The sequence below is a fragment of the Spea bombifrons genome, chromosome 8 (assembly GCF_027358695.1).
Source record: "Spea bombifrons isolate aSpeBom1 chromosome 8, aSpeBom1.2.pri, whole genome shotgun sequence".
Lineage (NCBI taxonomy): Eukaryota > Metazoa > Chordata > Amphibia > Anura > Pelobatidae > Spea > Spea bombifrons.
This window is the reverse complement of record NC_071094.1, coordinates 29,253,853-29,311,599: the sequence shown is the minus strand read 5'-3', so window position 1 is coordinate 29,311,599 and position 57,747 is coordinate 29,253,853. Positions and strand designations below refer to the sequence as shown.

Below are 57,747 nucleotides of genomic sequence, written 5' to 3'. Positions count from 1 at the left end.
TGTTGAAAGGACCTGTAAGGCAGCACAATATGTTGTTCCTATGGAAAGGTAGTAAGATTTCTACAGGTTTTAACTGGCCTTCTAATGTTCTCCCCGTCTGATAAATGAAAGTGTTTAGTTTTTAAATGTACTGTTTTTAGTGCATGTGGAGAAACGTGTGGATACTTTGCATCCTGTAATGTAATGTTTATTTTAAGGCTGTTTTTATCCCTCTTGTGTTGTTTAATCTATTACAGAATGTCTTCTGTTGGATTGTTGATTGTAATTTGGATATCTCCGTTGTCACTCGATATATTGTTGTGACGGACTTCACGGAGATTCGTTTTAACCCAATATTAGACTGAAAAGATGTTTTCCTGTAGTTCAGTCACATTGATGGGGCGCTGGATATGCAGACATTTCACATCACGCTTAATCAGCTTAAATCTGTCAACTCTATCATCCTTGAAATGTACGCATTAATCACACGTTCACAACTAATTTAAGTATTTTTAAGATGGATTTCACATATTTTATCTATATAGAACAAAAACATTTGTTGATCCTGGCACCATTATGTTACAACCACATACCGTATGCAAATAAATGTCGTCTCTTGCAGCCTTTCATTTGCATATAGGAGGCAGGGTCAACAACCTCAAAATACATGAACTTTTAAATATTCTCTTACATTTGCCATTAAGCTTTAGGTCATTGGCTTTCATGGCTTCCGTAGTTGGGTTTGGCAGTAGAGGTTACTAACAGGTCGGCAACGAGATGCTATCCGGTATATGTGTACCTGTAACATCTCAAATGTCAATGAAAGGCAATAAAGCACCTATTGTTTTTCCCCCTTTATTGAGAGCACTGTCTACAGTTATGACATTCTGCTGGCTGTGAATAATGGAAGTGGCACTTCCAACTTACCTGTTAGTTGCCTCTGAATTGCCCCGGCACTGCTAGTTATTGGGAACAACATGAACCGTAATTCTGTGGACGGTTGCAAAGGCTGTTATACGCTGAACATCCCTATTTAAGCTCTCGGTGGCTTAAATAGTTTGAGACCTAAACGCATTTCCCTGTGTCACATTGTGTATCTTGCTGCTTTTTAAAATACTTTATGAACTTGTTGTATGAAGCTACAAAGTCATAACTTCTGTGTTTTTATTTCTTAGAACGAAACGTTACTGCGTAATTGTATGTTACATTTTATACAACCTCTTTGGGTTTATTTTTGTGAACCCAAATATTATGTAAGTCGTAATGACAAAATACTTGGACATTAATAAAACGATTTGTGGAGTGTTTCACCGCTTACCTTGTATTTTTTTTTTTGCTGAACATTTATATAAATATTATTAATATTAAGCCTTGTGCACCTTTTACTACTAAACGCTGCAAATCATCAGTAATTCTCATGCTGCTGGAAAGGTCCTACAGGTTCACCACGTAGTGGTGTGGTCGTTGGGACTTCCCAAAACAGCATACCCCAGATCGAAAGATAGCACATGGAATATGAGAACCAGAAGTCTAGGAACCTTAACTCCTTGATGACAATTGTAGTGTCAGGCACACCGTGGAAAGACATCCAGTTGACAAGAATTGACATGCATGTCATGAGTTTAAACTGGTGCAGAAATTTAAAATATTGAATTAGCCGTGTTCAAAGATGTCCCAAATACCACATAGGTGCAGGATGACCAGATGTCAAAATTCCAATTTGAAAAATGCACACCTCTAAAGTGGCCTTTAGTCCCCCGAACAGGACAAACCCACGTATGGGTGGAATCACTGTACGCAGGAGATGTTGCTGAACACATATTGGGGTATTTGACACATAGCCGTAAAATGTGTCAATCTTCGTAGTAATATTTTTTCTGGTGGCAGAAACATTGAGTATTTCTAAACTCAATTTTTCATTAGCTAACAGTCCTTTTTTTCAATTTCTCACCATATTATATATATTTGCTTTATAGTAAATTGGATGATACAATCAAACTAACGGTATCTAAAGGAAGCCCGTCTTGTCCTGAAAACAACTCTTGTGGGTTCACACAACGGGAAGAAAATTACAGCTAAACACAAACGCCATAACATGCACCTTAATACATATGATTTAATATTTACCCTGTTTAAACTGTGTGTGTCCTCATCACAGAAAGCCTTTCTTGCTCAGAAATGCGCACACACGGACACTTACCTCTACCGCCAGCTTGTGAGATTTCCCAGCGGTCTTACAACTCCCCTGCACACACATTTAAATAAACGGGGGTGCTTGGCTGTTTCCAGCAGGTGGGAATTGCAAAGGAGGCCGTCGCCGGTAATCCTGGAGCATTTATTTTTCTCAACTCAAAATAATGCATCAATAAACTACTATGTGTAATTTAATACGCATTCATCAGGCAGTAGACTGTCCCTTTTAAAATTTTCCCCAACATACCCTTAACTTCCAGTTGATTTAAGTAACTTTGTGTCTATAGCCACCTCAGGAACTATGATACATAAAGGTGACAGATGTGTAGAGGCTTTATTTCATGTTCTAGTCAAATCACCCTGGTGCTTTCCAGAAAGTGGCAGCTGCCGATGCGTGGTCGAGGAACTTCCTGAACTGACTGGCACCAAAACCAGGAAAAGAAACCAGCCTGTGGTGTGTGTTACTGGCTTGATAATGGTTTCAGGGCAGGTACATGTGATCTCTCGAGTCTCCTTCCTCAGCTTGATCTGTTCTTGTCATGAGTTCAGATATTAAAGGAAGACCAAAAGAAAGAATTACACGGCCAAAAACTCCTGACCTTAAGCTTTGGGCTGGATTGTATTTTAACCGTGCAGGCTCTTGCAGATGTTTATTTTTATACTTAAATCGTGTACATGAATCTTTATTGCCAGAGGCAAAAATCATTGCCCAATAAGCATTTAAGTCAGCATAGGTGACTAGTCAGTTACTTATGTCAGGTCAAGACAAACCCCTTTTGCACGCCGACAGTAAACGCGTTGCTTACATAAATCCACATTAGGTATGCACAGAGATCTGTGTAAATGGCTGGAACCTACATGTTACAAGTGATACAAACGAGCATTATACCCAACTGCGATGTACAAAGGCTCCAACCAGCTAAATAGGTAGGGCTCTAGAATCAAATTCTGGCTTTTTATTCTCCAAATTACAGCACAAGCATACATGGTGTATTTCAATAAAACATGAAAAAAAAACCCAGACAACAATTTTCATTAATTGTACAAAATGTAAAAATAAGAAACAGCTTTGGAGAAGAAACAAACAAATGTTCACTTCACGGAAATTCGGTTCCAGGAGCGTATGAAGTTTCACTGGAGTCTGATAACTATCACAGCGTTCATATAGATACAATACATCCCCCACGCTGAAACTCAACCTCATCGCTGCCACTGGATGAAGAGGAACCTCCAGCTGTCTATCCAACCAACGTTTCTGCCACAAGTGTCAGAGCAACGACCGCAAGTGCTTAGAATAGCTTCAGTCCTGCTTTAATATTGTTCAGCTCTGCCTGGCTCCACAGAATTGGTTCAAACGAGGCACCGGCGACTGTAGTAGAGCTGCAAAAAAAAATAACATTAAACATATTATATACATACGCAAAGCAAGCAATTGTAAAAGTATATTTGAAAGCGTCAATGAAGATGGATTTAAAAAAAGATAGTTTTGTCCACATTGTCTCTTCCTATCTCTTGACGTACATTTAAAAAAAAAAAAAAAAAAAAAAAAAAAAAAAAAAAAAAAAAGAGCCAGACACACTTGGAGTTAAAAAAGGAAGCAGTTTTTTGTATTATTACCGTATTGGCCCGAATATAGGCCGCACTTTTTCCCCCCACTTAAAGTCTTTAAAGTGGGGGTGCGGATTATATTTTGGAGTGTTTCTGTGGGAATTTCTGCCCGTTCATCCAGCAGAGAATGTGAGATCAGACAACGATGTTGAACAAGAAAGCCTTGCTCACAATCTCCATTCCAGTTCATCTCAAAGGTGTTTTATGGGGTTGAGGTCAGGGCTCTGTGCGGCCAGTCCTCCACAGCAAACTTTTATGGACCTTGCTTTGTGCACTGGGGAACAGCAGTGCTGGAACTGGAAAGGGTCGTCCTCAAACTGTTCCCACAAATTTGGAAGCATAGTATTGTCCAAAATGTCTTGGTATACCGAAGCATTAATATTTCCTTCACTGAAAGTAAGGGGTCTAACCCAACCCCTGAAAACCAGCCCCAAACCATTATCCTTCCTCCACCAAACATTAAAGTTGGCATAATGCAGTTAGACTGGTAAAGTTCTCCTGGTATCCGCCAAACCCAGACTCGCCAGACTTCCAGAGAAGCGTGACTCTCACTCCACAGAACACATTTCCACAGCTCCAGAGTCCACTGGCGATGTGCTTTACACCACTCGATCCCACACTTGGCATTGTACTTGGTAATGTGTGGCAGCTGTTAGGTCATGAAAACCCATTGCAAGAAGCTCCTGACACACAGTTTTTGTGCTGATATTAATGCCACTGGAAGTTTGGAAATCTTTAGATATGGAATCAGCAGAGCGTTGGCGACTTTTATGCATCATGCATCTCAGCACTCAGTGACCCCGCTCTGTGAGCTTCTACTGTTCCTAAACCTTCCAATAATACCACTTACTTGGCCGTGGAATATCTAGCAGGGATGAAATTTCACGAACTGACATAATTCAAAGGTGGCATCCCATCACAGTACTGAGAATTCACTGAGCTCTTCAGAACGACCCATTTTTGTCACAAATGTTTGTAAATGCAGACTGCATGGCTAGGTGCTTGATTTTATACATCTGCTGCAATGGGTCTGATTTAAAAACCTGAATTAAATAATTAAGATCTGCGCCCCAATACTTTTGTCTACATGGTGTAGGTATGCAGTAGGATGTACCAGCTTTGCTCACAGTAAATCCTTACCTTGTGGGAGCATTATTTCCATTCTTCTTGGACTCGGTACACTGTTGTTCAAGCACTGACATGATCGAGTAGCTGTCCACTAAAAGGCAACCCGGATCTTCGCTTTGTCCTGGAACTAGCCCAAGGGGGTATTCACCCCACTTAACATATTCTGCAAGAACGTAAAGAAAACATCTCACTTAAACGCCAAGGAAAGCAATTTCTTTCTTAGGGATGGAACTTGCTCATTGAAACAGTCATCTCGTGCTCCAGTAAGCTCCAAGAAACAAAATGTATACTAAAGCGGTCTGAGAACACGGAATGTCATTTAAAGTTCCTTAAAAAATTGTCATGAGGTATGAATATTTCTAAAAAAACGTACAACAATTACAACTCTTAATACAACTATAAACTGTAACAAAAATATACCCCAAACAAAACATTCAACTGTTGTCTTTTTTTTTTTTTTACGGAATCAGGGCAAATTATTTTGTAACTTGGGCAATACCTGTGCTGATGCCCCATGAGGAACCTTGCAACACCGCTCTCCGCTCTGTTGCCATCTTCATGTTTATCACTTGGATATATTCATCCTCATAAGACTCCTGTGTTATCATCTCTTCATCTTCTGTGTGTTCACTGGTGGTCTGCTCTTCATCCTCCTCCATGGCCGGTGCAACGCGTGAATTATTAGCTCTGCCCTTAGATTCCTGCTTTAGCCGCCATTCCAGGCTTTCCACTGTGTAAATGGGCTGATCGCTGTAGTCCATCGACCCATCAGAGTCATCATCCTGAATGTAGATGGAGCAGAGGCACAGCAGCTTCTCCTGGGTGTCCGAAGGTAGACTGGGCTTCATGTATTCAAAGATACTGAAGAAATAACACACTAGTTTAGCTTCTGAAACTGCTTCTCTCATCTGTCTACATAGCCTGTCCAAAACATTTCCATGTGAAGCTAATGCATTTCTACTCAAACAAGAAGAAATCACGTATGGCTGCTGATGCTTGTAAGGCACAGGCCAATAAATTCCAACTTTGAATATTCAATAGTCCTTTTTTGATACTTTAACTTCAGGGTTACAGATCTAAATTAGGTTTCTGGAAACTTTGTAAAACCTTTGTTCTGAGACAAGCAAATGGTTGCAGTTTTATGGTATTCCTGGCAACGTGCAAAATGTTTACATTGGCTCTAGGAACCTTAGTGGTTTTATTTTATGTAAACAACCATAAAGCTTTAATTACAGGTCATTTTTAGGGAGGGGGTTAAATTCTTTTAACATTAGTCCAGATTTTTCTTCATGGGTGTTTTGATTCATCTATTGGCTAATTTAGAGATTTTTTATTTGGAGCAAACTGTGAATTATAATGTAAAGTCTGGTCTGCTCTTGGAATTACAGTAACTCCCTCTAGATTGCCAGTTTAAACCCTGTGTCTACTATCCTGAAACTAGGGTCACTTTTCTTTATGATAAGTAATGGTTTGCCTAAACCACCAGCTGACGTGCCGCAATGTTGTCCTCAAGACATATCCACGTGAGGAGATCCTGAAAGCCTGCGTTTTGGAGAATGGCTTTCACCTCAGCGCAACCACAATGCCTCAATTAAGTCATATTGTGGGCTGAAGATAAAAGGTACCCTATTCTGGATCTAGCAAATAAACAAACACTGACAACAGATATAACGTTTGGTTGGAAATTTAAGTCAGGATAGTGCGTTGCTGGTCTCCACAAGTCTTGTCTGAGCCACCTGTGGATTGCAGAGTCTAATAAGTCCTGTGTAGGTTTACTTACAGTTTTAAGAGTTGAGGGGTAGCTTGGCATGGAGATTCCAGGCATTTCTGTAGCAGCTTCCTCCACTTTAAACCCACCCTGTTAGGAAACAGCTTCCATTTGCTTTTTACTGCTGTCTGATTGCGGGAGGGAATCATACATTTTCTATCTGGTTGACGTAAAAACGAAAAAAAATATATATATTACTCAACACATGCAGAAGTTACATTGGGGGTTGGCGTGAAGGCTGGTAAAGCACTCATTCGCTGTGTGTTCTATAGATTTTTTTTAAAGTTCTACGTATATAACATTTTTTTGTACAATGATTAATTCAGCAACCCCCTCCTCAAACCAGATTATTATATATTACACCATAAAAAATTGCCAAGAGTAATGAACAGGCCACTCTAATGGCAGGCTGCCTACCAACCCCGTTGAAGGTTCATTGCGGTTTTCTTGGTGTAGTGAACTAACCTGCTCTGTGATTGGCTGTTAATACTTCAGAGATCCAGCAGCTCAGATAGTGCGCTCTCTGCTCAATGTCAGCATCCCCGCAAAGCCCCAACGCCGAAAACATTTTCTCCAACAGCTCCTGAGTAAAATCCTGGGAATGCAAGACCTTCAGCAATGGCTGCCAAACACGGAATAGCATACGCGGGAGATGCAGGTTTTCATCAAAATCTGCAGCAAAGCAAATTAGAAACCATGTCGAATATAAGCCCTACTTTCACAATATGGCAATCTGCAAAATCCCCCAAGTGTTAGCAAAAGAGACCCAACAGAAAAGTAAAGAAATCCCTATAAAGGCTTCTTAATGCATATGGCGGATGGACTGTCCCTTTATATGTAAGACCTTTAGCCGTATTTTTGTACTTGTGCTTAGTGAGAACGACTGTAATACGTATACTGCATGTGAAAATCCATCAGTGGATAACCACGACCTCCCAAGTGATGGAGGAAGCACGCTGTCTAGTGCCGTCTGCTGTATACTTAAAAGTAAACGTATGCCGTACCTTCCTGGTCAATCTTCAGGGTTACTAGTTGTTTGGCAGTAGGTATTAAAAAGCCATCCTCAAGAAGAATCTCTGCGGCAGTCTCTGCGCTGTAATAAAGAAATCGGATACCAAGTATTTATTAGACTATATCGGTCTATCCCAAATAGCAATGCATCCACACATCCAACTCATGGTAGATATGCAGTTATCATCAGGTCTCAAATAGTATTTTCATTCCAAACTCCCATCCCCATACCACTTTTTGGGAATTGGTCTCAGTATCCTCTCCGAGAACTTATGTATTGAGCATCATTATTGGTATTTCATCCTAAACTTTAAGTGTTGGGGTAAAGTTAATCACTCTAGTATTGTTGTTGTTATTAATCAAGCACAAGTCAATGTTACACACAGCTCTTGCGAGCTGATAATATATGATATATTACAGAATTTACTCTCACATCCCACTTATTTAATCCTTTTATTATCTAGAAAGGGGAGAATATAGGAATGGTTGTTTGGAGGAAATCTTCAAAGAATAACTGCAGCCAAATCCACCTTCTCATAGTTGTAAACAAGCATTAGTCAAATGTGACAGCTAAAGCAAGACTCGCTGCCCACAGAAATCCCACAAGTTCTGGCACGAAGATGACGCTGGGAGGCCAATGGCGGCTACACTTTACATTCACCCACGTGACAGCATCCAGATTATTTCACAACCAGAGGGTCAGCAGATTAAAGAGCCCATTCCCTGCATGGCCTTTATATCGTTCAGTAATGTGATAATGGTCTTATTTACTAGAATAATAAATGCCTGTGTTCTGCTAGTTTGCTGGAAACCCCCAATAAAGTATCTCCCCATACGACGTTGTGCACCTGGGTATTCTTATAGAACGAAGAGCCGTTCTCTGTATTTTCCCATCTATTACTCTAGGAAATCAAAATGCTTTGCATGTTATGTTGTGGATGTACATGGGACAAGTTCAATCAAATCTTGTTCTTTTAGATTTCCCCGACTCTCTATAAATGTGTTAAATTAACTCATTCTACGGAGGCACGGCACAGAAACCGAAGAGTCATTGCACGCCGTAACTATAACAATCTACTAGTGAGTGACAGTAAAAAGCGACCTGCTTTGTCGGATCGAGTCCTTGGCCTGGGCTATGGTCCACTCCAGGTCTGAGGTGGCACTCCACTGCTTTTTAGCTTTGGGATCTTGGAGAAGTTCTTGAAAAATCTGAAAGAAATTAAAGGGCATTTAAGAATTTCTTTCATCATTACCTGGTCTGTAAAACCACAGCGGCAGAGCAAAAGCCATCTCCGCTCAACGGTGTTGGTAAGAAAACCATTGGTTGGTCTGTGGGTTATGGGGTTACGTCTGTCCTACAGAGAATGGTCACCATCACAGCATTTGGCAAAACTAGGTTCATTTATTAAAACTCAAAACGTAGCTTGTGCTTTTTTTTGTCATTTAGTGTAAAGATTTTGATAAATTATTTATAAAAAGGTACTGGGATTAAGGGGCAGCCATTGGCTGAGGCTGTCATAACAGCCAATCACATGTCTACCTGCAATGTAATTCAAATAAATTATCCAAAATAGAATCAGATATACACTTAACATGAGAATAAGACGGGAGCGGTTCTTCAAAGGGGAGAAATAATCATGCAAATCCCCAGAAAAACAAAGATACAGCTTGCCATAGCATAGATTTAAAGATTTGTTTTAATATATGCAATGGTGATGGATACGTGAACGCCGTTTAATGGTTTAGAGTATAAAAAGTGTAAATGGCTCGGAGTCAGCCACACAGATTACCATAAAACGTCATTTTAAACGTAATTGTTTCAAACATCCAGTTAAGGAAACGTGGCTACCTGATCGTAAGGATTTGACCAGCCCTGGCTATACACGCCATCTGGGCATGTAACAAATAATAATACACTATAGATGGGGTTATTCGTGAATTTTCATCGACCAAGGCCAGAAACGACTCCGCAAACCGTACTGTGTTGTTTTTGTTAAATTTTGGAAGAGTATTAAAAATACAGATAAATACTCCCCCAGGATGAGTCAGATTATCAGCACACGCAGCAATTAACCCAACATGAATGGCACCGGTAATCCGTGTTCGGCTGCCTTAACATAACAGTATTGTGTCTGACAGGCATGCAGGGATCATAAAATCACTTAACGCCGCAACCATTATGGTTAACCATTATTATATCCCACTATTACGCAGATAAAAAATAAATAGTATTGCTCTTGTCTTGTCTACTAACCCTAACGTGTGTGTGTGTGTGTGTGTGTGTGTGTGTGTGTGTGTGTGTGTGTGTGTGTGTGTGTGTGTGTGTTATATATATATAATGCCTACAACATGTTCACTGAGGATTCAGAGAAGATTTACTAAATTCTTTACAACTGCAACGGTAAAGAAAAAGCCCCTTGAAAATAGCAGATGTGAAAGTTTTTTTTGTTAAGATGGTAATATTTTTTTTGTCACTTGAGAAAGTAGAACTAAAAACGGCTATATTTAAGGATGTAAACAAATGCTTCTTAAAACAAATGAAAAGCTTAAAGGAGAGCTCTGTTTTATCTAAATGAGAGCGCAGGCTATGTTTTCCCAATTCACGCGGAGCATTCTCATTTATTCTTCCCTTTCCTCTGATTGTTTTTTAATTTTCTTTGACTAGACGCTCAACTTGGGGAATCTCCCGGCGGAGTTTCTTTAAGTCAGTTACATGAGACCCACATGTTTCTCGGTGGCTCTTTGCTCCTCGTGAGCGCTCAAAGCATTAGGGCATTTTCATGTGAATGAATGCACTGAACGCACACACAGAAAGAGACACCATCACTCTTTGCAGACTGAAAAGGTCTTTAAATAGCTAGGTCAAAGTGACCATATTAAATCTAATGTAAAGTAGATCATGTTACTTTTCAATCTGAATTCCACTCTGTACATAGTAGCCACACAGCAAGGTAAGCAGATGATTTAATGGATAATTCATGCATAAGGACTTAACTCGCCCTTTCATTCATATACCAGCGTTATAGCCACTGATGATTTTTATGACGTAAAACCACAAACCTTACTTGACCCAATTGGTTTGTCTTATGTTCTCAACTACCCTTTTCCCAGGCACGTGTAGTAACATCATCTCGAACACATGAGAGGCCGTTAAATGTATAGCAACACGAATAATCAGTTACATTAAAAATGAGCCTGTTACCATCTAGCTTTAAATAGGACATCTTATTCAATTACTGATAAACATTTAACTGATGACAGCTACTGTCATCTACAACTTTCCTATAAAAAATTAACTTTTAAGACTGTTAAATAAGAAAACCGTTTCTGTAGGGGGCAATACACAGACACTGCTTCATTCAACCGCATCTGCTCAGGCAGAGCAGGAATATGTTGAAATAGTCAAACAGCGTTGTGGAAATGCGTAAGAGGGCAAAGTTTTCCACGTGCTACAAGATGCCCCAGCTGGAGGGCAAATCTTGCAAAAAGGAAGGAGATGCTCTAGGAAATGTTCTGCCGCTTCTAAATAACACAGCTGTAAAGCGGCATCGTAGTTTGTTCCGGCTCTTCTTGGATTGCTCAACGCTACGTCAAGTCATTTATTAATCCCTTTTGCGCTTGGGCTTTGCATGCTTTTACTACAGCACAGTGTACAAACAGGTAAGAGGAGGAAGCAGGGAGCAAAATTAACTGTACCTTAAACTGTTCCCTTGTATAAGAGTGCAGCGTCTCTCTTAATTTAACTGCAAGGAAAGAAAAAACGGTTATCAATGTTACATTGTTAAATATAACGGCAGACGGTAAATAATCAGATTAAATAAAAGCAGATAACTAGTCATTTACTTATGATGCAACATTACCGGCTGCACGGTAAACAGTTCTCAGGTTTGATTGCACAAGCGGTGTGAAGGGAAAAGCCCGCGCCAAACAAATATCCTGATCACGCCGTGATACTGATACGAAGGGAACTGTGCGAGATCTGATAACGTTAACTCTTTGGCCAACATTTCAATGCTTTTCATGAGCTTTTTAATTAAGATGGTTTAGCTATGATATTTACCAGCAGAGTAATTTACAAAATATTGCTTCATTTTCAGCTCGGTTTTATATGATGAGTGGTTGACCCAACCAAAAAAAAAAAAAAAAAATCAAAAGCATCTGCTTGACTTATGTATTTTATCTATACTTGAATCCTAACGAAAGGAAGAAACCTACTTAGAATTCTTAAACAAGGAAGGGAAAAGAGCCCAATTGTGTTTTTATCTCAAGATTTTGACTTGTCATCTGATAAGATGCGATCCAACTGCTTCTGGAGCGGGGGGTTTTGTTTTGTTTTTAAAAAGAAGCTGTTTCTAGAGATCGGGTTGGGACTTCGCTTTTGAACTGTGGTTCTGGTAGAGAATCCCATTTACTATTGGATATTACTGGTTGCTCAAAAAAGCTGCTACAAGTGATTACAATAATAATTCGACATCAAGTACACTATACAGACAAAAGTATTGGGACAACTAACCATTACGCCAACAGGGACTTTTATGACATTGCATTCCAACTACATAGACATTAATATGTAGTTGGTCCCCCCCTTTGCAGCTATAACAGCTTCCGCTCTTCTGGGAAGACTTTCTACGCGGTTTTGGAGTGTTTCTGAGGAATTTTTTTTTGGCCCATTCACCAATTAGAGCATTTGTGAGATCAGGCACTGATGTTGGACGAGACGTTCTGGCTCACAATCTACGTGTTGAAGCATTAAGATTTCCCTTCACTGGAAATAATGGGTCTAGCCCAACCCCTGAAAAACAACCTCATACCATTACCCCTCCTGGGATGCAATCAGGCTGTTATTGTTCTCTTGGCATCCGCCAAACACAGAAGTGTGATTCTCACTCCACAGAACACGTTTACACGCTCCAGAGTCCAGTGGCGGCGTGCTTTACACCACTCGATCCCACGCTTGGCATTGTACCTATGTGGCTCACTTGTCACACAGTTTTTGTGCTGATATAAATGATAGAACTAGTCTCGTATCAGAGGCATGTGAACAATTAGGTATCCAGCAAGACACATGTCTGCATAAGTATGAAAACAAACACACACTTATACACTAAAATCCACAGAAAATTAAAAATCTCCTGGGATCGAGAAGACGCCATGGCTTAGCTGCTGTTTTAATTAAGAATAAAGTTAAATACAGTAGTATTTGGAAAATAATAGATGAGCTTTCAATGGCAGAATGAGATTGCGCTCTCTATACTACATCACAGCAGTGGTGGTGGTAACCTGGATCACAAACATTTAAATGTAACCAAATATGTACATGTACACAACAAGTTTGTGTGAAATGTGTTTTGTAGTACAGATGGCTTAGCTTTATGTCAAGTTCATTTATAGAGCCTTTTTTTTTTTAACATACCCTATATTATCTTTTATTTATATAGCGCCAACAATTTACGCAGCACTTATTACAATTCATATATTCAAGGGGTCTGACAAGACGAGAATTGACAGACTAAGACAAACCGATACATTAGGTGGCGAGAGCCCTGCTCACACGCTTACAATCTTGAGGATATATATAAAGCATCTCATAATAATGCAGCCATAGCTTCTAAAGCAATGAAACGCAGCATAACCTGCCATCTGCTGTGTAAGGGAAGGAATGACAAAAATGAAAATGGGTCAATTAATTATTTTTTTCTTTTTAAAGAAGAAACAGAAATACCGTTGGTTTCTGAATAGTAACATCACACACAAAGAAAGTGTCCTACACTTGGTGGTCCTAGGAAGTCCCATTCTACATAAATGTTTACGTACCAGCCAGAGCCTGGTGTTTTTGTTCTTTATAAGACGGTTGTGGTTGAACTTCTTCTGCTTCTTCTGATAACGACTCCTCATCTTCCACCCACTGAGGAGTTTCAGAGTTACCCAGTTGGCGCGACCAGTACTCCCGTCTCAGCCATTCCATCACACAGTCCCAGCCTCAAAAGAGAAGTTAGTGTTACAACGAGGCAAAAAGCATTGATAAATACATAATCTACATAGGTATGTATTATTACTAAGCCATCTAATTGTATACAAGACCAGCTTTAAATTAGACAATTTGTTTAGTGTTTTCTTTTATTAATAAACATTTTGTATAAACAAACACAAATTCATATACCCTTATGTATATATAAGTTATAAATGATAACTAGAGCTATAATCATACAAAAAAAGTATAGGATTTACCAGTCCATCTTGTCTGAGCCCAGAGGGCCATATGCATTTTTTTTTTTAATCATAAAGATCTTATACGGCATAAAAATGACGTTACAAACCATTAAGAAATACAAAACAACAGAAGTGTATCTGCATTGGAAATAGAGAAAAAACACCATATTTGCAAAAGAATAAGCTTGACATCAAAATTATAACACATAGTATATGTGGCTCTGCTGTGCATAAGAGAAGGAGGTAAAATAATAATAATAATAAAAAAAAGGATCACCATAACACGCTCACAGTTAATTTTTTCGGAATTTAATCACAGGCATTTTTTCCCAACGAAAATGGATGTGGATATTATCGTAGGAGTGTATGGAGATTCAGGGAGACCAATTAAAACAAATCCAGGAAAGTGGGGAAACACACCTTAAGGGATAAAATTGGTATTGTGACAAGCGTAGGAAGGAGAGATAGCACAAGTATTACTAGTAGTCTACCCCCGAGTACAAAATCCTTACCTTTCCGACACATGCTCAGTTTTGGCAGTTTCCCGTGAGTGACATCGTGCCGAAGAGTTACCACCCATTCTGGGATCTTTAGCTGAAAACAAAAAAATAAAGAGAAACATCTGTGAAGTTTGCTCTGGCTAGGAAAACTAACCAGATGGTTTGTCTCTAAAGCAATGCTTTGTTACATAACCGGTAATATAATTTAGATTTGTCTTTCCTGCAATATATTATTTCTTCCAGTGGAGGCTGAATAGTTGTTTTATCGGATGTCTGCTAAACCTCTGCTCCGTATTACCGGATATTAGAAAATACAGAAATGGCATTACATAAAAAAGAATAAAATAGCCACCAAGAAATACATCTAATTCGTCTGGGTTAAACGCCGCATTAGAAGCACAATTCCTAGATGGTTGAATGCCCAAATACTATAAAAAAAAATATCATTTTTTCTTATTTATAATTTTTGATGGGAACTATTGTCACATATGCAGGCACTGGTAAGATGTTGCTGTAGAAAACGCATCATTGTGTCATTAACCCTTTAGAAGCAAGAATAAACTGTCAGAATTCCTAATGCTAATTGCTTGCCTAATTAATATTTTGTCTGAGTGGACCAGCACCCTTAACTATTATTTGACTAGGGAACACGATCTAAGCTACAACTGACAGTAAAACGTGATCATAAAACTATGCAGTAACGGGCTCACAGAAATGTGGCACTCACCTCATTGGCCAAACGCCTCAAAGGAATAGATACAGTTTTCTGCTTTCGCTCTGTGATTAAATTTACAAACCTGCAACAGGTGAAGTACAAAACATAGAATGAGAGGCTGTCAGATATTGACTAGTTCTTAAAGCTGGGTTCAAGGAGACAATTAACAAGAAGTTGTCAAAAGTTCAAACAGTACATCAGGAAACGTTTAACGCAGGGCTTGACAAATTTGTTGTGAATCTAGGCGCCAGCTAAAAAAGTTAGGAGCCAGGATTTTTTTTTAAACTAACAGTTGGTCAGGAGTGATCTGATCATCATCAGCCCACTTACTAAAATCACAGCATTTGACCTGGAAGCACCCTGGACTTCCAGGTCAGTGCTGTTTTTTTTATTATTATTATTATTATTATTTTTAACTCTTTCAATGCTGATGTTCCATTGGAGCACAGCATTGACTGATATTTAGTCCCCACAAGCTTTTGGGGACAAATGTTAACCCCTGCAATGCCACGAATGTGTCACACACATTTGTGGCATTGAAGGGGTTAACGCTGCACTGTCGCTCTCATGGAGCGATCAGGCAGCAGGGGGTGTTGGGGCTGGTCTCCACACACATGTGGAGACCAAAGAACCCTCTCCCCTGTCCCTGAAGCTGCCTCTGGCAGGTGGGACGCAATTGCTGGTCTATAGACCAGCCATTGCAAGGGGAGTCTCTTTGATGACTGCTGTAGGCTTCCATGCCTAATCAACACACAACCCCCTTCCCTGAAGCTGCCTGTGGCAGCTGAAAACACGATTGCTGGTTTTCCTCCTGGGCAGACAATTTTTTGCAGATGTAAGAGGCTGACAAACACCTAGGCGCCATTTTGTCGCCATTTGTCGAGCCCTGGTTTAACGTGTGTGCACAGAATGATCAGGGCTAGTGCTTTTTGTACAGTGCATGTAGGGGGTGGGGTGCATAGGTAAAACGCGGCTTCCACTCATGTCCAAGACAGTGAATGTTTTGCTATCGCTAAAACACCATATGTCAGATGATTACAAGATTACTAAGCAATAAATCCAACATAAAGAAGCAGAGGCTCAGCACTCAAATGGTAAGGTGAGTTTATTTCACACAGGCAATGTTTCGACACACAGGTCAAAAGAAAGACCTGTGTGTTGAAACGTTGCCTGTGTGAAATAAACTCACCTTACCATTGGAGTGCTGAGCCTCTGCTTCTTTATTTTGGATTTATTGAAGGACTTGGTGGTACCCTGGCTCGTGCACCATCTCACGACTGAGTGCTGTATTCCAACCTTTGTTTCTGTGTATACTAAGCAGTAAAGACAGGATATGATGCAGAAATATCTGGAAACGTAACTTTGAAGACATAAATTGACATCATTTTATACTAACCTTACAAGAGCAAGTCCATAAAGTAGAACAAGTTCCTCGGCTTCCATTCCACCGCTCATGTCCAGAATTTTACAGCGCACGAGGTCCGCAGTGCACTCCACAGCCAGTGGCATTCTGTTCCCATACCTTAACAAAAACAACAAGACAGATCATTGTTCGACACGGTGACACGTGGAATGGCATGCAAAATAGCATCCTGAAATCGGACCTCCACTACTGCACCAGCACGTGTAGCCTTTGCTATCTTTTGAAGGTACATTTGTTTTCTATTCTGTTGCAACTGATTATTGATCTGTTCTGTACGGTCATTGCCTTGCTTTTGTCATTTACCGATATGGTATTTCTCATGTGCCTCTGTTTTACTTGTGAACCAATAAAGAGAATTCGAAGGTACACTTGTTCATACACTAGTCTTCTATTTAGGGAGAAGCTGCAGTTCCCCTCCCCCTCCATGGTCTGGTGATTCTCTTCAAGAACCCAATCAGTGGCAGGAAAGCACTCCCATTGAAATCAATAGGACCTCTTTCAACACATGTGCACAATAAACCTAGCCCCCCGAGCCGACACCAGAGGTGACTGGCGGAGAGTATATTCCTGCACATTAAGTGGTGGCGAGGTGTGCAAATGAATACGGAGGGCATCTTGTTAATATAAAGGTACCGCTAAGCTATCACATGCATAAAAGTACATACGATGACTGAGGTGTCCCTTTAACCCCACACTGCCACGTGCTGCACCCCTTGTGTATGTTTACCCACAGTCCCCTTACAGAATATGACACTCAATATAAATCATTAATAATATAGAAAAGGATCAGCAAGTGGCGGGTTACTGCAGACATTTCGGTGTTTGCGGGTAGGTAAGTAGGCCCAATAATTGAAACACCACACGCGTGTATATGGCTACCTGAAGCACCTCACAGCATCCCGCTATCCTTAACAGACACTGCGGTTACTTCTGACTCCTCACCTGCTCTTCCAGGCCGATATCCGGTGCAGCGCATCCCGCTGGAGCTTGCAGTCCCTGCTGTACAGATACTCCAGGACCTGCTCCCATTCAGCCTTGCTGAGCCAGGCTACAACTTGCCGCCGAGCCGCCATCTCCCAGCAGCCGGTCGGCTGGACAATGTGACACGCTCAGCTCCTCCAATCAGCTTTCCGCTAGCAACGCAACGTAAAAATAGAACCGTCCGGAAACACGCGAACCAGGATTTTAGTTCCAGATGTTCGCGGTTAGGTTTATCTTATCTCTAGTACTGAACTACAAGTTCTAGAATGCTTAGTAGCGGAATATCCCGGGGTTACTAGTTTGCCGTCATATTGCTTAGCTCAACGTTTTCTTTATAATGGGAGGTTAGATTATTAATTTGCCAGAATATGACGTTTGAGACACACGAGATATTGACTCCTGAAACCTCTACAGTAACACAAACCTGCTTTACAGGTTCTAATGTTGGAGAGTTCGATTTATGGTATTTGTACAAGGGCACCTGTTGGCTGCCTGCTGTCCCCACGAAAGTCCCAATAGGCCCCACAGGCCTGATGTTGGCACTGCCAGCCACATGGGGCTTTTTACTCTATTGCCTGTTTGCTGACCGCTATATCCAGGATAAGTCTTAGTACCAGGCGTCTGAGGCAGCAGCCTTGGATGCCTGAATCATGGGGACACTGGAAAGGTGTATTCCTAGTATGGAGACAGGTCTCAAACGGTGGCAGTCCCTGTGCCACTTTACATTGGAACAATAATTCATGTGGCCCTCGGGTCCCTCCATTCTTAAATTCAAGATTCCAAATGTGTACATGTGTGTGTTTTACTAAAAAGCGATTTCAGCAGGACCTCACCTCAACTACAGCATGTAGCTAGCGTACTTAAGTACACTTCCTGTTCCCGGGAGGGAATGCAGGAAAACGGGAGGGAGGTCACATTTTATAACTCCAATAACAAAAGAATGCAAGCACCTATTTACATGCAGTGAAATGCCTCGGCTTTCACACAAATTGACTCTAATGTGAATGTTACTTTTAATGTTATTAGTGAGGCGTTCCTTTTAAAGGTTAATTAATTATAGGGATAACAATGACTTCAAACGATAAGAATTTGTATTATATTTGAATATATAATATATGCTTCCTCCTTAAGCACTCCGTGTCCGCGCAGCCTACCTAGGTTCCACCCCCGACCGGTTAATGATTTGCAGGGCGGCAGGCTACGAGCGAGTCGTGCGCGTTACCACAGTGACACGTCACGCGTGCCTGCGTCATCTCGACTCAGTAGGATTCGGAGCCGGAAGTGTTAGATCCGGCAGCGCTTGGAGTGGGATAGCGACGGTCGTTAAGTCGGGAATTGCAGGTAGGTCTTGCCGAATATTTTTTCTTGTGGTTGAGAGTCAAATACTTATTCTCTCTGACCATTAACTTCCCTGTCTTCAGATCCTGTCGTTTAACCCTTTGTAGTTGTTACTGGCTAATAGAAGTGGGATGCGTGACGTCATTGCCCGCAAATGTTCTTCCAGCTTGTAATGTCTAACTACTACTTGGATGTACTGATTGTTTGCGTTAATGTTGAGATGAATTACATGCATTCGGTAATTTTACGGGGACTGTCCAATGTCCGGCGTATTAGAAGTGAATTATCTATCCCTACGAGGCATCTAAATAGCTGCTTAACATCATCCTGCAATCCCTTTTGACCTAATCAACCCATCATAAACACGCCAGGGATCGTGAGAGTTGTAGTTATGTCAGAGCTATCATGGACTAAAGTTATGGATATATATATATATATATATATATATATATATATATATTAGATCCATACCGAGATGTGTATAGCAGTAATGCAGTAGAATTCTGGAGGTCAGTGACACTGTAGTGATACAGAAATCGACTGCAACAGGTTCAAAAGGAACCAAAAAAACCAACCCCACAAAGTTCTGTGGGTTTTGTGGAGACGGCAGGCCGTAGTTTTATGTTTTCGTGAACACAACTTCTCTTTTGCGATAATTGGCTTATTAGAACGCATAATATCTTAAGGTAGATATGTTACTGGTGTTTGACATAGCTGCTAACGGTCTTGAATTTTCCGGGCAGACCAGCTTGGCTCATGTTGGTTGAGGCAGATGTCCCGTTTATGGTTGAGATGATTGTGAACAGTGCATCCGGGGGAAAGCATGGCATCCCCTACACAGCCGACCCATAAAAAAACCCACACAATTTATTTAGTATTTTATAAATGAAATCGCTTGTTCCTAAATGAACCATGTTTCGGCAGTCTGCTGAGAAATAAAAACTGCACATGTATGTGTATGTATGTGTTTGTGTATGTATATGTTATGAAAAATGCTTTTTTTATTTGAATCTTTAATATTGGTACACATTCTTCTAAGAACCCCCCTTTCTTTAGCATGTTGTTTCCTTGAGAAAAGCCCACAGTAGAGGATAAACACCCCCCTCCCACTTTAAACCTTAGCCTGTCTAACCGGCTTTAACTAAACATCGGGGGACAGGGTGCACTGACAGCGTGTGCAAGAATGTACATGAGCAGCTTCCCAGTGCTCGTGATTGACCTGGTTCATTCATTCACTCTGAGGTGTGAACAAAACCGGCCCATCTAGTCAGCCCACTTGTTTCTGTTGTATAACCCTCAGACTTTTGATCCGAGTACTTGTCTCCTTTTCCGCATCTCTGCTTATTCTATTGATCTTCTTTTTGTTCTTCCGTCTTCTTTCTTCGTCTTTTTCCCCGCTATCTGATCCATAGCCCAGGCTTCCACAAAACAGTGGAGTCGCTGTGTGCACCACATGGACAGCCTCTCCCCATTCCTCCAATTGGGGGGGGTGCATGAAGGTTGCCTCCCTTTTGCGAAAGCCTGGGCTACAGATCAGATAGCGGGGAAAAGCAGACGAAGACAGAACAAGAAGAGGCAAGAAGCTGAGCTGCGGAAAAGGAGACTGGTACATGGAAGCAGCCTGGGAGAAGGTAGGGAGACATTGAGCATTTTTGTTTTTACAAAACTATGAGTCTTCATAAGTAGGAGCTACTGGGTGTGAAAACCAGTAGTGGATTCCCACCCGCAACATACTCTGTGTTAAAGCTCATCTTGAGTCTTGGCACACTTTGGCTTTTATAGACCTGACCTCAAGTAATGTCACTCGCAGCTGGCTTGCATCATATTGCTTTCTTAGTATTATATATACCACTTACTTAAAGAACATCACGAAACTACGTTATTTTGGATGTTTGATAAATAACAAAATTTTCGGTGTGCTGCATGTTATTTATACCGATCGTATAGAGCCAACACTGCATATGGTCAATTATCTGAGCTAGTTTCGTCCCATTTATATGAATCAGCGCTGACTAACATCATTTTATACATTCCTCTACTAGAACCTGAATGATGTAAGTGTGAGCAGCACCTGTATTGGTTATCCATTTAATCCAAGGACTTATCGTTAATGACTGCACTGAGGCAGTTGACGTCTGACTAATTGTAAGCTAAAAGGTGTGGGGCCGCCATAAAACACACAGCAGCCTTTAAACGAGCCGTCGTATTCAGCGGGTGTGTGCGTTCGAGTTGACTCATAACTGTAAGGTTTATGGTAATTAACAGATTTTATCTTCCGGAAGTCGGTGACACTAAATAAGTAGATGAATTGGTGTTGTGTCTCTGTGTGTGCAGGTTGTTCCCAGTGCTTGCCCAGTATTAACGGGGTGTAGCCCAGTCTGGGATGGAAATATGCGTATAGGATAAGATGTGTTGAAGACGATATATTCAGAAAAAAGATTTAGCAAATATTTGAATGGTATCCGCGCAAAGATACGGCCTCTGAATAGGCTGCCTGAACATCCGCTCTCACAAGCCATGATTTAACCTGCACGCTGTAACATGAGCACACGCAGCCCACTCATTAGCAAACAATAAAATGTAAGGCGTGTGTATGTGTCCCTCTCTACCCCCCTCAACTCCCCCCCTTCCCTCCTCGCTCCCCCCCCCCTTCCCTCCTCGCTCTCCCCCCTTCCCTCCTCGCTCTCCCCCCTTCCCTCCTCGCTCTCCCCCCTTCCCTCCTCGCTCTCCCCCCCTTCCCTCCTCGCTCTCCCCCCTTCCCTCCTCGCTCTCCCCCTCCCCTTCTCGCTCTCCCCCTCCCCTTCTCGCTCTCCCCCTCCCCTTCTCGCTCTCCCCCTCCCCTTCTCGCTCTCCCCCTCCGCTTCTCGCTCTCCCCCTCCTCCCCTTCCCTCTCTCCTTCCCTCTCTCCTTCCCTCTCTCCTCCCCTTCCCTCTCTCCTCCCCTTCCCTCTCTCCTCCCCTTCCCTCTCTCCTCCCCTTCCCTCTCTCCTCCCCTTCCCTCTCTCCTCCCCTTCCCTCTCTCCTCCCCTTCCCTCTCTCCTCCCCTTCCCTCTCTCCTCCCCTTCCCTCTCTCCTTGTATTCTGTTAGTGAGGTTGGCTGTGTCTTACCGTTTCAGTATTTTAGAGATTTTATTTTTATGTGAAGTGACTCTGGATTTCTATTGCATGTGCAGCAGTCATTTTTGCTAATTCTTCTCTCATTTGCATTTTAGGAAAGATGCTTTCAGAAGGAAGTTCGTTTATTCGAGGAATTTTGATAGGGGGAGCGTTTTGTGTTGTCGTTACCCTTATAGGACATATGAGGGTTGGACATGAACCAGCTGCCCCCCACGAACATCATCACGTTCAAGCTCCAGACAAAGAGGAGGTTCGGAAACTTTCTGGCACCGAACGAATGGAGATGAGCCGCAGCGTACGTGTCTATTGTATTATCCTTGTAAAACCAAAGGACCTCAGCTTTTGGGCCGCAGTGAGGGACACCTGGAGCAAGCATTGTGACAAAGCTGACTTTTATAGCTCAGAGCACATGAAAGTGTTTGAATCGATCTCCCTCAACACAAATGACATGTGGACAATGATGAGAAAAGCCGTCCAAACGGCATATAATAACCACAAGAACGAGTACAACTGGTTTTTCATAAGTCAACCAAATACATTTGCTGTGATCGAAAATCTAAAATACTTTTTGCTAAAAAAAGATCCTTCTGAGCCTTTCTATATCGGTCACACTGTAAAGTCGGGAGACTTGGACTACGTGGACTTCGCGGGGGGAATTGTCCTGAGCATAGAGTCCCTGAACAGGCTTATTTCTATTTTTAATGAGCCTGATAAGTGTCCTGAGACAGGAGGTGTGATATGGAAAGTTTCCGAAGACAAGCAGTTGGCCATGTGCCTGAAATACAAAGGAGTGATGGCGGAAAATGCAGAAGACTCGGAGGGAAAAGACGTCTTCAACACAAAATCAGTGGGTGCACTCATCAAGGAGTCAATGGCCAGTGATCCACAGAAAGTGGTGGAGGGCTGTTGCTCAGACATGGCTATCACTTTCAGTGGCCTATCGCCCAACTATATGCAGGTTATGATGTATGGAGTGTACAGATTAAGAGCCTATGGACACAGCTTTAACGATGCTTTGATATTCATGCCACCGGCGGACTCCATTAACGACTGAAGTTTGCAGAGCAGAAACAGCTACTGGCTTCATCTCATCAAACTTCCGGAAGACATCGATCTATTTGAAGATTTTACTGTAATCAACAGTTTGCCAGCCTGTGACACATTAGCTGCTGTTGAACTACAGCTCCATCAGTCCTCTCTGCCAGTTAGAGCAGAGGATTGTGGGAACAGTAGTTTAATAGCAGCTGACGAACTTGATATTGTTTACCCCTTCCTAAATTATAAATGCACCTCCATAGTGAGAACATTAGTGATTTTTATAATGTATTGGTTTTTTTATGTGTCAAGATTTCTTAATTCAAGGGATGTTTCCGACAGTTGTGCGTCTTGCCAGTTTACATACCAGCTTCCGAAAAGACGTTTGTGATCAGCACAGGGTTTTTATTTCCTTTATTTGATTTCTCTTTCAATTGTGCAGACTGGCAAAATACTTGTTGGCTTGTAATTATACAGAATTTTACATTTTTTTGCACTCAAAGTCTATTTTTATAAATTTGTAAGCTGTGGGTGATTGTATATGAACGGGAGACTTTCTGGAGTACTCCCTGTGGGAGATTTAAACATTCAGATTCTAATTTTGCGTTGCCCGTTCTTAGCGCCAGATTGGCGTAGGCGCCGTTCCATCGTGCTATGTTACAAGTTGCGTTAATTATGTTGTATTCGCTCACAGATACCTAGTATTCCTTAACATCATTGCCTCGCCAAGATCAAGAATACCTTTCAGCAACAATGGAGAAATTTAATAACTAAGAAATTTAAGTTATGTTAACCCTGTAAGTGCCCATGGGACAGCAAATTTCCGCTGCCAAGATTGATTTAATTTCTGTTATTTATCATTACTTTTGGTAATGGTTTTTAATTTACTGCTAGAATCTATTTTCTAGTGTTTGGTTTCTGTGGGTGTATATTCTCCTGGCTCAGAAATATCCTCTAATAATACTGGCTAACCCAGCGGTTTATGTTATGCTCATAAGTAAGACTTATCTATGTTCCAATGCAGTCGCTCCCAAAAGAAGATATGTTAGCACTGTAAATGTTTGCCTTTAAAGTTGTATATCGTTAATAGCATTAAGCTTTATTTGTGATGAAACTGTGTAGGCATTTTGCAGTAGAAAGTAACGAAGAGCATGGTACTGAGGAGCTGTATAAAGCATCACTGCCCTTATCTTCCATGACTGGTCGAGCTATGTAAATGCAGATAGGTCCTTGTTTGGCAAGACCTGTTGGCATGGCATAAGCTTAAGGTTTTGCAGTCCAACTTCCATCATCATCAAGCTGGCTGAGACTTCTTGAGCAGTGTAATCGAGCAGCATCGAAGAACTTCAAGTCCTCCAGCAGTCACTTTAAGGGAAATGGACACCGTGAAAGTTAGGTCTACAAGTTGATGGAGTTTTGACCAACTTATCGATGCAGCCCATATCTTCTCTAAACAACCTAGTAGGTTTTATCATGGTTTAAGAGCCCACCCCATCCTACCCAATTGTCTATGAAGTCCCGTCACATTGGTGAGTTAGAACGCCTACTTTAGTATGGGTAAGAGCACCATTGTATTATCCACTTCACAACAAAACCTGTACTTGTACAAGCTCATGATGCATTGTCATTAATGGGTTGGAGGACCTGTTGTCCTTAAGGGGTTCAGCTGCCATGTATTCAGTACTACTCAGTGAGATCAGAGTTCAGTTTCTTCTGTCACTTATTAATAGTGCAGCATCATTTTAAGCCCAGAGGAGAAGCATTTCTTATTTTTGCTATATATATCAGATCCTTGTTTGCTAACAGATGGTAGAAGACATCTAACTTCCTTCTAGGTGGTGAAACTGTCATTAATCGATGTGTATCGCCCCAGACTCATTTTATCTTTTATGGGCATGTGATGTCAGAAAGTAAATTAGTTGGAAAGTAAGCATGCTGAAATACAGAGGGTATAGATCAATTTGCCCGAGGAAGAAGAAAAACAGGCATATGAAAATAATGAAACAGCTGAAAATGAACGGTAAGATGACCACTATGTAAAGCCTTAATGTTTCGCAAGGAAATTTTATATTGTTTTGCACCAGAAAAATGAGTTTCTGCTGTACAATGCCTTTGTTTTAACCAGGAAATTCTTGTGTTTGTGCAAAATAGCCCATCATTTATAGCTGGAGTTTAATTTTGTTTGTAACACGCAAAACTAATGTTTTTCAAGTACAGAACAGAACTGGATTTAGAAAATTAAAATGAAAGTTTATATTTGTGTGTTGCGCTCGGTATCTGAGGGTTCCAACGCCTCTCCACCAGGGCAAGAAGCCTTTTAGCTGTTGGTGAAAGCAGACGACCAGCTTTGTAAACCTATTCTTTAGGGCCAGTGATCAATATCTGTGTGTGATATATGTGTCTGTCAAATTAAGGTTTGGGGGCTCTATCGGGTTATATATATAAATTTTCTATTTTTTCTTTCTGTTGGTTTGTGGAAACTTTAACAGCATTTGTTGTTAAATAAATATTTGTAACTTTGTAAAATTGGGGAAATTTGAAATACTAAAACTCTATGAATAAAATATCCTATTTTATATTATCAATGTTTCTTTGTCTTTTCATTCTTCTGTAGCAGAACTTTGAACCCTGGAAAGGGTGTGAACACGTGAAGACACCAGTGACCACAATGCATGTATTCTAATGAGAAACTTATCGTCTATCCTTTGATAGGACTGGATGGACACCACTAATCCATACAGATATTATTATTGTTAAAGCTGATCTGTTTACAGATGTAAATGATATATAGATATATATATAGATATATATATATATATACATACATACATACACACACGCGTATGCCATGGGAGAAGCCATCGTAACTATCCTTTGTGTCTGTATGTATCAACCACATTTATTGTACAGCACTGCATGATTTTGTTGGCGCTTACATAAAAGGCAATAAATATTTTCTCAGGATAAGCATAATTCTTCCTACCCATAACGTTAACTCGCCTGTTGTTAAACCGCAGATTAAGGATTGGATCAGGCAGCCTTTGTGGTCTGAGATGCCACAGAGGTAAACATTTTAATCATTTCTCCAAAACAATTAACCCCTTCACGGCAAATGTACATGTACGGGCTCACAATGCATTGTCTTTAATGGGTTAAACCGATGGTCGTACAGAGTAAGTGTGGCATAGACTCCGTATCCTAAGATGCCAGCAAATTCCTTATTGAAAAACAGTCCAGAGTTCCCATCTGTCAGTGTAACGTAAAGGACATCACCCTGCCTGACCCAATGCCCGTATCATTTGCCAACATAGGGCATCCATAACGTAATAAATGCCATGAACGAGCGCCTTATGGCGTATTTACTTTATTAAGCAGAATTACAGCACAAAAAGTGTGTTTCACATTCAGTCACAAATATTTCCACGCAATCCACGCTGCCTCCAAGTGCTTCACTTGTAAGTCTTCATGTGCCACAAGCCATCATTTAAATAGTGAATATTTTCTATGCCGATTCCTTTGTTGACCTTTTCACTGTTAAAGAAAACACAGAACACTGTAATCGCAGCAAGAAGTATAGGCGGGCAAGCGGGATCGGTAACGTTAATACTCCACATTATCCAGAGTACTATTATGTGTGCGGCTCGGATTCTCCAACGATGTGATTAACTCACTTATTTTTTCTTTTTGGAACGGCGCCACCACGTGGACATATACTCACTGGAAAATGTATTGTTCTATCTACACTTTTTGGGATATTTTTACTCTTTTATGCTAGTTTTAAAAGAAGAAAACAGTTGGAAAGCTGAAGAACGTCAATGTACATGATGCACATCGCGCTTATTTTTCTTATAGGCTTAACAGATGGCTGTAGGGCGTACTCTGCACGTGGTGAGCCATTATGTCATGCATCTTATGTAATAAGGGCAAAGCCAATCACGACTCATCTCTAGTATAAGGGACATGATTAAATAAAGTTGGTGTGAACGTTAAGGCTCCGTATATGATGATGGACTGGCAAGAATAAAATATCTTGGTAAGTAGACAATGATGGAAGAAATAATAACATATAAAACTATAATACAGGTTAAAAATTAACATGTATTATACAGTTAATACCGTATTTGCTCGATTACAAGATGACCCCGATTATAAGACGACCCCCCAAATCTGAATATTAATTTATGAAAAAGAAAAAGCCTGATTATAAGACGACCCCCCAAATCTGAATATTACCGTATTTGCTCAATTATAAGACGACCCCGATTATAAGACGACCCCCCAAAATCAAAATTAATTTAGGAAAAAAACAAAAAGCCTGAATATAAGACGACCCTATAGGAAAAAAAGTTTTACCAGTAAATATTAATTCATGTAAATATATTTTTTAAATTTCCTTTTATTTGCCAACCTGCCCCCCCCAGTTATGCCACTCTGCCCCCAGAAATGCTTTATACCCCCCTATTTGCCACTCTGCCCCATGATATGCCTTATACCCCTATATGCCACTCTGGCATATAGGGGGTTAAAAGGCATATCATGGGGCTGAGTGGCATATAGGGGGTTAAAATGCATTTCTGGAGGTATATATGCATATCATGGGGCAGAGTGGCATATAGGGGGTTAAAATGCATTTCTGGAGGTCCAGAAATGCATTTTAACCCCCTATATGCCACTCAGCCCCATGATATGCCTTTTAACCCAGCATGTACTGGCTGCCTTGGCTTGATAGGAGTGTGATTGCTGCTAACAGCAATCACACTCCTATCAAGCCAAGGCAGCCAGTACATGCTGGAACCTGGGGATGATAGTAGTGGGATTACAGCCTCCCTATGCCATGCTACAACCCCCACCCCCCCTTACACATCCATGCTATCACACACAAACACACATTCACAAACATTTAAATACTCATTCATTCCATTAATCACACATACTTCACACATTAATCACACATACTTACCCAAAAACCCTCCCCCACCCCCTTACCTGAACTGCAGATCTCTCACTCGAAGACTTCTGCAGGGGACCGGCTGTACCAGCAACTTCTCTGGCCCCGCCCCCAGAGGAGGGAGGGGGAGATAGAGTTCTGTGAGGAAGCTACAAGCTTCCTGTCCTCCTGCTTCTAACGGAAGAGACGCTGCTCGCGACCGGTAAGCAGCATGGCCCCAGCCATTTTTTTGGGGTCTGATTAGAAGACGACCCCGATTATAAGACGAGGGGTATTTTTCAGAGCATTTGCTCTGGAAAAAACCTCGTCTTATAATCGAGCAAATACGGTAATTTATGAAAAAAAGAAAAAGCCTGAATATAAGACGACCCTATAGGAAAAAAGTTTTACCAGTAAATGTTTTAATAAAAGCTATGATTGAGAAAAATTTGTTTTATTTCCTTTTTTTTCAACCTGCAGTTATGCACATCTGCCCCCAGGCTTGCCACTCTGCCCCAGAAATGCCTTATACCCCCTATATGCCACTTTGCCCCATAATGCCTTTTAACCCTCTATATGCCACTCTGCCTACAGAATTGCCTTATACCCCTTTATGCCGCTCTGGCATTTAGGTGGTTAAAAGGAATATTATGGGGCAGAGTGGCTATAGGGAAATATAAGGCATTTCAGGAGGCAGAGTGGCATATAGAGGGTTAAAAGGCATTTCTGGAGGCAGAGTGGCATTAAAGGGGTTAAAAGGCATTTCATAGAGCACTCTGCCTCCAGAAATGCCTTATGCCCCCCATTTAACACTCCCTCCCTCCTCCAAACGTAGAGTAGACAACTTCCGCTGCAGGCGGGAAAAGGTGCGGTTAGCAGCGGGGGTTGTCTGCGTCCATCGCTGTCAGAGATCAGAGTTCCCCACACCAGGGCGGCTGGGGAACTTTTGACAGCCGGGAAAGGTCTGCGTGATGGACGCAGACAACCCCCGCTGCTAACTGCACTTCCTCCCGGCTGCAGCGGAAGTTGTCTACGCGAATCGTGTAGAGCTCTACACGCTGCCCGGACTAAGCACCGGTAAGTTGGGGGGGGGGGCATAACACAGGAGGATCCAGGTCCCCTGCATCGCTGCGGGGGATCTGGATCTTAGTCAGACCTATTTGAGGTCTGATTATAAGACGACCCCGATTAGAAGACGAGGGGTATTTTTCTGGAGCATTTGCTCTGGAAAAAACCTTGTCTTATAATCGAGCAAATACGGTATATAATATTATACTATATTATATTAAATAAAATTAAAAAAAAAAAAAAAGAGAGGGGAGGGGAGACAATGCCCACTTACAAGAGACTACAAAAATAAAACTAACTATGAAGTAGCAGATCTACAGTTTTTATAGTGAAAGTCTGGATAAGAAACTACCTATTAGTCTAGGACAGTCTAAATTACCCTAAGGCTTGGTTTCCATTTGGGTTTTTTTTTGCTAAAAACGCCTATAAAAATGCCAATAGCGCCACCTGGCTTTTTTTGTGAAAAACGGCTGCAGCCAGATGTTAGCTGTAATTCAATAGGAAATCGCAAAATGCAATTTCCACTTGGCGTTTTTCTGTCTGGCGTTTTTTCAGTCCTCTTTGGCGTTTTTCTGCTTTTTTGGGCTCTGTGGCAGTTTTTCAAAACTGCAGCATGTTGACACTCTGGCGTTTTTTGCAAGAAATCTTGGCTTTTTTTCTCCAATAGAAGTCTATGGGAGAGAAAAAACGCCATGAAAAAGCCATGTGGGTTTATTGCCTTGGCGTTTTTTATGGCGTTTTTTCCACAGTTACAATGCAGAGGATGGACCCGGTATCTGTGTGTCCTACGAGAAATAGGCTGAAAACAAACAGTTTCACACAAAACAAAGTCCTGGACTGGTTCATATTGAATTTTACACCATTTGGAACAAACATGCCATTACAAACAAACATACGCGACCGGATCCTGCGTGCCAAAAGCAACAGCAAACAATTTGCACCATCATTTGGGGCCAATCTTCCCAGAGGAGCAGACATTCGAAATAAAGCATGCCTTACAAACCACAGAAGAGAGACAAAAAGGGTCTACCAAGTAAATGACATCAGGAGAGGGCAGATACTTGCCATTTATCCTAATCCCTTTTAGCTGGGTGAAACTTCTAACTTGTAAAGGCTGGAAAAACTGCCTAAGGTCAAAAAAAGCAATTTCCACAGAAAGGCTAAAACGCCAGAAAAAACTGCAGAAAAAACGCCAAAACGCAGGTAAATGCAGTGGCAGTTTTCTTGGCAGTTTTCCTGGCGTTTTTCATCAAGAAAAAAACGCCGGACAAAAACCCAAGTGGAAACCTAGCCTAAAGCTGACAATCCATCTCACTACTGAGCTGCAATAAACTGATAAACTGATAGTCTCTCACTGTTAGGGACTTTAGAACTAAAATTAATCTCCCATCTAATGAAATCTTTACACAAAAGGGTCTCACTACATAACGGAAGATCGGAGTCAGCCTAGCAAAAAAAAAAAAATTAACGCGTAATCTAGGCTCTCATAGGTTTATAAATAGTTTATAATCCAGATGTTCGCTGTAAAAGTTTTGTTGTTATTAAATTATGTAACTTTTTTGAATGATGGGAGAAACAAGCAGGCAATTTGCATTAAATGTATAATGAAACAAAAAGGATAAATATACATCCTGACAAGTTTTGCAATTTTTACGAAATTGTCTGAAACTGATTTTTTATTATTATTATTCAGATAATGGAATCATAATTGCAAACCTTGAACCTATTGTCACGATGTATAGCTATCCATCAGTCCCCATTTAAAATAGAACTGAGCGTTTCTACCCAAAAGTGCTTCCTTGCTACAAAGTGTGTGAGATACCACGTGCGAGGAAACGGTGCAGTTGACATTTAATTGCAATTCTGGAGCGAAATGACAAAAACAAACCAGCTTACTAAACTGCCCCATTTTTATTTTTTTTTATAGTTTTGCACCAGACCTTAAACTTATACACAACCATCAAAATGCAGTATATTAGTAAAACCTCAACTGGAGCAATCCTATGGCGACAATTATAATTCCATTACTCCTTTATACAGCACAAAATGCAAAAATATAAATCGCTGCATAAATAGCAAATGAAAAGAAGGCTGTGAAACTTACATATCATCTGCAGACATCTTCATGACTCCAACACAGAGAGCATGTTGCTTTCCCTCTGCCATTATCGCCTAGATGTTGCAGTTTAGGAATATAAACCAGATAAAAACACCGGATTTGTTTTTCGTAGAAATTAAGATTCATTATTTTACAAACACTTTAAGCACCATAACCTATATTCTCCTGGTTTAAGGAAATTTGTTTCCACCAAAGACCTTGTGAAGTACGGTGCCCAGAACAAGTGCCTGTACACACATTATATATATATATATATATATATATATATATATATATATACACATACAGAGAACTGGCAAACATAGTGTGTTGGGATTCTGTTAGTATATATAAAAAAAATATATAAATAAAAATTCCAGACTTTCTTGTTCTCTGCATTCTAATGCTATAAAACAGGGCTCGACAAATCCCAGGCGCCAGGGCGACTGATAATTTTTTCCTGGCGCCTAGGTGTTTGTGAGCCAAACCTATAATTGAGTTTTGGATCCAGATCCCCCGCGGCATTGCAGGGGACTTGGATCCTCCTTTCCGGCAGCAGCGGGCGTCTGTGCGATGCAGACAACCCCGCTGCTGCCAGCGGCTCCGCCCACCCTCCTCACTGAACTGGGCTGTCACCGCCCACGAAGGTCACTGAGTCGCGCTGGCCAGCTGACTCAATTCTATTTCAGATCAACGGGGACGGCTTCTTAAAACGCCTCCCCTGACGATTCAAAATAGAAGTGAGTCAGCCGGCACCGCTCAATTACTTTTGCGGGCGGCACCAGCGCTGCTCAATGACTTTTGTGGGCGGTGCCAGCCCCGTTTAGTGAGGAGGATGGGTGGAGCCGCCGGTAGCAGCAGCAGCGGGAATGAATCCAACAGAGTGCACATCGGGGTCAGGTAAGTGGAAGTAACTGGGGGCATGCTTGGCAGTGGGAGGCTGGGACAAAGATGCCTATGGGAGACTGGGGGCAAAGTCAAACTCTGTCCCCAGTTTCCTATAGGCATCTTTGTCACTAAATAGCTTCCCATAATCTCATGTTTAGTGACAAAGATGCCTATGGGAGACTGGGGGCAAAGGCAAACTCTGTCCCCAATTTCCTATAGGCATCTTTGTCACTAAATAGTTTCCCATAGTCCCATGTTTAGTGACAAAGATGCCTATGGGAGACTGGGGGCAAAGGCAAACTCTGTCCCCAGTTTCCCATAGGCATCTTTGTCACTAAACATGGGACTATGGGAAGCTATTTAGTGACAAAGATGCCTATGGAAACTGGGGACAGAGTTAATCAATTGGGATTAATGGTAATTAAAAATATGCACTGGTGCTTTTTAGTGTGGGCAAAGTGTGAGTGCTGGGGCAAAGTGTGAGTGCTGGGGCAAAGTGTGAGACCATGAGTGCTGGAGCAAAGCGTGAGTGCTGGGGCAAAGTGTGAGTGTAGGGCAAAAAAAAGTCTTGGCTCCTAACTTTTTTAGCTGGCTCCTAGATTTAAAAAAATTTGTCAAGCCCTGCTATAAAATACATTATGTAGGGCTAACCGTGACCCCACAGCCTGTCTGAATATACAGGTGGTATGACAGGTCTGCTAATATACGTTCCCAATATCTGCACATGCAGAATATTCAGGTACCCTCTGATGGTCATCAAACGCTGCTTAGTTTGTCGGAAAACAGGGAGAGAAATGAACGTTTTGCGTGTGTCATAAGCACATCAACAGCACTATCCCTGGGTACATTTGGCAGTGTGATATCAATTGAAACATTATTTCTACTAATTAATATCATTAAGGATCTTTATCAAACCATTTATCAACATACGGAGGAGGCCATTGTTGTCAGTTGTAATATTCTGGGTGGCTTTCCTTACCCAAACAACACCACACTAAGCTGATTCTTTATGGCAAGACTAACGAAGTCCTAATTTATAATTTGACGTTAGTCAGAGAGTCAGGATAGGTAATTAGCACAGGGCACGATAATGAGTCTAGTACCTAGAACACATGACAACTATGCAGCTACCTAAAAATATTGTACTATTTAACAGAACGGTTTTAAAATGGAAAACACTAATTTTGAAAATCCAGTTTTTATGGGATGCTTCTAATAAAATCAAGTGTTCTATCCATATACAATACAATATGCAATTTTAAATAAAGGATACAACAACAGTGTCCGCTGCTGCTGGGTATAGCTTAGCTCCGGGAGATGTCAGACCCGGGCACATGATGTTGGCTCCACTGAGGACAAATTTTATAGCTCCTTTATCTACCTGCTGATGTGGAAGTATGAAGGGGTCTGTAACAAAAAGTAAGACATTGCATTGTGTTTGTTACCAGATTATATACAAGATTTTATACACAGAAATGAATAGCCTTCTGTGGTAGCAGACGCACACTAATATATATATATATATATATGTGAATGTGGTAAAAAAAATAAATAAAAAAAAAAAATCCAACAGCTATCCAATACACGCTGTTTATATTAAATGAAACCGAAAACTTTGAATATGCATTTCTTAAGATTGGAGTATTTATATTCCTACGTTTTATCTCCTTTCCATCACACTTTAGCAATATCCATTTCTGGGACATTCACAAAAACAGAATAAGAGGAAGTATTGGGGTCTTCTTTTCCCCTTTGAGATGTCCTCATGGTGGAATTATGTTAACTACATTACATTTATTTATAAAGAGCCTGCAGATTCCGCGGCGCTGTATATGTGCCTCACCACTCACCTCTTGATAAGTCTTGAGTACCTCCAATGTGAGACTCATCAAGAATCATTACAGGGCTAATAAATCAACCATTTAAGACAGACATATTGCTTCGATTTGTATGGTTTGCTACTCTAGTCCTGTTGGATACACTTTACTTTTTCAGTTACCATCAAAGTTTTCTCAAAACTTACACTTATGAAGTAATCGTAATGTTGGGTAGAAAGGCCCTTCCCTCTGTCTGAAGAATAACAGCTCTCCATTTACAGTTAAAATTTCTATGTGTTCATGGCTGTAAAAGATCAGAAACAAGAAAAAAAGCATCAGATTACCGTATAAATAAATAGGGCAAGATGGCTCGACATATTATATACCGGGTCATTTTCTCGTAACGCGACTTGATTTATTCTGTATTTCCCTGCATTACAGAATTGGTGACCATAAATACAATTTTCTTTAAACATTACCTTCAATCAGAATATTAAAGGGTAAACCAATAAGTAGCAGACGGTTTACTATTAAGCTATTTGTAAAAGGTGCCCTGTACCCAAAAACAAAGACAGGGCTAGGGGAAGGCCTCATGCAGAAGTTACCCGACCATCAGTATGATGATCACTTGTACCTTGCCGCTGCTAGGGGGATGGATAAAAGGGATATCACCGATCTCTCCAATTGGCCTACTAACATTGTCGAGTCAGCATAGCCTCCAAAGTTCGCTTACGCACAGGCCCATGTGTCCTTAAAATGACATCATATCCTGGTGCTCCGCAGTAAGGACAGCAGCATGCAGGGAGGGATGGCTGCCGGCGCTCCCCTGGCTTAGGCGGACGGTTTAAATCCCCCCCCCACACACACACACACACACACACACCTGAGTTCGCTAATTATACACCCCTTATCTTTAGTAAAAGGCGAAAGAAGAGAAACCAGAGTATGATACACCCCTTATCTTGAACACTTGACTCGGTATATCCCTTGGTACTTACCATCTGACTATTTTCACAGGGTCCTTTTTTGGCATTATCTGGTTCAGCCATTGATCTATGCCTGGAAACTGATCAGTCAGCTGATTTTTAATGCCTTTTATCACAGAAGTCTTCAGCTGTATACAGTTGGACACATTCTCTTTCTCATCAAATCTGAATGCAAAAAAAAAAAAAAAAGTTCAATTTAAATTCCCAACAATAATCTGCGGTTCCAAAACAAAACCGCTTTACAGCATTAAAAGAAACTTGTCGAGGCCAGGGAAATTGGACCTAAAATCAGGAAACAAGTATTGGTGCTGTTATACATAATTTTTTTTACAAAATCATTCCCAACTCATCACCCCTTGGAAGGCAGTTATGATGTCAGAGTCTAAAGATAGCACTTATTTTATATTTTAGCCAGTATAACCCAAACGCTGTGCCCTGGAGGACGGGAGTTTGACACATTGCGTTCTCTGAGAAAAGGACATTTTATTTATAGAGAGCCAGTATTTTCCATACATGGCAGCGTTGGCAATAACGCTAAAATTAACATAAAAAACTGAAAATAACATGAACAAGTGTTACGAATACCGTGCAGAAGGAGATGGATAAATATTCTATTTAGATCACTAGGATTCTCTTTTCGGGAGACCGAAGGGAAGAATTGTCTCAATTCAGTGTATTGTTATACAAGTGAAGGCAGAGAAAAAAAATAAATATCAATTCTAGAAACACTGTTTGGTTTTAAGGTGATCGCTGCCATTCCGATTAGACAAACGTTATAAACACAAAATCACACAGTGTCCTACATACTTTGCAATGAATACATACATGTATGTATATGTGTGCATGTGTCATGGCTTGATAGGTGAAGCACTCCTCACCCATAAATCCACGCGTTCGTTATAATTTCTACTAAAATAAAAAGGAATGATTGCAAACACTCACTTCTTGAACATGCTGATGCTCTCACTGGGCACACTGGCTTCTAAGGTCTTAGATGATGAGGGAAGACGTTTACTTCCGGGTCACGGCCCGGATCAGCCCTCCACGCACGCCGGTTGGCTCGCTGACACATTCATTGCTTCTTGGAGGACGTGACGTTTACACAGGGCGGAAGTGATTACCTACTCCTGGCAGAAGAAAGTAGGTTCCGCAGGAGTGAAATGAGCGCTGAAAAAAGATTGTTGCTATAAAGGCGAATGTGTAACAGCTCGAGAGAGAGTGGTTCTTTCTCTACGTAAACGTTTCGGGATAGCTAGTGTAGCATCTGCTTGTAAATATAGGTCAAAGGTCAATGGTGGGCACCCACACTACAGCAATGCTCCTAAATGCAAGCATAACATCCACATGGTGGTGCGACCCGATAGCGCCCAAAACAAGTCTTTCACAAAAAGGGATGTATTCACTAAACGGAGTTTGCAACTTGCCTACACTTCCTTGATGATGTGATGGTAGCTTAAACCAAAACTCTCTTTATAAAGAGATCAATTGCAATTTAACTACCTGTCAGTGTTGGACCAAACATAAGGGTTTGTAGGGTAGCACTGGATGATGACATCGTATTCATACATAGGATCTGTATTAGCTCTGGCGCAGTAACGGGACAATAGGAAGTGCCATCTGTTATACAGAGAATACTTGTGAAGGAATAAATCAATTTTAGAAGTGCCTGTTTCATCGTAATAACAAGATTCCCAGGAACGCTAATTACAAGGATCCCCTTCGTCCGTCCCGGTTTCTAAACTAATCAAACAAATTACAAATACCTAAAAATAAAGAGCCAGTGGGGAATAAGAGATCAGATAAATATAAAAAATAATTAACATTACATCTACCATTGGGCCTATATACAAAGTTTTGATTGTTTTACTAAACATTTTGAAACACCTACATGCCTTAAGTCAGCTCTATGTCTATTTGGTTATTGGGAAGGAAAATCACACTTATGGTGCCTGTCTAATGTATACATCTCCCCTTATAACCAGATGGGGGCCGCCAGTATCAAATTCCAATAAATAATCAGGGGAGACGAAAGGGTCTCAAATATGTATAGACTGGAGGAGAGAAGAGAGAGGGGGTGTGATAGAAACACTTAAAGGGATTTAGCAAAGTATAGGAGGGAAGTTTCCTCCAATTTCTTCCATTGAGCCAATCACGTGTTACTGTGAGCGGTGTACACCTGAGACGGTACTCCTTAAAACGTCACCAAAGGTGAAAGTGAGATGTAAGCTCTAGAGCGTCACTTCTCAAGTCATCCATATCAGGGTGTAGATCTCTAGCCCCAACTTAAACGCCCCGCCAGTTGCCATGTACAGACAGACGATGCAACTGTACTTTTATTAACATACATGAAATAGCTGTTGGCCTAATGCCTTGTGAATGCTGCTGGAAACGGATCGCGTGCTCCCGGAGTGACGTAATATCAAAAGGAATGTTCTACTTCTCGCAGTGCCGGAGCTCGCTGGGTAAACAGCCGCGCACTTAGACGAGAAACGCACCAAGAATCCGGCATTCGCCAGGTGAAAAAGGCGGTAACAAGACTGCATGCGGATGGCCCACGCCAGTCACCTTATCCAATCAGGAGGGGGCTCTGACGTCATGAATTCCCCGCCCCTCCCAAGTGTCTGTTCTCGTTCCTTACCAGTCCCCGAACTCCCTGCCGGGACCAATCAAATTAGCACCTCGGCGAGGGAAAGGCAACGGATGAGGCCCGCACGGTCGGGCATTATGAAAGACCTCGTCGCTAGCCCTTCCGGTTAGTGTAAACCACGTTTTCTTTATTATTATTTATTTATTCTTGTAACGTTTACGGCACGCTTGGATTGTGGGAGGGTCTGTTGTGCTATTGACGGGAGGCGGGAGTGAAAGCTGCCGCCGGTGCCTTCTTGGGCCTCGCTACCCGAAATGCCTTGTGAGAGGAAGTGAAGCCATCTTTGGTCCCTTCTCTTTTGACAATAAACAAGCGGAAAGTGGGGCTATCCGGAGTACCGAGACAGGCCCGGGCCTATCGAGTGGTGTCTGGCAGTGATAAGTTGATAGCACCTAGCTGTAGCCGGCATAGAGACTGCGAGCACGGGGCCTGGGGCTAGAGGAGACACTCCTCCAACACACAAGCAAGACTGTGTTCATTTTAAGTAGTGCTGTTTTCATGTTTCCCTCAGGTTTATCGTCCTCAAACCCCTCAGCTCAGGAGGTCAGGCCAGAGGGTACCGGCTCCTCCAAGAAGAGGAAGCTGAACAGCAGCAGCAGCGAAAAGGACGATTTCGACCCCCTTTCCTCCCCCAAACACTCTTCCTCCTCCTCCAACCTCTTACAGAAGAAACTGAGGTTTGACGATACCCTGGACTTTATTGGACTCGATGTGAAGATGGCTGAGGAGTCCCCCTCCTCTTCTTCGTGCTCTTCCAATGCTCCTCAGCCCCTGAGGAGTAAAAACGTACTGATCTCCCCTGTGGCTGCTGGCCATCATGCCAATGGGCTCACCAAAGCCTCCCCTGTGTCCAGCTTTGCTAACAGCAAGCATGGCTCTGCCAAGAAGTTAGTAATCAAGAACTTTAAAGGTAAAAGATGTGTGTGTCTGTGGCGCTTTTGCCGTAAGGAAGCCTTTTATTGGTTTTACCGTTATGGTGATCATCAGCTGCCTGAGGGCTCCACCTGTCACTCAGTTTGTTCTCGCTTTTTGAACCTCCGCTGTTCTTTGCAGTTTTTCAATTTAAGTGTTTTTGGTGATGCCTGTCATAATGTTGCAGTCAAGAGGTTTTAAAAGATAATATACAAAAATTTGATGCTAATATCCAAGAGGTTGTGTCGTTCGTTTGAAAGGTGCCAGCTATACATTGTGTGCTAGTCAACGTTAATCCAAGTATTTTATTATTGAGGTCAACTTGAAGGGGTAAACTCTGGTTATGGACCTGTGTGCAAAAAAACAAAAAAAACAAAGCCAGCTTGATGCAGTTAATGGTTCTTTTATTTACTCTTCAAAGACAATCTTGTCAACCGTGTTTATGTCATTTTGTTTAAGTGTTTGGGGCTGACGGGTTGTGATCGGAACGGTTCATCACGGAGATCGGTTGACATGAGTGTTTTTTTTTTTATTTAACTTATATATGCTATGTCTTGTCACCAAGCCACAAATTTATAGTTTTACAACTTTTAGTTAAAACTGTCTATTGAACCCATTTGGAACTGAAAAAACTTTACAATCTCGCAGGTAACTGGATGCTAGCTCAGGCCTTCACATAGATGTGACATTCATATTGAATGGTGATGCCAGGGAGTTGAGATTTCCAACTCTCTGCAAACTCTTTAGTGAGGGAACCTCATGGTCTCTCCGGACCTGGAATATCCCTTTAAACATTTACCTTGAGATGAGAGAATTATTTTTCAAAACAAGGTATATGATCGATTGAGGGGTGTCAAACTTTTCTTTTAATGAGTGACATATGATGGGAAATTCCAAGAGCTTGTATCAAAATGTAAAGAAAACATATTTTTTTTTAATAAGAATTGTTTGTTGTGCTAGAATATATACATCCTTCCCTTCTTTCAGCCATGCGTTGGGGTCACTTCCAGACTGTTGGACTTCTCTCCCATACATGTAACTTGGTTATTGCTATTACAGTTATTTATTATTATTGCATCTTTGAATCTGTGTATTTGTTTTGTTTTTTTCCCCCCTGTCGTGGGATAATGGAATAATTAGATGCACATGTCCAAGCGTTTGCAAGGTTCCTTGTACAGCCGCTAGTTACTTTTACCTCTATCACAACCAATAAAGGGACCACGTGCAAGTTTATATAAACTAAAAGTATTTTAGCAAAAATGCATTGCTAATTATTATACGTTGATCTAACGTGCTTTGATGCACTTTAAGGAGCTCTTTTCTTATTGTGACATTGGGCTTGGCATTGTGTGTATTCTACAGTGGTATTGTGTTGAAAAGAGTGATTTATTATTTTATTTGTCTTCCTGTACGGATTCTGTATACAATTTACACATGCATACCTGGAAACACAAAGGGAAATTGTATTGGCCCCCCAGGAGTCAAATTCAATAGGAGCGATTATGCTGTGTTAATAAAATTCTAATGCTTATTTGTGAGCCTAGTGCACTGTATGTGTATAATATGGACGCTCATGTTCAAAATGCTGTGGCTGAGTTAACAAAACTGCCTGGTTACTTTGGCTTCTTGTCTTACAAGAGTAAGGTAAGTGCACTTGCTGGGGCAGGTGCTAGTAGCTGAAGGTATCTGTTAATTATAGATTTTGAATGCAAACTAAACAATAAAAAAGGAGAGTTTATGTTACTACTTACTTGGGGGACATTCTTTATATGATGGCTGAATGGTTCCTTTAAAGCAGTTTGGCTTGCGGGAGATGTGTTTATGTTGCCATATCTCCAGCATTACAATATATTTACTGCCTGTCAGATCCATTTCTGGCTTGGCATCCTGGTGTGGGGGTCTAACGAAACCTGTATGAGCAGAAAGTGATCCCCTTTGTTTTCGGTTGGAGCTCGGTGATGTGAAATGTTGGTGCACTTAGGAAAAATTGCTGTACAGGTTCAGTGGATAGTTATTAAAGTACCCACGACTAGTTTAAAATGCATTCTTCATTCATGAGGCTGAATGGCGCGTCCATTTAAAAGTTCCATCCACACTCTATGTTCGATGGGGGCCAATGGCTTTTTTTTATACTTTGCGTGGAAGAGGGTTGCCTTATCACTTATTGGAATGGTCAGCTTTACAAGTATGCATATGAGACTTAATACCCCATGTGTCATTGTGTCTGAAAATATATACCTTCTATCCTCCAGGTATTTAGATGGTGCGTTTGCTCTTATTTGTACTTTTGGTTTAAAACACCTTTGCCAGCATGCACTTGACTTCTAACTATAGTTAACTTGTGTATTTATATGGCTTCCTATTTTCCTCATGTTTTGGTTGCAAATAAAGCAGCGTTTGTTCCTTCTTTTTAATTAATACATTTTACTTTTACAGATAAACCTAAATTGCCTGAAAATTACAGTGATGAAACCTGGCAGAAACTGAAGGAAGCGGTACAAGCCATTCAAAAAAGCACTTCAATAAAATACAACTTAGAAGAATTGTACCAGGTTTGTTAACGTTAGTAAAAAGATCCTCTCTTATAATGATGAATGCCAAGTTTTAGAACAAGAGTCTTACCCCATAGATTTTGAAACATTTGATGCTTTGCTTTCTGTAGCCCCCGTTTGTGAAGGCCTGCCGCTCCGACTGACCCTCACTCACTCACTGGTTTACTCGCTATCCATGTGTGTTGATTTAATAACCGTCTCCTTTTGTCTTTCTAGGCTGTGGAAAACCTCTGTTCTTACAAGATCTCTGCAAACCTCTACAAACAATTGAGGCAGATTTGTGAGGACCACATCAAAGCACAAATTCACCAATTCAGAGAATATCCTTTTTTGGAATAGTGTTATGTATTCATCGTCTGCGTTGATTTGCGGCGTTAATTACTGGTTAGAAATTACGTTTCTGAACATATAGTTGCTCTAAAATGAAAAGGACTGTATCTAAAATAATTTTGTTAGTTTAACTTGGTTTTGTTTGCAGTCTGTGTGTAAGCGACTACAGTTTTTTTTTTGGGGGGGGTCGGTTTCTAGTTGAAAGTGTAAGTGCTGTACTTGGTGTAATATTCAGGTAAATTTGTTCAAGAATCATTTATTAAAGTTTGAAATGACTCCAACTACGACAGCTGAGAGTTCCTTTTAAAGTGGCATGATGTCCCACTTACACTTGCATACAGGGATTCTGCAGAATCTCGCATATGCATTTTCCCTCCTCACCCCCATTTATTTTCAGTGCAGGTGATCTCCTTACATGTGAAATGCTTTAATGCCAGTCACCCCCAGCACTTTTCTTATTATTCAGCTACTTGCAAGTGCATATTTCCTTAACACTTTAATCACAGATTCATTGGATTGTGTCATTTTTCTAAAGATAATAAACAAATGTTGGGAGGACCACTGCAGGCAAATGGTAAATATTTCCTTGCATCTGTGTTTTTCTTTTGGGAAACTTTGTATGTACTTGTCTTAAATATAAAACATTTATTATCACACGTCTAATACCCAGTGTTTTTGAACATCTGCCGTACGAAGGACTTTTCTATTACTTGTAGTAACTGCTGGCGGGCGCGCATGGGATATTGATGAGCGTTTTTTTGTGTAACAGTGTCTGTTGCTTTATGGGAATGAGAGCTGTGTAGAAGTCATTAGTTGGTATTCACATTTTTACCCCTTCTAGTGAAGTTTTTATGCTGTTTTTAGGATCTTCTTTTTAATATTATCCTTTGTAGAGCGCTATGGAGTTTGGTGCTCTATAAAACAATGAATAATAATTACTTGTCTCATTCTTACAAATATTTGTTGGGAGGAGCAGATCAGCTGTATGTAGGGATCTGTTTAATGAGAATTTTAGTTTTGATGCTTTATAGGGGGCAGTTCTACATTTTAATGTGAAGTATTTCAAAAGTTCAAATATCAATTTGTTTTATTTTTCATTTTTTATTTGTCTTAAAGATCATGATTCGGAGTATATTCTTATTTCTGGACAGAACATATGTTCTGCAAAATTCAATGTTGCCATCTATATGGTAAGTAAGTAAATTATTGCTGCGCTCTTAAGGCAGTTGGGTTTATGGCTTGGTAGTTTTCTCACATTCTTATTTAACTTTAAGAAGCTGATTATTAAAGGGCCACATTACAGCTCCCGATGTTTCTCTGTTTTACTGCACTTTTTAAGACGGATATTTCAGTATATGTTACTGGGATTTCTAGAGTGTTTTTAAAGTAACTTTTTTTTTTAGCCTTTTTATTTTGATCACTACAGGGAGAAATTTTATTCTGGCTCTTTCTGGCTTCTAACTGCTAAAGACATGTTGTCAAGCTCTGGTGTAATCTTGATGTTGGGCTACTAAATAGGTTATGGAGGTAATAGAAGATTAGCCATCAATGTATACTGTAAAGACATAACTCTCTATTTGCCAGCACTTTTAATTGTTAGATACAATTTCTCAGTATTTCATTGATGCTATAAATACGTTTTATATATGACCAATTTTGTTTACAGGATAATGGCTAAAAACGCATGGAGTTATTTATTTTAACCTCTCTCGAATAATACATTTCAAATCAAAATGCATGTTATTGCAGGGATATGGGATTGGAACTCTTCAGAAACCATATCATCAGTGATCAGAAAGTCCAGAACAAGACCATTGATGGAATTCTTCTGTTGATTGAGAGAGAACGAAACGGAGAAGCGATCGACAGATATTTATTACGAAGCCTTCTTAGTATGCTCTCTGACTTACAGGTACAATGAGCAGAGTTAGGGCATGCATACACTATAACTATAATATTACATATAACTTACTTGTTGATTCATATAGTCACATGGTTAATAAGGTTGAAAAAAAGACACATAGTCTATCAAGTGCAACCATTCCACAAACGCATATTGGTTGATCCAGAAGAAGGCAAAAAAAAGTTTTGTTGTTGACCCATTTTAGTTTCTTTACTCTGTGGAAATTGAGATGTTGGCTTTGGTATTTTCCAATAAACTTTACAGCACTATGACATTTATGGTCAACCAGCATATTAACTTTAATACATTTTCATCTTGCATGTATTTAGTATATGAACTCTTATTGGCAAGTATGCTGTGAATATAGTTAATGTCTCGTTTGTGCCTTAATGCATTAAGGGAATATTCTGTTAATAGCTTGCATTCTATAAGGAAATCTAGAAAATGTTAAGAATCTGCCTCTCCATTGAATATAAATTGTTTGTCTTGCGTTGCAGATATATCAGGACTCGTTTGAGCACAGGTTCTTAGAAGAGACAAACCGGCTGTATGCTGCAGAAGGCCAGCGGCTCATGCAGGAGTGTGAGGTGTGTAACAAGACCTTCTCTTAGTGTGGCCGATATAAATTGTAACTGACACGTAAACAATTGAGTTGATAGGGAAACAAGAAAGCCTTAAAAAGTGGACATGTCATCCTCATGCATGGCAATAACTTTGTTGTTCTGCTAGGCTGGGCTCCATGCATAGGTACACAGTCCTCACAATTAGGGCTGCAACAACTAATCGATAAAATCGATAATAATCGATAATGAAATTCGTTGGCAACGAATTTCATTATCGATTAGTTGAATCGATTATTATCGATTATAAAATGAGGGTTTTTTTCAGAGCAAACGCTCTGAAAAATCCCCCTCATTATATAATCCGTTTAGTCTGACTCACCGTCTCACAGCAGCAGCTCCTACTTACTCCCCCTCCCTGTAATCACTGTGACAACTGGCCCCGCCCCTTCCTTCTCCAGGCCAGAACCACATGGCTGTGACACTCATCTAACTGTAAGTATATGTATGTATATGTATGTATATGTATATATATGTGTATATATATATATATATACGTGTGTGTGTGTGTGTGTGTGTGTGTGTGTATATATGTGTATATATATATATATATATATACGTGTGTGTGTGTGTGTGTATATATATATATATATATATATATATATATATATATATGTATATGTGTGTGTGTGTATATATGTATGTAATATATATATATATATATATATATATATATATATTTGGGCTACTGAAAGTTAGGGGAGGTGGGGGTTAATTTAGGGGCAGTTATGGTTAGTGGGGTGTTTAGGGTTAATTTAGGGGCAGTTATGGTTAATTGGGTGTTTAGGGTTAATTTAGGGGCAGTTATGTTAATAGGGTGTTTAGGGTTAATTTAGGAGCAGCTGTGGTTAATGGGGTGTTTGGGGTTAATTTGAGGCAGTTGTGGTTAATGGTGTGTTTAGGGTTAATTTAGGGGATGCTGTGGTTGATGGGGTCTTTAGGGTTAATTTAGGGGATGCTGTGGTTAAGGGGGTGTTAAGGGTTAATTTAGGGGCAGTTATGGTTAATGGGGAGTTTAGGGTTAATTTAGGGGAATCTAAATCCTGGGGGCAGTGAAGTGACATATCTGGGGGTATAAGGCATATACAGTATATAAAGCATATGTGGGGAGGGCAGTGTGGCATGTCTGGGGAGGATGAAGTGGTGTATCAGGGTGTATAAGGCATATCTGGGGGTAGAGTGGCATATCTGGGGGTAGAGAAGTGGCATGTCTGGGAGGCAGGGTGGCATGTCTGGGGAGGATGGAGTGGGGTATCAGGGGATATAAGGCGTATCAGGCACAGTGGCAGATGTGGGAGGCAGCGTGGAGTGGCAGATGTGGGAGGCAGCGTGGCATATGTGGGAGGCATTGTGGAGTGGCAGATGTGGGAGGCAGCATGGCGTGGCATATGTGGGGAGGCAGTGTGGCATGTCTGGGGAGGATGGAGTGGTGTTTCAGGGGGTATAAGGCGTATCAGGCACAGTGGCATGTGGGGGGTAGAGTGGAGTGGCAGATGTGGGAGGCAGCGTGGCGTGGCATATGTGGGAGGCAGCGTGGAGTGGCAGATGTGGGAGGCAGCGTGGAGTGGCAGATGTGGGAGGCAGCGTGGAGTGGCAGATGTGGGAGGCAGCGTGGAGTGGCATATGTGGGAGGCAGCATGGTGTGGTATATGTGGGAGGCAGCGTGGAGTGGCAGATGTGGGAGGCAGCGTGGAGTGGCAGATGTAGGAGGCAGCGTGGAGTGCTGTGGGAGGCAGCGTGGCATATGTGGGGGGGCAGCATGGCATGTCTGGGAGGCAGCGTAGCAAGCCTGGGCTCAAATGTGCATATATTGGGGGGCTGGTTGGGAAATAAAGACAAGAAATGTATTATCAAAGTTTTTTTATTCTGCTGTTTGTATTTAACATCATTTGTTTAGTAAATTATTTTAAATAAATGAAAAATTTACATTCATTTTTTTTATCCGATTAATCGATTAATCGAAAAAATAATCGGCCAACTAATCGATTATTAAAATAATCGTTAGTTGCAGCCCTACTCACAATGCTGTCCGTCTGCATTGCATGCTGTGACAGCTTTGCAGAGAGGTTCATGGGCCAGCGCTTGTGTGTTGACAACCAAACAGATGACCATATTTGTTGGTTTAATAACTGTGTATTTATTATGTGTCCTTTTGTCATTAAGCTCTTTATTTCCACATTTGTTAGCAAAATGACTAACCGTGTCGAGTACGAATTTCGCATGTGCACCTTGCAGTCTGTGTGAGACTGTTTGACAAATGACCTGGCTTTACAGCACTATGTGAAATCATTTTATATAATTTGCTGTGCAAGCCTTTTTATCTTCTCCAGAGTAGCACAGAAGGCATATCTGCTTCTACACATTAGCTCTTTTGTTGTAGGGTGCTAATGCTGGTCCTCTGTTTCCCTTCATGTTTAAAGTTAATAGACTTTGGGATCTGTTTACAAGTTGTGTTTTCAACTCCTATATTTCAGTATATATTATAAAAGGTCAATCAAGCAAGAGCTGGACTGACCCTGTATAATGATATAGATCCATCAGTGAGAATTCTTTAGTCTCCTTACACACTGAAACTTTTTAACATTTTTTATTTTTTAAAACTGTTAATGACAATGGGGTGGTAAAATTGCTTTCTCTTGGTACAGGTTCCAGAATACCTTCATCATGTGAACAAACGCTTAGAAGAAGAAGCAGACCGTGTAATTAAATATTTAGATCAAAGCACACAGTGAGTTTACATCTCTAATGTGGGATATGTTTGGCTAATACGATAAAGTTTATATTTTTATGTTTAGCTTTCATAGAGTAACTAGTGATTTTTCTGGAGCACCACCTCCTAGTATTCCGTGATGTGATTGCATGATGGCTGTTGATGCTGTAGTCCCTTCCCCTGACTAAATTGGTTTCTTGAGCTCAAAACATTTGTTTCCCATAATACAGCAAAATGTTTGTTTTACCACATTTTGACAAAGGGCAGTCTATGCAGTCCTCAAAACAGTGGTTCTTCTTGACCACCTTATGTAAGCTTGAGAGACTGTAATAGCGTTACACTGACGAGCTCTAAATAAAAAGCATTTAATTTCCTGTGGTCTCACGGCGGGCACGTCTGGAAATATCAGAGGAAAAGATCTGTACAGACCCCCCTGCCGTGTGTGTGTAATATATTATATATATATACACACACCCACCCCACCTCAGGGGATGTTCCTGTATATAAATTGGTTATTTGGGAGACCCGTAGATGAAACCATAAGCAAACTTCGCGCCGCTTTGTGTTCTTGCTATCAAATTGTTTTATTTGAATGAATATGGTTTTAATTAAAAGCCTTGATGGCCCTAAAGGGGTTAAAAGAATATAGATGTACTCCGACTCTGTCTTCATGTTAAATGCCTTTTTAAATGTACTCTCATTTCCAGTGGAAGTGGTAGAGGCTAACACAGTAGGGTGATTTTAAGCATGCATGAGAGGCATAGTTATCCCGAAACTAAGACCAGACAAAGGACTGATTATGATCTGAGTGAATGTTTTAATTTGTTTTTGTAGGAAGCCATTAATTGCTACTGTAGAGAAACAGCTTCTAGGTGAACATTTAACGGCCACTCTCCAGAAAGGTAATTTCCTATAACATTCTGTCACGTTGCATTTGAAGTCCGCATTGCATCACAATGGACACAATTAATATTGGATGTCTCACTCGACAGGTTTAAATCACCTTTTGGATGAAAATCGTATTCAAGACCTTTCCTTGCTGTATCAATTGTTCAGTCGAGTGCGAGGTGGAGTACAGGTTCTTCTGCAACACTGGATTGAATATATAAAGGTATTTTTAAAGGGACAGCGCACCCTATCGCTTACATTGTTCACGTCGTACCTGGATGCTTGTCAGTCACTGACAAGAAGGCACATGCACACGTTTGAGGCGAGACAGGGGCCTTCGAGCGTATCTCCTCCAAGTCTGGACGCTGGGTGGGAAAAATTAATTTAAAGTGGTGAGAAAGCTACCATATGCATTACTTTGCTTTTGATGGCTGGAGTGTCCCTAGAAGTTGCAGTTGACCTGCTTGATACTGTCATTTATTTTGATAGTACATAAAAAAAAAAAAAAATGCACATGGACATATGGAGTGAGTTCTCCCAGGCAGTTGGGTTCAAGTAATACCTTTTATTTACCAACTGATTTGTTTTTATTGCATTGTAACATGGGGACCGGTTGTAATTGTTTCTTTCTTTCTAGGCCTTTGGTAGCACCATTGTGATCAATCCAGAAAAAGATAAGACAATGGTACAAGAGCTGCTGGATTTTAAGGACAAAGTTGACAATGTGATAGATGTCTGCTTTTTAAAGAATGAAAAGTTTGTAAATGCTATGAAAGAAGCATTTGAAACTTTTATTAACAAAAGACCAAACAAACCCGCAGAACTAATAGGTATATATATTTTTTATATTATTTGCTTATTTATCGTTTTCTTCTTGAGTTAAATCAGAAGATAAAAATATCTTTTTTATACTGGGCTAGAAGCATTCTTTACGTAGGCAGTGGTAGCTGTTTCTAAAGTATCTGTAAGGAAATTACCGCATGTGTCGTCTTTAACAATTTGTGGATGCATACAATTCACATTGATTTATTAGAGAAATAAAATTCTGTATTAAAGTACATTTTTTCTTTTGAAATTCTTTGCTAATCCCCCAAAACACTTGTATGTGTTCTTGATTCTAGCTAAATATGTCGATTCGAAGCTGCGGACTGGAAATAAAGAAGCGACTGATGAAGAGCTTGAAAAGATGCTGGATAAAATTATGATTATATTTAGGTTCATTTATGGTATGTTTTAAATATACATTAGGCTTGACATATAAGAGAAACTTGTCAGAACCATCTTAAAGTATTATAGGAACGTAAAAAAAATCCAACTTTGTCACTACGGGAGAAGGTACTTAGAACTGTGTGAACTATCTGGGCCAGAGCTTAGAACTGTGTGAACCATCTGGGCCAGAGCTTAGAACTGTGTGAACTATCTGAGCCAGAGCTTAGAACTGTGTGAACCATCTGGGCCAGAGCTTAGAACTGTGTGAACTATCTGGGCCAGAGACACACACATCTCCTTTCACACAAACTCTTTTCAGGAAGCTAAAGGGCTCTGATATAAAGCAACTGCTTTTTATTTTTCTTTTAATAAGATACGTTATAGTACTATTCTTGTTTTTTTTTGACATGGTAACCTAAAACGGTTTGCTTAAAGTTTAACATTGAATGAAAAAGATTCTTAGCCGCATTAGGTATTTTTAATATTTCGATAGTCTTGGAATCCTATAATTTTGTCTTATTTTTAGAATTGCTAGGGGTACGGGACCTAATAACTTTCTCTGTTTACTGTTCGCTGGATCAGAACTTGTTTTTTGTCTTGCTTTTGTTTCTCATCAGCTCATGGCCTCGTATTGTACTGTAAAATCTTACATGGAAATGTAGTGTTTTGGGATCTGCTTAAAACATTTGACATCTTCTGTTCTCCTGTCTCCTATTCTAAACTCTCATTGAATTCCCTCTGTCCTTAGGTAAGGATGTGTTTGAGGCTTTCTACAAGAAAGACTTGGCCAAGCGGCTCCTTGTTGGAAAAAGTGCTTCCGTAGATGCTGAAAAATCTATGCTTTCGAAATTGAAGCACGGTATGTATAAACAACCAGCCTTTTACCTATGCTTTTTGGCATTACTGAATCTGCTTTTTTCATTTAAAACTTTTTGCATTATAGCTTTAGTCTTGCTGCCAAAAAGTCAAATGATGTTTTCTGTAGATTTCCTTTTAGAGTATGTAACACACCTTGTACTACCTATTCTACATACACTATATAAAAACACTGAGTAGTAGGATGTGTAGATGATATGGTGATCTAAGTTACAAGTTACTGAATCTAAAAGTTTTCCTAGGGACTTTAGTTTGTTCTGTGAGCTTATCCCAGAAAGGTGCAGTAGAATCCCTAGGTTTCTATGTTTTTGCTGTAGATGTGCCATGTAAACTATAATTTGGTTGTGATTGTTAAATAGAAAAGAAAATGTTAAAATAATTATTGTGTTTTTGTAGAATGTGGGGCTGCCTTTACCAGCAAACTTGAAGGAATGTTTAAAGACATGGAATTATCAAAAGACATTATGGTTCACTTTAAACAGGTAAAATCAATCTCCATGTTTACTTTTGTATTTGCAATTATTCAGTAACATTGTGCTTTAATTTACAGCTATACCGTTAAGGGATGTATTCCTACGATCGGTTTTCAGTAGTTGTGGGGACAGTCTTCTTTTTTTTTTTTTTTTTTAACCCTTACGGTGATGTTCATCGAAAGTCTTGTGTCTGAAGGATGATATACGGTATAAATATCACAAATGCCATAATTGTATTCGACTATTTACAGATTGAATGACTGCTCCCTCAACTAAAACAGTGATGTTATGTACAGAGTACTTAATTGCAATTTTACCAGGGCGGATTGTTTTTATCAATATGAAAAGTAAACCAAGCAACGTGTGTAAAAATGCGCACATTTCTTTTCAGTACATGCAGAACCAGAATGTCCCGGGCAATATTGAGCTGACGGTAAACATTCTCACAATGGGATACTGGCCAACATATGTACCTATGGAAGTTCATCTGCCTCCAGAAGTAAGTTCCCTGTCCCTCTTTTGGGTCTCTTATGTGCACAGACAGTAAGAAGAAACAAGCTGGCTTCTACCGAGAAATGCTACGATTGCAAATGTGTGTGTGTGTGTGTATATAATATATATACGTGTGTGTCATGGCACCTGTGTTCTAGTTGTTCACAGCCTCTTTAGCAGCAGATGTGGTTCACATTTCCATCCCTAAACGGCAATACTATGCCATGTTAAGGTGGCTGATGCTATTAGAATTAAGTCTCTTCCTATAACAAGAAATTGATCTGCAGGTAACTAATAAACAAAATAAAAAAACTTTGCATTAAACGAATGCTACAGTTCTTTGGCAGCTAAGATACAGGCAGTCCTCATACTTGCATCATATTTTTCCATCAAAGCACGTTAAATGGAACCATATTTTCACATAGGTACAAATGCTATGATTGGTTTAATGCCGCACCAAAGACGAAATGCTACAATAAAGTGTATTGAGTACACTGAGCAGTACAGTATAGCCTTATCGAAGGGGGTGCTTTACATTAGGAGCTAAACATGGCTCCACTGTATATTTTACAGAGCACATCCACAATAGGACTGACAATATATAAATGGGAAGAAAAGTGGGGCAGCATAACTTTAAATGGCCAAAATCACATTGAGGAAAGCAATATGATGTAAGTTGAGTCGAAGTTGTGAATCAAATAGAGGGCTGCCTGTATTTCTTTAAATACCAACATACTTCTATTGGAACCTCTGAGTTCCAACACCTGAATTATAAAACCAAACAATATTCAAAGCTCTAAAAAGCCCAATAAAAAAAATGTTTCGATATTTCCGAGTGAATATGTGCTAAACATGGAAGGCAGTTAATGTATAAATGTGTCTTATAGAAACGGCTAAAACATTAGAAGTCCACATAACTACTTCATACAGATTTACTGCAAAACAGTTATACGAAATATCCTGGGACCAACTTATGGGATATATAGCACAATACAATGACATATACATTTTATATCCTATTATAAGCATGGTGAAACGAGAACACCATTAGAAACCGGATTTGTGCTTAGGTGTAAGAATGAGTGGAGTCATCTGGGACGTGACATTCCCTTTTTGATTTCACATTGGTCATGTTTATGTGCTTAATATCACTTTCCTTTTTTTCTTGAATTTTAGATGGTAAAATTACAGGAGATATTTAAGACCTTTTATCTGGGAAAGCACAGCGGTAGAAAGCTGCAGTGGCAATCAACACTAGGACAGTGTGTATTAAAAGCTGAGTTCAATGAGGTGAGTTCTACCGGCTAACGCAGATTTCTTTTATTTGCCTGGAAACTAGGTTGTACGCACAAGTTATTTTCTGCTGAAGCGCTGAACAAGGAATGACACTAATGCTAGGACGGTAAATGTTTATTGCTGATAGTATAACAATGCTATAATAATCGATGTCATGCCAACTGTGATTGCTGTGGCTGTAATTATCCCCTACTGATCGGCCCACCAAGGACTGCTATTGTAGACGTGGCAGTCTGTGCACCGGGACGTGGAAGAGACCAGTGCTTGTGGAGGTGCAGGAGCAATGTTTGCGCGGTATTTTCCACGCAGTCGCTATGCTGCTCATGCACGGTTCTTTCTGCAAATGAGTTAAAGCAAATCTGTCTTTATACAAAATGTACATCTCAAAGCCTCTCTTAACTAGGCTTGGTGGCTTGGGCTGCTTGCTTGGAGCCTAATTAAATAATCTTGTGTAAGTAATGGCCTCTGTAGAACCAGCAGATAGCGTGGCAAATAAGCTTTTCTGATTTGTTTTCTTCTCTCTCCAGGGTAGGAAAGAGCTCCAGGTTTCGCTGTTTCAAACGCTTGTCTTGCTGATGTTTAACGAGGGAGAAGAATTCAGTTTTGAGGAGATTAGGCAGGCAACTGGCATAGGTAGGAATCTTACCAATGTTTACCTTATTTAAATGACTCAAGAAAATTATATTATGTTTAATGTGTGTTGTTTGGCAGAGGACAGTGAGTTACGAAGAACGCTGCAGTCTGTAGCATGCGGAAGAGCCAGGGTTCTTGTCAAGAGTCCCAAGAGTAAAGATGTTGATGACGGAGACAAGTTCACGTTCAATGATGATTTCCGGCATCAGCTCTTCAGAATAAGGATTAATCAAATTCAGATGAAAGAAACGGTATGTTATTTTTATATATAATTTTTTTTCTTGGATTTTTGTTCTTAATCCAGTTGTTTAGTAGTAGAGATTGTGTTCCTTATGTTACTGCTGTGGTTTTATGTCATTTTTGTTTTATGGTTGATTTGCTGCATAAGCATCGCAAGTATTACGACTTACATCTGACACTGTCCTGTATTGCTGGCCACAGAACAAAACAGAGCCGTCAACACCTGTAAAACACTCAATTGATGCACTCAACGCTTCTTTTCTTTATATATAGGTGGAAGAACAAGCAAGCACTACAGAGAGAGTATTCCAAGACAGACAGTACCAGATTGATGCAGCAATTGTTCGAATAATGAAAATGAGGAAGGCTCTTAGCCACAATCTCCTGGTTTCCGAGGTGTACAACCAGCTTAAATTCCCAGTCAAGGTAACAGATTCTGAAGACTGTTTTGACTGCACAACTCTTATTCTCTACACACAGATTTTAACAGCAAATAAAAACCTTCCGGACCCTCTAGATTGCTTTTTTTTTTTTTTTCTTCCGTAGTGAAAAAACTGCAAACGTTACTTGGTCCTTGATTATATTCACACTAATCTAATGCCTATACCATGCATGTGTAAATTCCTTCAATGGTTAATAAGCTGTTTAGGATTAGTCTCCTTGTTTCTCTGCATTACTTCACACTCTATTTTTCCTTGATTTTTGTATTGTGTTCATGATGGCTTTAACCCCTTCACTGAACAACAGGAGAGACTCTGCAGGGTCTGTCTAGATCACAGTGTGATCAGTGAAGGGGATGAGAGTGAGATAGCAGTGGAGGCTCTTCCACTTATCTACTACTTCCCTCAAAGTGTAATGCGGCTTTCCTAAATTCCATCTTACACCGACTTCTTGCCCTGGCATGCATTCCCCTTCTCTATACTGTTCTTGTCCACCTGTAGCTGCCTGATATATCGGCAAATGCCAGATATTATTACTGATAAGTTAATCAAAGCAAACCAGACAAATGTGACCTAGTGCCCTTTCTGCAGAAAAACAATGTAAAGGTTTCACTCTGTTTATATGTATGTATAAATAAAGTGTGTGTGTGTATAGTTATCTATATCTTTTGTGTGTGTGTGTGTGTGTGTGTATGTGTTTCAAATCATGCATTCAGACTGATTTTTGGTAGTGACATTTTTAATTGTATATAAATATTAGTCAAGGGTCCAAGCTTACCTTATTCTGGTCCTTAATAACCAAATCTGTCATTAGTTTCCTCTTATCCAACAAAGGTTAATTGTGCACGCTTGAGTTAGCAGTCTGTTTATTTACAACACTTTTTCCTTTCTCTGTCCTTCCAGCCTGCAGATCTGAAGAAAAGAATAGAATCCTTAATAGACAGAGACTACATGGAAAGGGACAAGGAAAATCCCAACCAGTACAATTACGTTGCGTAGAAATGTCGTCGCCTTTGTTTTTATGAGCTCCTTGTCGCTGGGTTGCTAATGGATAATAAAATTAGCCTTTCGATCCCATTAAATTAATCTTTCTTTTTACATCATCACTAACTGAATGCAAACTGCCTAAAGACGAACTACGTAAGCAACATTTTCGGTGATGTCAAATACCCCCTTTAAAGAATACATTTTACATTTAAAAAGAATGCTGTTGAACTCTTTGCATGTTATTTATAACGATGTGCAGAACACTTAAGAGTGACTTCCAGAGTTCTATCTGCTCTACAAGTGAAGACAATATTAAAGGGCAAAATGGCACTTTCTTCCAGCTGTTCCTTGAAGCTGCATGCAAACTCTCACAACAGCTAGGGATGTGATCAAGGATATTCTCATGGCCGGTGTGCTTCTCGTGTGATCTGTTAATTCGCAGCTTGAACATTTGGCACTTCCATCACAACCAAAACAGAAGGCACTGTACCCCAAGTATATGAATATGACTTTTATTTAAGGATGTATCATTCGTGTGCTTAAGTGCTAGTTTTTACCGCATAAACATTCTTCTAATGACATCGTAGCGTGGCTGTTAATTGATGTGTGATGTAAACTGGGATTAAATGAGAACCCCTGAAGGAAATTACAAAGTCCCCTTGCCATCTTGCCAAATCTAAATACCTGTTTGTTTCTTAGCGCTATGTACTTTCAGTATCTTAAGTAAGATTTTAGTACAGCCGCCCAGCATCAACCGTGGGAGTAGATGTTGGAATATCTAGAATTAGGAATACGTGTGAGATCTGAGTTGGGGCATATTTGTTTTACCAACATAAGTACAGCTATGTGAGCCTGGGGGAGAAAAGGGTTGATGCTGGTAATTAATGGATTTAACACAGTCTCATCTCCGATGTCTTTTGCCGCCACAGAGAGGATATTTAGTGAGCGCCTAGAGGTTTAGCCTGAAATCACTAGGTTCTCAGACATTCTAGAAAAATAAAAAGCATCAGTTAGAAAAGAGAGGATTCTATGATTCTTTGTGCCTTTTATGAAAGATTAAAATAGACTTTGTGCTTCAGGCACCTGGTGTCTTAGATATTTTGTTCATAATCCAAAGGGATATAAGAAACCTTTTTGGCATTTTATAAACCTGCGAGGAATTGATGTTTTCACATAACCAGACTGAAGGAGTAGCTTTGAGACTCAATCATGCCTTTTTGCTGCTTTGGACAACCGCGTTTGCTTCTGCTCCATTTTTTGCAGCATATCCGGCTTTTAAATTCTTCTTGTCGGGCCTGAAGCAAATGCATCCATATACAGGGTTACCACTGTTGCCTTTTGCTTTATTTTATTTTATTTAAAATTGTCCCACTGAACGAACTCATTCCGAAAAGACTAGTAAATGGCAGACGCTTTTTCTACGATCAACTTTTTTTTTTTTTTTTTTTTAACAAGATCCCATTAATGTGGTGAATGGCGGCAAATCAAATTCTAACCATGGCTTAACCCTCTCTCTCTCGTTTGTGCCGAGGAAAGGCTTTGAAAAAGCGTTGCGGCTGCTTTACGAAGTTTTGTATGTATTCAGATTATTTTAATTGTCACGGCTTGAAAATGGACATGGTGGTTCTTGTACTTTCAGAGGTAACCGTTCTGCATCGAGTTTGGGACTGTTGTGACGCCCGTAGCTGGAATCCATGTCGCTGTCTGAATGCAGAAAGGATTAGAGTTACTGCTTGCCGCTCGTTTGGTGTGGTTATCGGCATGTCGCGTTCTCATGAAATAGGATTATTTTTTCTGGTTTATTGCTGTTTGGAATGTTTTCTTTAGGAATAATGTCCCGTAAAACTGCATCGTTTCTGCCGCTGTTTTAAGTTTAGAGAGGTTGTCGAACTTGTCACTTTTATTTTGTTGTGTGCATGTACTTTTTTTTTTTTTTTTTTTTTTTTTTTTTGTGCCGTGAGGTCATAATTGTCTTTTTTTAAATTTACGCAAAGGTGCCAAAATACAGCATATTGCAAAAAAATAGCAGAATTAAAAACAAGATGTTTTAGTTCATATAGTATTTGACAAAGGTACAAGCGACGCCTTTGAATTTTATTTTTGACAAGCGTCCCAGCACTTTTTCCTCTTCTCATTTAACGTGTAGAGAGGCTCACAGAACAAAGCAAGTGGTACACGCAGAATGGGAAGATAAATATCATGTGGGTAATGTCAGTTTGATCGACACCACGTTGTTGGCAGCCATTCATCTCTCGGTTCTTTTAAAGCCCCCCGCGTGTGGCGGTTTGCAGATTTTATTTTTTTTCCGTGCGTTGAATGGGTTGAATAAATGGGGGAATTTTGACTCTGAAGAGTGCAGCAGCATTCGGAAATGTAATATACTTTTCATATGCCAATTGTTCAGTATGTGGCGTGAAAAGCTCGCCCCCCTGTCTGTAGGGCGTGTTTTCACTGCGGCTTTGAGAAAATGTAATGTGTGCGTTCACTGTATCAAATCTTTAATGTGATCTAAAAGGCTATGTGACCGTATCGCATCCTTTTAAGACAAAGGTAAAACCTTTTTATTGTTTCACGAAGTATGACGAGGGTACAAGGTCTTTCTAAGTTGCTAAATAATGTAAATATGTGTCCCTTCAAAAAAGAGTGAATCTGTTATCTAGGTATTTTGTGTCATTTAATAAATATTAAATAGTTTATTTTTTTGTGTTGCTAAATTTATTTGTGTGGTTTTATCTGCTGTGGTCCTACATGATTTGTCTTAATTTCAAATTTAAATTAATCGGGCTGATTTATTACACTGGATGGCCTGCAGAAATTCTAAACAATATTAGTGCATGTGTGTAAAGTACTGATATGCATTATTGACGCTGACTGCATCTCCCGCATGAATCCTGTTTGTAGAATCCCCCCAGGTATTTTTAAAGGGGGCACCATGAACATTTAAAGGGGCCTGCCGTATGTATAAAAGTGCATGTTATGGCTGGAGTGTCCACTAAACAACATTGAAGGACATCTGCTTTCCTTAACTGTTGTGATGTGAATTATGCTTAACGGGGAAGAAGAGATCCTGAATGCCTGCGGGATAAAGGTAAAAATGACTTTTTAATATATAACATTTAAACCGCAGTGAAAGGGTGAATTAAAAACTTTGTTAATGGTTATTTAGTAAAAATGTTCTGGAACCGACATTTATTCTAAGTATGTGTGATGCTCACAGCCTCTGTCTTGCATATGAACATAAGATTAGATACACTTGCTGCTACATGGCCGGTCGAATTTGAAGAAAATAAACATATTATATACACAGAATGCAATGTGTGTAACTAAAGCAGGCGTTCCAGATCTAACCACCAACGCTGAACTGGGGTTCCGAGAGAAATAAAACACTTTTGTATTGTTTAAAATAGTTTTTAAATTGTATATTTCTGTAAAGACGGGTATAAGTCCTCCTAGTAGTAGGTCCTGCAATGTCCTTGCCTACCCCAAGCCATGTGCCCCCTCCTCCATTTCTCTTTTGCATTGGTTGGTAATAAGGGTTAGTGTTAGGGGAGCTGAATGAGGAGGCAATTACTGGTTTTTAGACGGGCATTGAGCTCTGCATAAACTTCTAAAATAAGATAAGTGAGACTTTTGTTTTATCCGTTTAGTTAACAGGAGGTAAAGACTACATACAAGCCAGTTATATATCTCATAAAACAGTTTTTGGCATGGTAAGTCAGAAGCAATGGGCAGTGAAGTCATATATGCATG

At 40.3% G+C, this 57,747-nt stretch overlaps 4 protein-coding genes across 4 annotated transcripts; 2 read left to right on the top strand and 2 right to left on the bottom strand.

Moving 5' to 3' along the window:
* Positions 1-3,099: 3,099 nt before the first annotated feature.
* LAS1L (LAS1 like ribosome biogenesis factor) lies at positions 3,100-17,650 on the bottom strand. The gene is made up of 13 exons (XM_053473705.1): positions 17,478-17,650; positions 16,509-16,634; positions 15,125-15,194; positions 14,410-14,491; positions 13,502-13,666; positions 11,384-11,430; positions 8,790-8,896; positions 7,681-7,769; positions 7,142-7,348; positions 6,689-6,836; positions 5,408-5,769; positions 4,921-5,071; positions 3,100-3,552 (listed from the first exon to the last, which is right to left on the bottom strand). The coding sequence occupies exons 1-13, from the start codon at positions 17,606-17,608 to the stop codon at positions 3,462-3,464; spliced, it is 1,776 nt and encodes a 591-aa protein (XP_053329680.1). The 5' UTR covers positions 17,609-17,650; the 3' UTR covers positions 3,100-3,461.
* A 1,134-nt stretch (positions 17,651-18,784) lies between these two features.
* On the top strand, positions 18,785-24,116 carry C1GALT1C1 (C1GALT1 specific chaperone 1). Its single transcript, XM_053473081.1, has 2 exons — positions 18,785-18,857; positions 22,066-24,116. The coding sequence occupies exon 2, from the start codon at positions 22,071-22,073 to the stop codon at positions 23,022-23,024; it is 954 nt and encodes a 317-aa protein (XP_053329056.1). The 5' UTR covers positions 18,785-18,857; positions 22,066-22,070; the 3' UTR covers positions 23,025-24,116.
* A 2,237-nt stretch (positions 24,117-26,353) lies between these two features.
* On the bottom strand, positions 26,354-35,888 carry MCTS1 (MCTS1 re-initiation and release factor). The gene is made up of 6 exons (XM_053472549.1): positions 35,732-35,888; positions 34,802-34,954; positions 34,010-34,107; positions 33,260-33,393; positions 31,105-31,172; positions 26,354-26,536 (listed from the first exon to the last, which is right to left on the bottom strand). The coding sequence occupies exons 1-6, from the start codon at positions 35,740-35,742 to the stop codon at positions 26,455-26,457; spliced, it is 546 nt and encodes a 181-aa protein (XP_053328524.1). The 5' UTR covers positions 35,743-35,888; the 3' UTR covers positions 26,354-26,454.
* Positions 35,889-37,444: 1,556 nt separating this feature from the next.
* On the top strand, positions 37,445-54,576 carry CUL4B (cullin 4B). The gene is made up of 21 exons (XM_053472632.1): positions 37,445-37,541; positions 37,948-38,346; positions 40,785-40,900; positions 41,117-41,221; positions 41,736-41,804; positions 42,347-42,420; positions 42,980-43,142; positions 43,631-43,720; positions 46,399-46,481; positions 47,298-47,365; positions 47,456-47,574; positions 47,989-48,181; positions 48,473-48,577; positions 49,309-49,419; positions 49,833-49,918; positions 50,301-50,408; positions 51,578-51,691; positions 52,225-52,330; positions 52,409-52,581; positions 52,844-52,996; positions 53,914-54,576. Exons 1-21 carry the CDS (start codon positions 37,490-37,492, stop codon positions 54,007-54,009), a joined length of 2,583 nt encoding a protein of 860 aa, XP_053328607.1. The 5' UTR covers positions 37,445-37,489; the 3' UTR covers positions 54,010-54,576.
* Positions 54,577-57,747: the final 3,171 nt, after the last annotated feature.

What these genes read in the sequence shown, in the direction of transcription:
- C1GALT1C1 (XM_053473081.1), top strand. Translation starts at nt 22,071, where the DNA reads ATGCTTTCAGAAGGAAGTTCGTTTATTCGAGGAATTTTGATAGGGGGA.
- MCTS1 (XM_053472549.1), bottom strand. An exon ending in CCTGTGAAAATAGTCAGATG is followed by an intron (nt 34,108 to 34,801) that starts GTAAGTACCAAG and finishes GATCTTTTACAG; the next exon opens with CCATGAACACATAGAAATTT. An exon ending in ATTACGATTACTTCATAAGT is followed by an intron (nt 33,394 to 34,009) that starts GTAAGTTTTGAG and finishes TTTTTGTTACAG; the next exon opens with ACCCCTTCATACTTCCACAT.
- LAS1L (XM_053473705.1), bottom strand. Translation starts at nt 17,608, where the DNA reads ATGGCGGCTCGGCGGCAAGTTGTAGCCTGGCTCAGCAAGGCTGAATGG. An exon ending in ATATCGGCCTGGAAGAGCAG is followed by an intron (nt 16,635 to 17,477) that starts GTGAGGAGTCAG and finishes GTTTTTGTTAAG; the next exon opens with GTATGGGAACAGAATGCCAC. An exon ending in TATGGACTTGCTCTTGTAAG is followed by an intron (nt 15,195 to 16,508) that starts GTTAGTATAAAA and finishes CACCTGTTGCAG; the next exon opens with GTTTGTAAATTTAATCACAG.
- CUL4B (XM_053472632.1), top strand. Translation starts at nt 37,490, where the DNA reads ATGAGGCCCGCACGGTCGGGCATTATGAAAGACCTCGTCGCTAGCCCT. An exon ending in GTATGCTCTCTGACTTACAG is followed by an intron (nt 43,143 to 43,630) that starts GTACAATGAGCA and finishes CTTGCGTTGCAG; the next exon opens with ATATATCAGGACTCGTTTGA. An exon ending in AAATTCAGATGAAAGAAACG is followed by an intron (nt 52,582 to 52,843) that starts GTATGTTATTTT and finishes CTTTATATATAG; the next exon opens with GTGGAAGAACAAGCAAGCAC.